General features: G+C 42.7%; 1 long non-coding RNA gene across 1 annotated transcript; it reads left to right on the top strand.

Moving 5' to 3' along the window:
- The first annotated feature begins 42,726 nt into the window (after nucleotides 1–42,726).
- On the top strand, nucleotides 42,727–60,528 carry LOC121000787. The gene is made up of 3 exons (XR_005778902.1): nucleotides 42,727–42,737; nucleotides 48,633–48,637; nucleotides 60,331–60,528. It is a non-coding gene; the product is annotated as an uncharacterized LOC121000787 (long non-coding RNA).
- Nucleotides 60,529–72,089: the final 11,561 nt, after the last annotated feature.

The raw sequence follows: 72,089 nt of genomic DNA, 5'->3' as shown, positions 1-72,089 counted from the left end.
ATGCACCCCCAATGGCATAAAAATGCAAGCACATAAAAGATAGAAGTATGTTGCATAGAAAGACCGAGTGTAGGTAAACAACAGGATCATATAGCCAGAGGGGGGCAGCAGGAGACCAGAGCTCACCTGAACAGGGTACTGGAATGGGTGGACTACAGTACCCTGAAAGATTATCAAAATTGGGGTTATTCACTTTAGAAAAAAGACTGAGGGAAGATCTAATAACTATGTATAAATATGTCATGGGTCAGTATAGAGATCTATCCCATCATCTATTTAACCCCAGAACTGTGACTGTAAAGCGGGGACATCCTCTGCGTCTGGAGAAAAGAAGGTTTGTACACAAACATAGAAGAGGATTCTTTACGGTAAGAGCAGTAAGACTATGGAATTCTCTGCCTGAGGAGGTGGTGATGGTGAGTTCACTAAAAGAGTTCAAGAGGGGCCTGGATGGATTTCTGGAGTGTAATAATATTACAGGCTATAGCTACTAGTGATGGGTCGTTGATCCAGGGAGTTATTCTGATTGCCTGATTGGAGTCGGAAAGGAATTTTTTTCCCCTTAAGTGAGGAAAATTGGCTTCTACCTCACAGGGTTTTTGCATTCCTCTGGATCAACTTGCAGGATAACAGGCTGTACTGGATGGACAGATGTCTTTTTTCAACCTTATAAACTATGTTACTATGTTACTATATTACTTGCCCCAAAATGCAACCGGATGTGGACAATGACAGAGGCAGCCAGGGAGGACAGTGCTCTCTCTCCTCAGGACCAAAACCTTTCCAATCCACAAGATAGTAAGGCTTCTTGCCACAGACACATGGAAGGAGTTGGGAATCCACAGCTAGAGAGAGGCAGATGTACTGTAGATTATAGGTGACTTCATTGATATTCTTCAATACTTCTAAAGGTCCCAGGAACCTAGGGACGAATTTAAAACTAGGGACTTTCAAGTGAATATTTTTAGAGGAGAGCCATACCTTATCTCCTGAGGAGAATAGAGGAGGTCTCTCATCTTTTCATGTGAGTCATGGCCTTGATAATGCAGTCTTTGGTCTGATGCTATATCTTCAAGAAATCTCTAAAAGAGGAATCTACAGCAGGAACCTCAGAGGACGTCGGAACAGGACAAGGGATATGAGGATGGTGTTTATAAATGACAAAGAACAGGGAGGACCTAGTAGAATCACAAGAATGTTTGTCATAGGAAAACTCATCCCAAGGTAGCAATTGTACCCAGTTGTTGTGTTGGGCAGAGACAAAGTGCCTTTATAGTTCTCTAATATCTGATTGACCCACTCTACCTGCCCGTTAGTCTGGGGGTGATATCCTAAAGAAAAGTCTAATTCAATCTTAAGCAGCCAGCACAAAGCCCTCAAGAGCTTAGAGGTAAACTGGACTCCACGATCAGAAACAATGGTTGAGGAAGTCCATGCATGGAGTATGTGCTCCCTTTGTCCGTATAAAGGGACAAAGGGAGCCATCTTGGACAACCGGTCCACAACCATCCAGATAGCTGTACATCTGGCAGAGGATGGCTGGTCAGTAACAAAGTCGATGGCAATATGTTGCCAGGGGGCATCAGGAATAGGAAGAGGTAACAACAGCGCAGGTATCTTGGTCCTGGAGACTTTATTCTGAGCACAGACGGTGCAGGCAGACATGTAATCACTCACATCTTTTGGAAGTTTAGGACACCAGTAGTGGAGTGATGAAAGTGCTAACGTCTTGTGACCGACCAGTTTGGTGTCGTGCCCCCAAGCTATTATATGTCTCCTCTTTGCAGGTGGCACGAATGTCTTCCCAGGAGAAATGTTTTTGACCAGGACAGGAGCCGCAGTGATCAAGCGACCGGGATCGACAATGTATTGAGGTTCATCTTGATGGTCGGAGAAATTAAATGATTGAGACAGAGAATCCGCCTTGATGTTGGCTGGGCGAAAGTGAAGCTCGAAATTGAAATGGGAAAAGAAGAATGCCCATCTGGTTTGGCGTGGATTCAGACATTGGACCGTCTGTTGATATATATGGTGTAATACCCCCCGATGTATTTTTACAACTATATATTATCTAGTGCTTGATCATGTGGCCGGGGTGTATGGTCACATGATCTAAGCGCATCATTGCGGCTTGACTTCGTGTACGCCGAGTCAGCGGTGACCATCTTGGTAAATGGCGGCGGCTCCACAGGTGGTCTCGTGGGATTATGAGTGGTTCCGTGTGTGCTCCAATGAGCGCACGGAATACCCCCCACGTGATCGCTAACATAACAGGATGTGGGAGGTTTCATTCAGTCCCGCGAACGCTGAAGGACATAATGTGGGATATAGTACAAAGGTGATTTTGGTTATTGATAATTACTTATCTATATAATCATGACTACCACCCCCTTTTTCCTCACTTTCCCCCAACAGGTGAAACGCGTTGGGTAAGGGACATCGGGGTGGATATTGAGCACGTATTGTAATGACTTTATGTGGATCCTTTCATATTCTTGGGCGGTTTTTGTATGCATTTGCACTTTACACAGATGTACTAGTTTGTCTCATGAGTGGCTGGCTTTATAGGGGATTTGTTGTTACATACCCCTTTGACTATATACATTATCATATGTTATATGCCTTTGATTTACATGTCAGATATAAAATGAAAGGTATTCATTTTCTGTTGGACTCTTTGTTTTTTATTTTATTTTATTCCCTAAGTTTGTATAGGATTATATTTTGCACTGGCACTTTATATGTACTATATATGGACATTGCACCCCCCCCCGTATCTAGTACCATTTGTATTTGGCCAATTTCCTTCCAGTTGTCCCTTCTCTTTTGTACGATGCAGATTTTAATGTGTCTCTTTTAACATAATTATGAAGTAATACATTTTTCATGTGATGCTAATAAAGATTCAACTTTTTAGTAACTAATGCTTGATGATTATTAGGGCATGCACATTTCTCTAGTAGGCGTTGCTTCTGTTGATATGTAAGGTTTTGTGGTCGGCGAAGATTACCACTAGACGTTAGGCCCTTTCCAACAGATACCACCATTCCTCCAAGGCAAGTTTTATGGACAGAAGTTCTTTATTTAGTAGTTCCTCTCAGCAGGGGAGAAGAGCTTGGAAAAAACCCCACAGGTAAACATCTTGCGCTTGGAACCTTTTTGTAATGAAACAAAACCAGCTCCTTTGGAGGAAGTCTACTTCTAAAAAGAATTGTCTGGAGACATCTGGATGGTGCAGAACAGGAGCTGAGGCAAAGGACTTCTTCAATTGGACGAAAGCGGCTTTCCACTCGTCACCCTTAGGTATGCGGATCAAATTGTATGCCCTGCACAGGTCCAGTTTTGTAAAGACCTTAGCTCCCCGAATCCTGTCAAAAAGTTTAGAAATCAACAGTAGAGGGTAACGGTTCTTGACTGACTTTATTCAGCCCTGAATAATCGATACAGAGCCTTAAGGAACCATCCTTTTTCTGAACAAAGAAGAAACCGGCACCGGTTTGCGATGGCTCTTGAGGTTCTCCTTGATATTGTCTGACAAAGCTTGGGTCTCAGTAAGTGGGTAGACTTGACCATGATGGGGAGTGACACCGGGCAGAAAATCTATTGGACAGTCACAGGATTGGTGAGGAGGAAGAGTCTTGGTCTCCTCCTTACTGAAGACATCCGCAAAACTGGCATAGTGCAGGAGAAACCCAGACAGTTCTTCAGGTACTGGAGGTGAGAAAATAGGTCAGACCACCGCTAAGCAGGTGGACTGACAGTAGGATCCCCAATGTAGGATCTGACCAGGGTGCCAGTCCATTACTGTGATGTGCTGATCCAGCCAAGGGAGACCAAGGATAACAGGATTCACAGAAGCTGGCAGCACATAGAAGTTGATCATCTCTGAATGTAGAAACCCTATTTGCAATTTAAGGGACAAAGTTATATAAAGAACGAGTTCTAAAAGTGGCAACCCATTTACAGAAGCCACTGAAAGCAGTTTTTCAAGACGGATGGTTGGAAGCCAGTACTGTTGGACTAAAGCTTGCTGAATGAAGTTACCAGCTCACCCAGAGTCCAAGAAAGCAGACACATATAATGTAACTCCCTCATAAGAGGAAGCCACCGGACGGAACTGGTAGTTTTGAAGAGTACCTCTCCTTGTTCAGGACCACTTCTCCAACTGATCCTAGACATTGGCGTTTTCAAGCCAGGTTCAGGAGGAAAAAAAAACATTTGAAGCTGCCTTTGGAGGTAATCACTTGACACTCGGGTCTATTTCTTTGACATTTGGAGATGCCTTTGGAGATAATCACTTGCTACTAAGATGCCTTTGGAGATAATCACTTGCTACTAAGGTCTATTATGGATTTTCGACCTGGGGATCCAGGGTCAGACTAGCCCACCAGAGTACTAGAGGAGTCTCTGGTGGACCCAGTAGTCTCCAATACCATAGTGGGCCCTAAAGATTCAGGAGAAAAAAACATTTGGAGCTGTCTTTAGAGCTTATCACTTGCCACTAGGCTATATTTCTCTGACTCAAAACCTTTCAGACTTTATTGAAGATATATGGGTTGGACCCTGATAATAATTTCCTCTGGTGGGCCCAATGAGCCCCAGTCTAACTTTGTGGGAATGTTCAGCAGTGAAGTCCAGAAGGGTGTAAATTTGGTAATCCCTTAGACCAGGGCCGGTTCTAGGTGAAATGGGGCCCTGGGGCGAAAAACAATAAAGGGCCCCCCCCCCATGACACTTGATGACTTTTACAGAAGAAACTGTATATTTTGGGGCACAGTGTAGCGGTATACTGTATATTGTGGGGCACAGTGTAGGCTATATGTGTATAACATAAACATAATTCATATGAAAACTTACAGTTACTTGGCTTGGCCCTTGGGGATCTCGGACGCCACTTCCACACTTTGGCCGGGGGCTCCGGCGGAGCTGATGTTGCCTTTTATCCTAATGAGAAAGATTTCATAATAAGAATTTGGAGAAGGGGCAGAGGAATAGCAGAGCAGGGAGAGGATGGTGCTGCTACTAGGGGGTCATACCATGGGGGAGTAATAAAGCCCACCATAATGCCCCCCCCAGTAGAAATAATTCTCCTTATAATGTGACAGTGCAAAAAATACCCCCTTGTAATGCCCCCAGTTGAGCTAATGTCCCCATAGTGCTCCCATAATGTGCCAGTATAAAATACCCCTATATAGTGACCCCAGTAAATGCCCCCATAGTGCTCCTCTCCCCCCTAGTGCCCCCCATAATGTACCAGTATAAAATTCTCGATATATAGTGCGCCAGTAGATGCCCTCAGTGTCCCTCATAATTTGTAAGCATAAAATACCCCTTCTGAGTGCCCCCGTAGATGACCCCATAGTAGTCCTCTCCCCCCTTCCCCATAGTACCCACCACAATGTGTCCCAGTATAAAATGCCCCTATACAGAGCCCCATATAAAATAACCGTTCTTTGTGGCCTCAGTAGATGCCCCTATAGTGCCACCAATAATGTGCCAGTAAGAAGTGCCCCCATAGATGTCCCCCAATAATGTGCCAGTAAAATGTGCCCTCATAGATGCCCCCCAATCATGTGCCAGTAGCCTGAGCCCCCCATCAACATGTGCCAGTAGCCATAGGCGCCCCCCCATCAACATGTGCCAGTAGCCATAGGCGCCCCCCCATCATGTGCCAGTAGCCATAGGCGGCCCCCCCATCATGTGCCAGTAGCCATAGGCGGCCCCCCTATCATGTGCCAGTAGCCATAGGGCCCCCCTATCATGTGCCAGTAGCCTGAGCCCCCCATCAACATGTGCCAATAGCCATAGGCGCCCCCCCTATCATGTGCCAGTAGCGATAGGCGGCCCCCCTATCATGTGCCAGTAGCCATAGGGCCCCCCTATCATGTGCCAGTAGCCTGAGCCCCCCCATCAACATGTGCCAGTAGCCATAGGCGCCCCCCCCCTATCATGTGCCAGTAGCCATAGGCGGCCCCCCCTATCATGTGCCAGTAGCCATAGGTGGCCCCCCTATCATGTGCCACTAGCCATAGGGCCCCCCTATCATGTGCCACTAGACATAGGGCCCCCCCTATCATGTGCCACTAGCCATAGGGCCCCCCCCCCTATCATTTGCCAGTAGCCACCAGTATTGTACAGAAAAAAAAACACTTATACTTACCTCCTTGGCAGCGATGCGATGCAGGCCTTTTCCGGCCTGTGTCCCGCGCTGTGTACAACTCAGGGCTCAGGCTACTGAGGAAGGGAAAGGGACACACCTCTCCCTCCCCTGCCGCACAGCCATCTGTATCGCTGTCCTGAGGATGGCAATACAGATGACAGGAGATGTGCGCTTCCATTGCCCCCCTTGCCTCTATGGAAGCGCCGGCCCTGCCTTAGACTTTCTGCAGTCTAGCCAGCTCCAAGCAGCTGTGGACATAGCAGGTTTTCAAATCTTTACAGTAATACTACATTTCACATTGTAAAACCAACTTTGTTGTTTTACTTCTTCTGTCTCAGGTGGCATATAGTGCTTCATTAACCAATAGCCATCCAACCTTATCTCCATGAAACAGGTTTCCATTTAATTTCTCTCCATAGTAAATGTGTAATTTGAATAAAGTTGCAAAACTAAGAACACAGAAGGGGCCTTTATACTGTTTTGACAATGATTCTTTTAGGGTACAGTTAAAGCATATCACTGGTGTGAACTAATCCACATAGATACTATTAAACTAATTGATCTGCCCTCTTCGTTCTGATTTCTTTTCAACATTTGCTGCCTTTTATAAGGTAATATAGATCATTGATCAATTCTGTCTTAGCCTACTGTTTGGGCAAAGAGAAGTTGGCTGCTCCCTCGGAAACTACATTTCCTCTTACTCTTGAACCTTGTTAGCATTTTTGCTTCAAGGACTGTTTGCTTGGTTTTATTGTTGGTTCGCTTTTGTCTGGGCTATTTTCATGTACATGACATTTGAGAGATTCTTGTGCTTTGATTAATAATCATGTTATGTCAACACAGACCTACCGGACATCATGCTAAGCAGTCATAAGTCTCTCCTTTCATATTGTTGGTTTCCTTAAACTATATTCTGGGACATATGAACAAAGATATACATTGATCAGCCATAACACATAAAAAGTTATCCGGAGAATATTTTTTTTTAGAAAAGGGGTAGAATGGGATAAAAAATAATAAAATAAGCAATAATCCCCTCACTGACCTCACACCCTGGCCATTGTGTTACTTACCAGGTGCCCAACTGATTTATACTTTACAATGCTTCTCCACACACAAGAATTGCTTGCTCAGCCAATCATTGGTCCCTGGGGTGACCCACCTCAGTCAGTGATTGGCTAAGCAGGCATTTCTTGCTGGTCTAGAGACATCAGGAAATATAGGCAGGTAGGGAACCAGGTAAGCTTTATATAAGCCATTGGGGAAGGAGATCAGTGAGTATTCGTAAACTCATTCTTCCCCATTTTTAAGATTTTTTTTAAAATTGATATTAACCCCCATATAAATTAATTAAGTAATGAAGTAACATTGATTATCTAGTTACAGAGGAGTGGGATATATTAGGTGGGAAGTGAACAGTCAGTTCTGGAAGCCCCTGGAGTGCAATGGTTAGTACCTTCCAAAAGTGGTCCAAGGGAAGGCAACCAGGGAAGCTGCCATATTATCACTGATGTGTGGGGAATAAAGGCACAGTGGCATGTAGGTGTATGGCACTTGACCACTGCAGCCCCAAGAAGAGTGATTGACTGCACCGATAATGTGCCATATGCCGCGGTTTTGTAAACGAGCAGCAGAAGGAGGGCTGGACTAACAGTGCAGAGAATGGCAACGGAGAATGGGGTGAGTATGATATGATTTTTTGAATTTTAGGTGATAGGGGGGCATGCCTGAGATGTTGAATTAATATATTTGAAATGTGAGGTACTTAGGTATAGTAGTAAATTAAAGGGGTTGTCTGAGGTTAGAATAAAAAAGGAATCAACGATTTTTTCCAGAAACAGCACCACTGTTGTCCATAGGCTGCTTCTGACATTGCAGCTCAAATTTTCTTAATCCTGGACAACCCCAACAGTAGTACCAGTAGTAGTAGTAGTAGTAATAATAATAAAAATATGATAGTACTTTCCTCAAAAGTAGACTAATACAAATATTAATATACTGTAAATAACACTATTAATAATAACAACAATCGCAAGAATCTGGACCTACTTTAAAGTCATGTGTATGCAATATGTAATCAAATATATTATTAGCAAAACTAATACAAGTTCAGCACCATCAGATAAGTGATTTAACGGCCTTTAAAACATCAATTTGAATTGAAGCCAGAATTAGCAGATTGTAAAAATACCATAAAGATTGAGCCGTTACGCTTCTATTGTTTGCTCAGTGCTGATCTTATGTGGATGAACGTCTGTAACATTCTTGAAAGTTGTGCTCCTTGCAGTGTCTTTTAGAGGTTAGTGTCAGTGATTGGATGGCACCAGGAAACTTCAATATTGTCTCATCTGTCTCCTGATATTTTGTTTTCTGCTTAGCAGAAGCGTCTTTCCTGGAAGAGAGCTCACAGACATGCATTATTCTGCATTTATTTATCAAGCACTACACTACTGGTTACACCTTGTGTCACTGTTATAACTGTTCTTGTGCAATTCTCTACTATTGTATAGTAATTCAGACAATTTAAATATTATAGGGAGTCTGTCAGCAGATAAAACCAGTAACACCGCTGGGTACACATTGAAACATACCTATGTTGCCATTCATAGCAGTAACATAACTGAGAAAATGAACTTTAATTCTGTCCCTCGAGGTGCAGGAAAGTTTCTGCAGGACATGACTAAGCCAGGGGAGTGTGCTGGTATTTTTTCAATAATCCCTCTACAACTGCTCCCCTTTCATCTTTACTGACGCATCCAGAGTTCCTGTACGTTATTCTTTGTGCCGCTGAATAACCCTTCAGTCAAAATAAAAGGGGAGGGGTTGGAGAGGGATAGTTAATGAAAAGCCAGAATACTTCCCTGGCTTCTCAATGCCTAGCGGACACTTGCCCGCATGGCATAAGATAGAATTATCATCCTTTGTGGCACTGAATGCTAAACCCGTCAGTGAAATTGAATGGAGAGATTGGGGAAGGATTATTAGCCTAATGGCGACCAGGCGCCGTGCATGTATGGCAACTGGTGCTGGACTTTAATTTGGAGCGCCATATATGTACAGTGTTGGATTACAACTCCTACTCTGGTAATCTAGCAGGAGAAGATCAGGTTCCTTCCTACCAGAGACAGCTGGAGACTCCTAGGAGAAGATAGACTGCTTCTACCTTCTCATTGAGCGTTATGCAGTGCACAGAGGAAGCTGCTATCAAGTGATTGTTGGTTGTAATGTGCAGCGCTGCTGGGTCAGACCCAGTTCTGCATGTGCAAAACACCGCCACGGGGGATTTTTCCCCTATAACTGGATTATTCATTTTGTTATCAGTTTGCATATTTAAAGAATAAAGAGCTGTAGGTTTATTTTTTAGCACATTTTTTAAGGGTTTTTCCAAGACTTAAATACTAACGACCTATACTCTGGATAGGTCATCAGTATGTAATCGGTGGGGTCCGACATCCGGAACCCCTGCTCATCAGCTGTTTGAGAAGGCACCGGTGATTGCACAGCTTTCCCTACGCCAAGTGACGAAACTTTCAATGGTCACGTGGCCTAGGCACAGCTCAACCCCATATAAGTGAATGAGGCTGAGCTGCGATACCAAGCACAGCCACTATACAACAATGTACGTCGCTGTGTTCGGTGAACAAATGCCGCGGGGCTCACAGGAGGGCCGATGTCTTCTCAAACCGGGTGTCAGGCCACCACCGTCAGATACTGATGATCTATCCAGAGGATAGGTCTTTGGTATTTAAATGTCTGAAAACCCTTTTAAGTTAATACATTTACAAAACAAAAACTAAAGCCTGATCTGCATAATTCATGTTTACACGCAGGTTTCCTGACCTGTGTGCTAGCGCTGCGCTGGGAATATGGCCGGTGATGGAGAATTACGTCTGTCACCGTCCTCCATTCAGGGAAAGTAGGGCATGCGCAGTCCATCCACAGTGTAACTGAATGGAACCCTCCATAATATAAACTGGCCCCTTAATTACTTTCTTTTTTTGTTGTTGATTTTTTATATATATATATATATATATATATATATATACATTTATATATATATATATATATATATATATATACTTCTTCGCCTAACTGGAATGATGAGGTTAAACAGACCTGACTGGAGGCAATACAAATGACAAAGGTTGCTTTTACACCTGGCTTGGGAGTTTAATCATCTACTTTTGCCAAACATTACAAACATTATAAACCTTCAGGGTGGGATGGAAATGATGGTACAGCTGCTGACGCCATGTGATTGGCCAGGGCACCATTATCTACAGACAAAGAAACCTTTGTGCAAACAGAAGTGGGGTTACTCTGCTGATCAGCAATAAAAGGTCATGTTTTTCATGCTTTTTTTTTTTCAGTTACTCATATTCATAATATTAGTCGTGCTTTCAGTATTTCTTTTCCATAGGAGAAAGAGTGTGGAGGAAAGTGGTGGCACTTGCGGAACATACCTGAGTTCATGAACCACTTGTTTTTTTATTGGATTGGATTGGAAATCAAAGTTAAATATAGCTTGCTTTGTGAGACTGATTTCCTTTGCAGGTGTTATTACATATGACTAGGAGCTATTTCCTGTATGTATAGATAAGGCTTGTCACTGCTTTGCTGTGTGCTTTATGCCACTTTATGACTATTTTTTTCGGAATACCTAATTCCTGCCAATTGTGCAACAAAACACTGAACTGAAGTGACACATAAAAGAGAGTCTGACCTCGATATTCATCTCACTTGGTCCTGTCAAATAGGAGAGGGAGGGGCTGATAACAGGAAGCAGGAGGAGCAAGGGTGCACAGAGTGGTTTGGACCCACCCTCAGTGCACTTAACTGCTCATATGCAGATGGCTTAAAAGTAGCAGTTTTTCTTCAGAACTACGCAATGGATCACTAAGCAAACGGTATCATTACTTTCAGCTGAGCTTAACCCTACAAGGCATTGTACCTGGATTCACAGTGACTTTTCTGGTGACAGAAGGTCTTTACGTTCTAGTCACATCTTTTTTTTTTAGGTATCTGCAGTATTAGGCACTGCATACCTGATGCCTTTTTTAGTTGGACAAGAATATTTGAATATAACATATCAAACCTTGAACACCGGTAGGTAGATGTGAATGAAACCTTAACACTGGATTCTTCCAGACACAACTGATTCCACCAACATCATCAAAGATCTCTACAATGCTGTTAGCTTAGGTCATTTGATGAGTGGTCAGGAAAATTGGTCAAAGGCAAACAAATTATGAAAAGCTTGTTATCGTAAAGGCTAAACAACAGCTTTGACATGGAAAAATGATTTTTGCATATGTTAGTCACATCACTATTTTGTTTTCCATTCTTCTGATCTGAAGAACAGAAAAAAAATGGATCATTTATTTTGAGCATCCGTTGTGCTAATTTTGCATCTGTTTTAGCCATTTCCATCTGGGATCCATTATTTTTTTTACGTGAGAAAAAGTCCTCCTGTCTAATTAACTTACCCTAAGTGGTTACCTTGAGTAAAAAAGTTACACTAAGTTTCAGGCTGTAATTTTCATTATTTAATTCATTTTCAGACCCCCTGCTGTTCAGCTTGAAACCTGCCCCTAGTTTCAGGCTTTTCTTACCTATTTCCCAGTAATACATGCTGGATCTGTTGCCTTCCTCCTTCAATCGGTCTTGTGTATGCCTTCTTCTCTATCTACAGCTGGTGTGAGCTGCCCACCCTAAATTATTTCCCTTCTCTCCACTCTATCCACTTCTATCTCTAACACCGAAAGAAGGAATGCAAAAGCTGAGAGAGATGTCAGAAACAGGAGCAGAAGGATTTCTGTGAGATGCAGCTGCAGCACCAGCTACATGAAGAACTTACACACACTCTGCAGAAGCAAAATGGGATGACATTTTTCATGAACACTCTATAGAAAGTTGATTAACTTTGAACTTAGGAGGCAACTAAACAATAAAAATAATTTCAATGGAAAGAAATACATAGCCTTTAAAAGGGTTTCCTGGGATAAATCATCCACATCTGATGGTGGGAGGGTTGAACTCCTGGCACTCCCACTGATCCGCTGTTTGAGGGAGCTGTGTCAATAGGACGAGCAAAGTGGCCTTATCACAGAATACAGAGTACATTGTATAGCTGCTCTGCTTGGCTTTGCTGCTCAATGCCATTCAGTGAATGAGACTGAGCTGCAGAAAGGCCATTGACCAAGGGATGTGAAGTCAGGGGCTGAGGGAGAGGCTGCATCACTCACCTGTGCCTCACAGCCCACAGCCCCTTGCAACATCTGATCAGCGAGAGTGCTGGGAGTTGGACCACACCTACCAGATATTGATGGCTTATCCTGAGGATATATTTAATTCCCCCAAAAAAACTTTAAATTATGTTCGTACATTACACAGTGAACTCGGGCTATTTTGGCTGTTGAAGTAAAAGCCACTTTTAGGGCAAACCTAAAAGTTTCTTCACATAAACAGTACACCTCTTTTGTGCAGTTGTTATAGTTATAGTAATTTACTATGCTGGTCAGATGGTATATTTTTTTAAAAGTCCTGTTAACAAACTGTGGTAAAAAACCCACACACTTTTTAGAACTTTTTAAAACTGCAACATACCCAATCCTTTGTGGTTTCCTTACAGCACTGGAATGTGGCCTGACCTGAAGGTGAGAAACCCAATGAATACAAAACCACAAGTGAAAAAAACACGAGAAAAGGGGAACTTAATTTGTATAGCCACAAGAAAAAGAAAGGGAAAGGAGGTAAATGATATCTTTAATATAAACTAGATTAGATATACAGGTATATCCACCAAACCCATGGATTGTGGCAGGATTGGCTAACAGGGCTTTTTCCTCTCTCCTATTCACAATGCAAGCATGTATCCAGAGGCCTGGGAGAGATGTTTAAAGAAACAGTTATCTCATGTGCATGGCCAGCTTGAGTTGAGAGGTGTAGCTGCTATTCACCAGACTTGTCCTTCTAGCACATCCCACAGTTGCTCAATCCGATTGAGATCTGGGTAATTTGGAGCACAAGTCAACACTATGAACTCTTTGTCATGTTCCTCTAACTATTCCTGAACAATTTTCTCAGTGTAGCAGGGTGCATTATCCTGTTGCTCTACAGTATATGAATGGCAAGACTCAAGGTTTCCCAGCAGGTCATTGCCCAGGGCATCACACTGCCTCTGCCTGCTTGGCTTCTTCCCATAGTCAATGGTAGACTTTATGACTAAAAAAGCAAGCAAATGTTTGGGGTGTCAAATATTTCAAATGTTGACTCCAATCCAATGTTTTTGTTCATTGTTGAGTTGCTTGGCCTTGTTTCCATGTCAAAGGTATGGCTTTTTGGATGAAATTCCTTCATGAAGACCACTGGACTGGTGAGTCTAAATTTGAAATATTTGTCTGTAGCAGAAGGCCATTTTTTTTTCTGAAGGCCTGGAGAGTGGTACAATAATGAGTGACTGCAGCCAACATAGAAGCATGTAGGGGTTCCTTGCAAGTCAGGGGTTGCATTTCAGCAAACTGAGTTGGTGATTTGGTCAGGATTACTAGTATCCTCAATGCTGAGAAAAACAGGCAAATACTTATCCAATTTGGGTCTAGTTGGCTCCAAATTTATTCCGCAGCAGGACAATAACTCCAAGCATAAAGCCATTATACAGAGCCCTGATCTCAACATCATCAAGTCTGTCTGGGATTACATGAAGAGACAGATGGATTTGAGCAAGCCTACATCCACAGAAGATCTGTGGTTAGTTCAACACTCCAACATGTCTGGAGCAACCTCCCTGTCAAGCTCCTTCGTATACAAGTGTACCTTGAAGAATTGATACTGTTTTGAACTTAAATTTGTGGTCACATCAAATATTGCATCAGTTTTTGTTTGGCCGATACCCGGCAATTATGCGGGAAACCGTCCAGATACCCACCTTGATTACAGCAGTCCTCACCTGCGATGACCTCAGGTAAAAGACAATACCCGGACTGGAAGGGTGTGGACTGGCAGATCCCACTACCAAACCTATCCACCAGTCCAAATGAAATCCAGCCCAGAACAAAATCTAAACAAAACGGTCTCAGAAAACTACGCTTAGCTGAAACCCCTGCAACTTTCAGAATTTTATTTATCTCACCCAGTTGAGGTATCTTGGTTGGATACACACACCTTCCAGCACTCATACCGTACACATCACCACAGTAATTTAAACGGCATGTTTTTTTTCCGTTTGCAGTTTTAAAAACCGCGGCCTGGAAAAAAAAAAGTAACATGTTCATTCTTGGTACAAATTCTGCATGAAATACCCATCCAAACTTCCCATTGAAACTTTTAATACATGTCAGTGAATGGCTGGGGCGGATTGGAAACTTAAAGTGGCCATGTAAAAAAACCTAAAAGTGGCCCCATGTTGTAATAAGGACTAAACTGATAGAAGACAGGGCAACATAAGTAGGCATGGCCAACACAAGTAGGCAGGGACAACAGATGTAGACAGAGCCTACAATACTTTAGTGCAGCACAAAATACTGCCACCTTTTCCACAGTATTCAACTGTATCACTGTCGTGAGGATAGTAATACAGTTATGTTCTGTTAAAGAAAATATTAATTATTAATATTTGGGATTAATATTAATATTAATAAATAAGCATAGCCATCTACTGTTGACTAGGTAAACATACACTCATACACACGATAACCATGCCCTCCCAACTTCTCTATAAGCTATCCCTACAGGGTAAAAATGGTTAAATATGATACTGGGGTAACAGGGTAGCAATACAGGGGTTAAATTATGGCAGGGATCAGAGGTTTAGAGCAATGCAGGAATATGGCAATGCAGGGTTTAAAAGGGGTAAGTGGTGGTGGCAGTGCAGGGGTTATTGGAGAGGTACAAAGCAATGCAGGGTCAGGGGTAATATGGCAATGCTGGGGTTACCAGGGGTATGTGGTGGTGACAGTGCAGGGGTAAATGCAGAATATTACAATGCAGGGGTTAACAGGGGTATGTGGTGGTGGCAGTGCAGGGGTAAATGAATATGGCAATGCAGGGGCAATGGGATACTTAGCCAATCCAATGCTCATTGTATACGGGTTTGCTCATTTTCCAGGGGATGATTCTTGCTTCTGGTAGGGGCTGCACGGCTCAACTGCCGAGTGCTCAGCCTCTGGACTATTTAAATCCAGTTGGGCGTGCTCCCAAGCAGCCAGAGCTGCAGGCATGCGAGCACGCCTGCAGGCAGTGCACAAGAACTGGCACGGTGATATGACGTCACCGCACCAGCCCACGCACCCTGGCACTTCTAGGCTGAGGATTGCTTTGATCCTCCTGCCTTTGTGAAGAGGATCTCTTTGTTCCCCTGTCCTTGTTATGCCAAATATCTCCGGCCCTGCCGGAGGTGTTTAGCAAAAGACAGAGGATCTCTTTGGTCCTGTCTTTTAATGTGCCTGCAACTGGACACATTTGTTATCCGGGCGCCATCTCCCCCTTGCAGGCAAGGATTCAGCAGCTGCGGGAGGGGGGGGGGGGGGCACCCGAAATTGGGGACATTGAATATATATATATTTATATAGTGGATATAAAAAGTCTACACACCCCTGTTAAAATGTCAGGTTTCTGTGATGTAAAAAAATGAGACAAAGATAAATCATTTCAGAACTTTTTCTACCTTTAATGTGACCTATAAACTGTACAACAATCTTTTAGGTAGAGGGAAGAAAAAATATAAAAATAAAATATGGTTGCATAAGTGTGCACAAAACTAATACTTTGTTGAAGCACCTTTTGATTTTACTACAGCACTCAGTCTTTTTGTGTATGAGTCTATCAGCATGGCACATTTTGACTTGGCAAGATTTGCCCACTCTTCTTTGCAAAAACACTCCAAATCTGTCAGATTGCGAGGGCATCTCCTGTGCACAGCCCTCTACAGATCACCACACAGATTTTCAATTGAATTCCGGTCTGGGCTCTGGCTGGGCCATTCCAAAACTTTAATCTTCTTCTGGTGAAGCCATTCCTTTGTTGATTTGGATGTATGCTTTAGGTTGTTGTCATGCTGAAAGATGAAGTTCCTCTTCATGTTCAGCTTTCTAGCAGAAGTCTGAAGGTTTTGTGCCAATATAGACTGGAATTTGGAACTGTTCATAATTCCCTCTAGCTTAACTAAGGCCCCAGTTCCAGCTGAAGAAAAACAGCCCCAAAGCATGATACTGCCACCACTATGCTTCACTGTGGGTATGGTGTTCATTTGGTGATGTTTTTGCACCAAACATATCTTTTGGAATTATGGCCAAAAAGTTCAACCTTGGTTTTATCAGACCATAACACCTTTTGGGAGACTTCAGATGTGTTTTTGCAAAATGTAGCCTGGCTTGGATGTTTTTCTTCTATCTTTTCATCAATTTTGGAGGGACATCCAGTTCTTGGTAATGTCACTGTTGTGCCATATTTTCTCCACTTGATGATGACTGTCTTCACTGTGTTCCACGGTATATCTAATGCCTTGGAAATTCTTTTGTACCCTTCTCCTGACTGATACCTTTTAACAATGAGATCCCTCTGATGCTTTGGAAGCTCTCTGTGGACCATGGCTTTTGCTGTGGGATGCGACTAAGAAAATTTCAGGAAAGACCAACTAGAGCAGCTGAACTTTATTTGGGGTTAATCAGAGGCACTTTAAATGATGGCAGGTGTATGCTGACTCCTATTTAACATGATTTTGAATGTGATTGCTTAATTCTGAACACAGCTACATTCCCAGTAATAAGGGTGTGCACACTTATGCAACCACATTATTTTAGTTTTTTTTTGTTTTCTTCCCTCCACCTAAAAGATTTCTGTTTGTTTTTGAATTGAGTGGTACAGTTTATAGGTCACATTAAAGGTGGAAAAAGTTCTGAAATGACTTATCTTTGTCTCATTTTTTTACATCACAGAAACCTGACATTTTAACAGGGATGTGTAGACCTTTTTATATCCACTGTATATACATATATACACTGCTCAAAAAAATAAAGGGAACACAAAAATAACACATCCTAGATCTGAATTAATTAAATATTCTTCTGAAATACTTTGTTCTTTACATAGTTGAATGTGCTGACAACAAAATCACACAAAAATTTAAAAATGGAAATCAAATTTTTTAACCCATGGAGGTCTGGATTTGGAGTCACACTCAAAATTTAAGTGGAAAAACACACTACAGGCTGATCAAACTTTGATGTAATGTCCTTAAAGCAAGTCAAAATGAGGCTCATTAGTGTGTGTGGCCTCCACGTGCCTGTATGACCTCCCTACAACGCCTGTGCATGCTCCTGATGAAGTGGCGGACGGTCTCCTGAGGGATCTCCTCCCAGACCTGGACTAAAGCATCTGCCAACTCCTGAACAGTCTGTGGTGCAACGTGACGTTGGTGGATAGAGCGAGACATGATGTCCCAGATGTGCTCAATTGGATTCAGGTCTGGGGAACGGGCGGGCCAGTCCATAGCATCAATGCCTTCGTCTTGCAGGAACTGCTGACACACTCCAGCCACATGAGGTCTAGCATTGTCTTGCATTAGGAGGAACCCAGGGCCAACCGCACCAGCATATGGTCTCACAAGGGGTCTGAGGATCTCATCTCGGTACCTAATGGCAGTCAGGCTACCTCTGGCGAGCACATGGAGGGCTGTGCGGCCCTCCAAAGAAATGCCACCCCACACCATTACTGACCCAATGCCAAACTGGTCATGCTGGAGGATGTTGCAGACAGCAGAACGTTCTCCACGGCGTCTCCAGACTCTGTCACGTCTGTCACATGTGCTCAGTGTGAACCTGCTTTCATCTGTGAAGAGCACAGGGCGCCAGTGGCGAATTTGCCAAGTTTGGTGTTCTCTGACAAATGCCAAACGTCCTGCACGGTGTTGGGCTGTAAGCACAACCCCCACCTGTGGACGTCGGGCCCTCATATCACCCTCATGGAGTCTGTTTCTGACCATTTGAGCAGACACATGCACATTTGTGGCCTGCTGGAGGTCATTTTGCAGGGCTCTGGCAGTGCTCCTCCTGTTCCTCCTTGCACAAAGGCGGAGGTAGCGGTCCTGCTGCTGGGTTGTTGCCCTCCTACGGCCTCCTCCACGTCTCCTGAAGTACTGGCCTGTCTCCTGGTAGCGCCTCCATGCTCTGGACACTACGCTGACAGACACAGCAAACCTTCTTGCCACAGCTCGCATTGATGTGCCATCCTGGATAAGCTGCACTACCTGAGCCACTTGTGTGGGTTGTAGACTCCGTCTCATGCTACCACTAGAGTGAAAGCACCGCCAGCATTCAAAAGTGACCAAAACATCAGCCAGGAAGCATAGGAACTGAGAAGTGGTCTGTGGTCACCACCTGCAGAACCACTCCTTTATTGGGGGTGTCTTGCTAATTGCCTATAATTTCCACCTGTTGTCTATCCCATTTGCACAACAGCATGTGAAATTGATTGTCACTCAGTGTTGCTTCCTAAGTGGACAGTTTGATTTCACAGAAGTGTGATTGACTTGGAGTTACATTGTGTTGTTTAAGTGTTCCCTTTATTTTTTTGAGCAGTGTATAAATTACAGGGGTAGATATATATATATATAGTACAGACCAAAAGTTTGGACACACCTTCTCATTCAAAGAGTTTTCTTTATTTTCATGACTATGAAAATTATAGATTCACACTGAAGGCATCAAAACTATGAATTAACACATGTGGAATTATATACATAACAAACAAATGTGAATCAACTGAAAATATGTCATATTCTAGGTTCTTCAAAGTAGCCACCTTTTGCTTTGATTACTGCTTTGCACACTCTTGGTATTCTCTTGATGAGCTTCAAGAGGTAGTCCCCTGAAATGGTTTTCACTTCACAGGTGTGCCCTTTCTGGTCTAATAAGTGGGATTTCTTGCCTTATAAATGAGGTTGGGACCATCAGTTGCGCTGAGGAGAAGTCAGGTGGATACACAGCTGATAGTCCTACTGAATAGACTGTTAGAATTTGTATTATGGCAAGAAAAAAGCAGCTAAGTAAAGAAAAACGAGTGGCCATCATTACTTTAAGAAATGAAGGTCAGTCAGAATTAGGAAAACTTTGAAAGTGAGGGCTATTTGACCATGAAGGAGAGTGATGGGGTGCTGCGCCAGATGACCTGGCCTCCACAGTCACCGGACCTGAACCCAATCGAGATGGTTTGGGGTGAGCTGGACCGCAGAGTGAAGGCAAAAGGGCCAACAAGTGCTAAGCATCTCTGGGAACTCCTTCAAGACTGTTGGAAGACCATTTCAGGGGACTACCTCTTAAAGCTCATCAAGAGAATGCCAAGAGTGTGCAAAGCAGTAATCAAAGCAAAAGGTGGCTACTTTGAAGAACCTAGAATATGACATATTTTCAGTTGTTTCACACTTGTTTGTTATGTATATAATTTCACATGTGTTAATTCATAGTTTTGATGCCTTCATAGTCATGAAAATAAAGAAAACTCTTTGAATGAGAAGGTGTGTCCAAACTTTTGGTCTGTACTGTATATATATATATATATATATATATATATATATCGTGTTTCCCCGAAAATAAGACCTACCTCTAGTTTTGCCTATCGCTGTAATATAAGGCATCCCCCGAAAATAAGGCCTCCCCGATAATAAAGCATCCCTCAAAAATAAGGCATAAGGCCTCCCCGATTATAAAGCATCGGCCGAACATACCGTAATGCCTCCCTGATTATAAAGCATCCGCCGAACATAATGACTCCCCGATTATAAAGCATCGGCCGGACATAATGCCTCCCCGATTATAAAGCAAGCCACCCCAGAATGTAAGGAGCTCACTGATTGGCCGCAGCCACCGCCAGGACAAGCTGCCGCCTTCTTCCGCCCGCTGCTGGCTCTGCCCTGATGGAGTCTTACAACTTGGCTGGCACGGACACACAGGGGACGGGGTGACAGGTAGGGGGGGGAATATCTGATGGAAGGTGGGGGATGTCTGGTGAAGATGGGGGGGAGACTAAAAACGGTAATTAAAATGACACAGGGTGATCAGAGGGGGGAATCAAAATGACACAGGGTGATCAGGGTGGGGAGGGGGATCATTTAAAATGACACAGGGGGATCAGAGGGGGGAATCAAAATGACACAGGGGTATCAGGGTGGGGAGGGTGATCATTTAAAATGACACAGGGGGATCAGAGGGGGGAATCAAAATGACACAGCAGGATCAGAAGGGGGTACTAAAATGCTATAGTAATCCCCCCCCTCTGATTCTCCTGTACCATTTTGATTCCCCCTTCTGATCCCCCTGTGTCATTTTAAGTGATCCCCCTCCCCACCCTGATACCCCTGTGTCATTTTGATTCCCTTCTCTGATCACCCTGTGCCATTTTAAGTGATCCCCCTCCCCACCCTGATTTCCTTTTTTTTTTGTTCAACAATAAATGTGTACCGCATTTTTCTTCATGGAAAAATAAGACATCCCCTGAAAATAAGACCTAGCGAATCTTTGGGAGCAAAAATGAATATAAGATACTGTCTTATTTTCGGGGAAACAGGGTATATATATTTGAATATAAAGATAACTTGGGGTATATAAGCATACATAGATATATATAAATTACACACATATACAGTCAGGTCCATAAATATTGGGACATCGACACAATTCGAACATTTTTGGTTCTATACACCACCACAATGAATTTGAAATGAAACGAACAAGATGCGCTTTAACTGCAGACTGTCAGCTTTAATTTGAGGCTATTTACATCCAAATCAGGTGAACGGAATTACAACAGTTTGCATATGTGCCTCCCACTTGTTAAGGGACCAAAAGTAATGGGACAATTGGCTTCTTCCCTCATTATCCCAATTACAATGAGCAGATAAAAGGTCCAGAGTTCATTTCAAGTGTGTTATTTGCATTTGGAATCTGTTGCTGTCAACTCTCAAAATGAGATCCAAAGAGCTGTCACTATCAGTGAAGCAAGCCATCATTAGGCTGAAAAAACAAAACAAACCCTTTAGAGAGATAGCAAAAACATTAGGCGTGGCCAAAACAGCTGTTTGGAACATTCTTAAAAAGAAGGAACACATCAGTGAGGTCAGCAACACCAAAAGACCCGGAAGACCACGGAAAACAACTGTGGTGGATGACCGAAGAATTCTTTCCCTGGTGAAAAAAACGCCCTTCACAACAGTTGTCCAGATCAAGAACACTCTCCAAGAGGTAGGTGTATGTGTGTCAAAGTCGACAATCAAGAGAAGACTTCACCAGAGTGAGTACAGAGGGTTCACCACAAGATGTAAACCATTGGTGAGCCTCAAAAACAGGAAGGCCAGATTAGAGTTTGCCAATCGACATCTAGAAAAGCCTTCACAGTTCTGGAACAACATCCTATGGACAGATGAGACCAAGATCAATTTGTACCAGAGTGATGGGAAGAGAAGAGTATGGAGAAGGAAAGGAACTGCTCATGATCCTAAGCATACCACCTCATCAGTGAAGCATGGTGGTGGTAGTGTCATGGTGGCGTGGGCATGTATGGCTGCCAATGGAACTGGTTCTCTTGTATTTCTTGATGATGTGACTGCTGACAAAAGCAGCAGGATGAATTCTGAAGTGTTTCGGGCAATATTATCTGCTCATATTCAGCCAAATGCTTCAGAACTCATTGGACGGCGCTTCACAGTGCAGATGGACAATGACCCAAAGCATACTGCAAAAGCAACCAAAGAGTTTTTTAAGGGAAAGAAGTGGAATGTTATGCAATGGCCAAGTCAATCACATGACCTGAATCCGATTGAGCATGCATTTCACTTGCTGAAGACAAAACTGAAGGGAAAATGCCCCAAGAACAAGCAGGAACTGAAGACAGTAGAGGTCTGGCAGAGCATCACCAGGGATGAAACCCAGCGTCTGGTGATGTCTATGTGTTCCAGACTTCAGGCTGTAATTGACTGCAAAGCATTTGCAACCAAGTATTAAAAAGTGAAAGTTTGATTTATGATTATTATTATTGTGTCCCATTACTTTTGGTCCCTTAACAAGTGGGAGGCACATATGCAAACTGTTGTAATTCCTACACCGTTCACCTGATTTGGATGTAAATACCCTCAAATTAAAGCTGACAGTCTGCAGTTAAAGCACATTTCAAATCCACTGTGGTGGTGTATAGAGCCAAAAATGTTAGAATTGTGTCGATGTCCCAATATTTATGGACCTGACTGTATACTGTATATCTCTACGTATATATACACGCAGATCCAAGGACTGGGGACACTAATGGGCCCATACAAGTATACATAGACATGTATATAGTTTACAGGGGCATATATACATATCTATATATGTATATGATAAACTGGGGGCACATTGGCCCCACTGGCCATTCAGGGGTATATGTATTTCCATTAACCGAACTTAACTGTATTACTATCCTCAGAACGGTGATACAGTTGAATACTGTGGAGATGGTAGCAGTATTTTGTGCTGCACTAAAGTATTGCAGGCTCTGTCTACTTCTATTGTCCCATCTCATATCCTAGTGATATGCCCCCAATGTCTGAGATAGGATAACCCCTTTAAGTAATTTGGTAATGCATCTCCCATTCTGGGCTGTGGTCACATGACCATGTCCATACAGCTCTTTTCTTATTTTCTGTGATGTTATGTCCATGGGCTTGTCAAAGCAGCAACAGAGGCAGTGATAGGGGAGTGTAACTAGCTGGGTAGGAAGAGCTATAAAATAGCTTGGCGTTGTTAGGGGCGGAGCTGGAGCTGTGGCAGAGAAAGGAGAAGTGCATCATGGGTTTGGTTGGATGCAGCAACAGGAAGTGCTATATACAGGATGGAAACAAACCAGAGGGATTTGTTTACATGGTGAAAACGGGTTAGCAGATGTACATAATTAGGGATGAGCGAATCGACTTCGGATGTTCGCATAAAGCTTCGTTCCAATACTGTACGGAGCAGGAGCTCCGTACAGTATTAGAATGTATTGGCTCTGATGAGACGAAGTTATTGCTTCGCAAAGTCTCACGAGACTTCGGGTAATAACTTCATAAATTAATTTGTACTGTAAAAAAACATTTTCCCAAACTCGGGTTCGGTTCCAAGGTACCACTAGTACAAATTACAGTATAAATTAATTTATGAAGTTATTACCCGAAGCCTCGTGAGACTTCGCGAAGCAATAATTTTGGCTCATCGGAGCCAATACATTCTAATATTGTCCTGCTCCGTACAGTATTGGAACAAAGCTTTATGCGAATCGACTTCGGATGTTTCATCCGAAGTCGATTCGCTCATCCCTATACAAAATGTAAGCACCTAATTGTGGACAACCCCTTTAAGTGAATTACACCAAAGTAGTCCCAAGAATCTGATCATATACTGTGCTGCACACCATAACCACTGTGTGAGTGCCACCCAGAGACATGGTGTATACATCCAAGCATACATGTACCATGGACTCTGAACTTAATTTCTGGCACATGGTTAGGTTGGCTAGGGAGAAACGATTTGGGGAAGACCCATATAATCCATATGACCTTGTAGGAATCATTTTGACTCCTTGAAATAAATACAACACCCTAAAGCAAAAGGAAATGACCCCAACAAAGTAGACACCGCTGCATTTTAGTGAAGCGAGGAAGGGATTCATAGACCATAATAACATATTGTGCTCAGCTGCCTGGTCCTATGGAAATAAACATCGCAACACCTTTTTGTGCGTTCTTTCCACCTGAGCAGACCTTAGTGGTGATAATGCACGCTGATCCCTTACTGACCCTTGTCCGGTTAAACCCCAAAAAATTCTTCAGATTAGGAGCAGCCAAAAGCAAACAATAAGTTAAAGTGTTCTTAGTGTAGTGAGAGGTCTAATTAACACTGCACATGTAGTAAACATCTAACCCTGCTAACCTGGACTGTAAAATAGTAAAGGAGCTGACATATGCAAACACATTCTCCTCTGTCTACATGACAGTCTGTCCCTCTACATGGCTGCAAACAAGCTTGTTTCTAGGGAGATTTAGCTTTGCTTTACAAGGCATAAAACCATGCACCTTATAAAATTTGAGGTCTGTGCTGCTAGTCTCCAAGAGATGTGTCAGGTGTACAGGTCCCATGTGTGATAACTGCTTCTCTGGAACTTAGCATTTTCTAATTGCAACCGCTTTTTCGACATCCTCCTAAGGCTATTTTCACACTAGCGTTAATATTTTCCGGTATTGAGATCCGTCATAGGGTCTCAATACCGGAAAAAAAACGCTTCCGTTTTGTCCCCATTCATTGTCAATGGGGACAAAATGTAACTGAACAGAACGGAATGCTCCAAAATGAGTTCCGTTCCGTTCTCATATCGGAGAGCAAACCGTAGCATACTGCTGTTTGCTTTCCGACCTGGGATGCGGAGAAAGACGGATCTGTCATGACCCACAATGCAAGTCGTTTTCTCTGACACAATCTGACACAATAGAAAACGCATCCGTCCCCCATTGACTTTCAGTGGAGTTCATGACGGATCCGTCTTGGCTATTTTAAAGATAATACGACCGTATCAGTTCATAACGGATGCAGATGGTTGTATTATCAGTAACGGAAGCGTTTTTGCTGAACCCTGCCGGATCCAGCAAAAACGCTAGTGTGAAAGTAGCCTATGGGCTCATTTACACAACCATATCCGCTTTTTTTGAATACAGGATACAGGCCGATTTTGCGTATTGGAACGTCCTTCTCCATGATAGAAATGCCTATTCTTGTCCACAGATACGGACAAGAATAGGACATTTTTTTTTGGGGGGGGGGGCCCACGGAACAGAAGTACGGATGCGGATGTACACGATTCAACTAATTTGAACCTGTCAATTCTCATACACAATACTTTCTAAATTGTTGAATTGTATACAGTAGCACATTGTCATATGGCTGGCATGGAGGCCACCTAGGGCTTGAGGCTATCCTGAGGCCTCCTGATCGAAAAGGCAGCTGCGCTCCAATGAGTGCTGTGGCCACTTCCTAGGCCAAGACATCTATCAGTCACAGGGGTCTGGGCCTGGGCGACAATACCAAGCACAGCCAGTATACAATGGAGGTCACAAGGCTTGCAGGCAGTGCCATCAAACAACTGATCATCATGGGTGTCGGGGGTCCCCCCACCAATCAGATACTGATGTCCTATCATGAGGATAGGCCATCAATATATTAATCCTGGTAAATCCCTTTAAGCTAGGACTTGTGAATACCTAAATGTTCCAGTATGTAATTATCCATTACTAGGTGCGTTATACTAGAATTTGTAGTACTTCAATTGTTCCCATTTAATAATTAATTTTAGGTTATGTTGGGTCTTATAAGTGGTTCAGTGTTTAACATCTTCCTGACATGGGGATTTTCCATTTTTGTATTTTTATTTTCACTCCCTGCCTTCCCAGCGCCATAACTTTTTTTATTTTTCTGTTCACATAGCTGTATGAGGGCTTCTTTTTTGTGTGGGACAAGTTGTGCTTTATAATGGCACCATTTAATATTGCACATGATTTAGTGGGAAACTGAGAAAAAATTCCAAATCTGGTGAAAAAATGCAATTCCACCAGTTTTAAGGGTTTTGTTTTTACGGAGCTCACTATGTGGTAAAACGCACCTGTTCCCTTCATGCTCTGGGTCAGTACGATTACAACAATAGCACATTTATATAGTTTTTCTTGTGTTTTAACACTGAAAAAAATGAAATCACTGGAATGTTTTTTTTTCTTTTCATCGCCATATTCTGACCCCACAACTTTTTTAAAGGTACATCTATGGAGCAGTGTGAGGGCTCATTTTTTGCAGGCACCCGATAGCTATGGCCCTCGCTCCGCGGCAGGCGCCATCTTTTTTTATAACAATGTAATGCATCACTCCTCACCTCTATTCTAATACAGCACTTCAATTTCCCGGCTACCAAATTAGCATGTGGGCAGAGGATGATGAGGGACAGCAATTTATTCGTACAGGCAGAACAAGCGCTTGCTCTTTAAACATAATTAATCTCGCTAGGGCAGAAAGGTGGTGCTGACAGCTTGGCATAGCCATAGTGGGGCCCCCAGGACTGTGTTCTACTTAATGTGTCACTGACCGCATACCTTATTGAAGCATGTAAATGTACATGGTGGAGTCCTCACTGGCACTATATCATGATGAACTCAACACTGACACTACACATAATACATGATGGAGATATCACTGACACTACACATAATATGCAATAAAGTCATCACTGACACTACACATAATATGCAATAAAGTCATCACTGATGCTACACATAATATATGATGGAATCATCACTGACACTACACATAATATATGATGGAGATATCACTGACACTACACATAATATGCAATAAAGTCATCACTGATGCTACACATAATATATGATGGAATCATCACTGACACTACACATAATATATGATGGAGATATCACTGACACTACACATAATACATGATGGAGATATCACTGACACTACACATAATATGCAATAAAGTCATCACTGACACTACACATAATATGCAATAAAGTCATCACTGATGCTACACATAATATATGATGGAGATATCACTGACACTACACATAATATATGATGGAGATATCACTGACACTACACATAATATATGATGGAGTCATCACTGACGCTACACATAATATATGATGGAGATATCACTGACACTACACATAATATATGATGGAGTCATCACTGATATTACACATAATATATGATGAAGTCATCACTGACACTACACATAATATATGATGAAGTCATCACTGACACTACACATTAATATATGATGGAATCATCACTGACACTACACATAATATATGATGAACTCATCACTGACACCACACATGATATATGATAGAATCATCACTGATACTACACATAATATATGATGGAGTCATCACTGACACTACACATAATATATGATGAAGTCATCACTGACACTACACATAATATATGATGGAATCATCACTGATGCTACACATAATATATGATGGAGTCATCACTGACACTACACATAATATGCAATAAAGTCATCACTGATGCTACACATAATATATGATGGAGTCATCACTGACACTACACATAATATATGATGGAGTCATCACTGATGCTACACATAATATATGATGGAGTCATCACTGACACTACACATAATATGCAATAAAGTCATCACTGATGCTACACATAATATATGATGGAGTCATCACTGACACTACACATAATATATGATGGAGTCATCACTGACGCTACACATAATATATGATGGAGATATCACTGACACTACACATAATATATGATGGAGTCATCACTGATATTACACATAATATATGATGGAGTCATCACTGACGCTACACATAATAGATGATGGAATCGTCACTGATGCTACACATAATATATGATGAAGTCATCACTGACACCACACATTAATATATGATGGAATCATCACTGACACTACACATAATATATGATGAACTCATCACTGACACCACACATGATATATGATAGAATCATCACTGACGCTACACATAATATATGATGGAGTCATCACTGACACTACACATAATATATAATTGAATCTTCACTGACGCTACACATAATAAATGATGGAATCATCACTGACACTACACATAATATATGATGGAATCATCACTGACACCACACATAATATATGATGGAATCATCACTGACACTACACATAATATATGATGGAATCATCACTGACACTACACATAATATATGATGGAATCATCACTGACACTACACATAATATATGATGAAGTCATCACTGACACTACACATAATATATGATGGAGTCATCACTGACACCACACATTAATATATGATGGAATCATCACTGATACTACACATAATATATGATGGAGTCATCACTGACACTACACATAATATATGATGAAGTCATCACTGACACTACACATAATATATGATGGAATCATCACTGATGCTACACATAATATATGATGAAGTCATCACTGACACTACGCCAGGAAAAATAGCTTTTTTTGATAGTTGCTGTACTGTTTATTAGAAAATTTAGACAAGAAAAATACGAAAACAATTCAACACAAACCATTCAAACACAATTTGAGTCTTCCAAAAAAAAAAATTTTTGGTCATCCAATCCATGATAAACTGACTATACAGAAAACATGAAAGTTCACATACAGTTCCAAGAAGAAGGCAGTGACCTCTGCAAAGACACGAAGATACTTATATAACACACACACCAACTAACATACACATGCACCTCGCCTAGCCCTTATGGCTCTATAACAGTAGATGTCTACATTTGGATCTAGGGATCCCAAATTTGCAGGAACTGATCCAGTATTCCTCTAGCTAAAAAAGGTTAGCTAATGCAACAGTAAATCTGTATTTATCAAGTTTACCCATTGAGAGAGACAGGGTCTTGATACGTAGAAGGAGTTAGACCCTTGACTAGAATTAACAAGCTAGAGGAACATACCTCAGAGAATCCTAACCTCAGGTCCAGAAAACTATGAATCTCTTGGCAATATCTCTGCGTATCAGGACATAAACACACGTTATGTAACAAAGTGCCTTGTTGGGCATCACACGTAGTGCGCACAGGGCTCGAAAGTTGACGCATTCAATATAATCCAGTTGACATGAGGCAAACCCTATGTAACCACTTGGTCTGTATCCTGGTCCCTGGCAAGTATCACTGTGGACTTCCAGGTAGAAGTTAGTTCTCTCAGCTGCGAATCTGCCAGATCTGGCATGTCCTCTTTCCACTTGATCCATGATCACACTATAAAAGGAGAAAACTGGTTTCCGAAGATTAACCCTATACGCCACAGTTTCCACTGGTCCATATTCCACAGTAATAATACCCCTCCCAACTGCATCACGCATGCATGACGCAACAACCATTTGCTTTTAGGATATGAAAGACTTGGAGATTAGGGGGTCATTCTGACATTATATATTTATGGCTATTCGTAATCTTAAAACCTGTCCTGTTTCTCAAAGACATAACATTACCTATCTCTGATCCATATAATGACCTTAAATTCCCTCACGTAACAGAACGATTCTGTAGGACAGACAGCTTTGTGGGATATAGCATTCCTCTATGAAAGAGTAAATAGAGGTGTGTATGAGAATGAAAGGAAGCATAAAATTTTCTGAAAGTTGCTTGAAACAAACACCTTTTATAGCGTCACTATTTTTTTTATCTATATCACATGGAATATAACAATAGGACATCTCTGCAATAATACAAAGGTGATCTAAGGTGATCCCCTATGCAGGATCCAATAGGACAATTGTTATGGATGTTCTGCAAATAGAACAAGTCATAAAAACATCACAACAACCTCTCTTATCATTTACATCTCATGTGGGTGGAAATTAATGAATTTCAATGTCCATCAAGTGTTTGGCCACTCATAATAAATTCTCAAGGCCTCATGCACACAGCTCTTTTATGGCTCTGTTTTGTTATTACAGAGCAGCCCTCAGTTCTGACTCATATTAAAGGGGTTGTCCACAATTTTTTTTTAAATGTCCCTCCCCTCCCTATGGGTGATCTGTGAAGAGAAGTATACTTACCTGCTCCCCACTGCTCCATTCAGGCTCATTCTCCCAGACTGTCTTCACTGGACTTTAGATGCCTTCATGTACACTTCCTATATGGATGTGGTCAAGTGTGCTGATGCAGCCAATGACTGACTTCATCACTGATGTGTCCCCAAGCGGCAGGTGACCAACAGTGATGTGCAGAAAGTTCATCTGAAAGCCAGGCTACTTTCACACTGGCATTTTGGCTTTCCGTTTGTGAGATCCGTTCAGGGCTCTCACAAGCGGTCCAAAACTGATCAGTTTTTCCCTAATGCATTCTGAATGGAAAAAGATCCGCTCAGAATGCATCAGTCTGCCTCCGATCAGTCTCCATTCCGCTCTGGAGGCGGACACCAAAACTCTGCCTGCAGCGTATTGCTGTCCGCCTGACGAAGCGGAGCCAAACGGATCCGTCCTGACACACAATGTAAGTCAATGGGGACAAATCTGTTTTCTCTGACACAATCTGGCACAATAGAAAACAGATCTGTCCCCCATTGACTTTCGATGGTGTTCAAGACGAATCTGTCATGGCTATAGAAGACATAATGCAAACTGATCCATTCATGACCGACGCATGCGGTTGTATTATGGTAAAGGAAGTGTTTTTGCAAATCCATGACGGATCAGCAAAAAACACTAATGTGAAAGTAGCTTAACACGTACAACATCTCTCCTGATCCCATCATACACATCACACGTACAAGCGAATAAAATTAAACCCCACATGGCTTATAAGTAGTGTAAAAAGTTTATTAAAATGACAAAAAGAGAACCTTTAAATACAAATCTGAGGGGTCAGCTGTAGCCTTTAAAAAGTATAAAGAACAATAAATTATGTAAGGGGTAATAAAATCTGAATGAAATACAGGTACAGTAAGACCAACTCCAAAACTTTCTTCACATACATAAATGCAAAAAAAACAAACACATGTAGGGCCCCTAAAGGGGGTGTTGGTCACGGGGGATCAAGAAAAGGCAGAGCTCCTAAATGTTTTTTTAGCTCTGTATATACAGGTGAAACTCGAAAAATTTGAATATTGTGCAAAAGTTCATTTATTTCAGTAATGCAGCTTAAAATTAGAATTTTGTGAAAAGGTTCAATATTCTAGGCTCAAAGTGTCCCACTCTAGTCAGCTAATTAATCCATATCCTCTGAGCAAAGGGGACCCGAGATTGAGACTTTGGGGTTTCATAAGCTGTAAGCCATAATCATCCAAATTATACCAGATAAAGGCTGGAAATATCTCGCTTTGCATGTAATGAGTCCATCTCATATGTTAGCGTCACCTTTTAAGTTGCATTACTGAAATAAATGAACTTTACACGATATTCAAATTTTCCGAGTTTCACCTGTACAAAAGAAGAGAGGGCATCTCATGAGGGTGGTCTAAATACAGTATATGTCCAGCTTTAGATGTCCATGTGCGTAGTATTTTTTATTTATTTTTATGTAACAACCACTTTTGCAAAAATCTGAATCGATAGGTTAGGCTATGATGTGCCCTTGTGTAAACCAGTGTCTAATTGTAAAGGAAATTTGCTGTGCAAATCCGCACGATAGATTGACACACTGCAGATTTTCAATCCGCACCACAGGCCAATTTGTGCTGTGGATTAGATGAGTGTGGATGAGAGTTCTTTACAAAAATCCATCGACTCCGCAGTGTTTTAGTCACATGTGGATTTGCTGTCTGTTATTTTTATTCTGAAATCCTTAGATTATAAACTCTTTTTACACAGACTGATAATGAGTAGCAAAAATGTATCTCTTGCTCTGATAATTTGCTTTAAAGGGGTTATGCCACGATTGATGTAAAAAATGAAAATCAGACATCATATAGTACATTTCAGTAGATAACAGGTCGGCTCTACCTTTTCAGAGTTTGCGGTGCACGTGTCAGTGGAATGGCGTCCAAACAAACAATGTAGTAAGAAGACCGGCACTTCGCAGGATTTTCAATCAGGAATGCGATTTATTGGTCACATATTATTCCATAGTGACGCGTTTCAGCATTGATATGCTTTCATCAGACTACAAATAAACATCTCACTTACAGACTTTAAATAGGCAAATGAAATACAGGGGAACTGACGTCATCAGTGAAGCTCCTCCCACTCATTGACGATAATAACCATGTCATCGAAATTTTATCGAAATTTTTGTAATAGGACATAATCCAACATGTTAAATAATCTAGCGGGATTGATTATTTAACATGTTGGATTATATCCTATTACAAAAATTTCTATAGAATTTCGATGACATGGTTATTATCGTCAATGAGTGGGAGGAGCTTCACTGATGACGTCAGTTCCCCTGTATTTGATTTGCCTATTTAAAGTCTGTAAGTGAGATGTTTATTTGTAGTCTGATGAAAGCATATCAACGCTGAAACGCGTCACTATGGAATAATAATATGTGACCAATAAATCGCATTCCTGATTGAAAATCCTGCGAAGTGCCGGTCTTCTTACTACATCATATAGTACATGACAATACCTTTCTAATAAACCTAAAACCAGCCCTGTACCTCACATGGATCCAGAGATCTCTATATTCACTGCTCCATTTGCTCTGCTAGATTACCGTATTTTTCGCCCCATAAGACGCAGCAAAAGTGGGGTGAAAATGCCCCTGCATCTTATGGGGCGAATGCTTCAATTTTACATCGCAGTCTGCGATGCTGCAGCATCTCAGACTGCGATGTATGAGCCGGGAGAGAGGAGGGGCTGGAGTCCGGAACTAGGGGCGGGGCCCGGTGCAGTCACTGTACTCTTACACCGGGCCCCGCAGCTCACCGCAGTATTTATAAACATTAATCCTTATCCTGTTAATAAGTTTAACTAACGCTGCGCTCTCCCCTGTTCCCCTTTATCCCCTGTATCCGTACAGCACTTACGAACAAGCTTCCATACCAGGCAGAGCGGACGGCAGCAGTAATGTCACTCACTGACATCGAGCTCCTCCCACTTTATGAATGAAGCAGGCGGAGCAGGTGCGCGACGTCAGTGAGTGATGTTACTGCTGCCGTCCGCTCTGCCTGGTATGGAAGCTTGTTCGTAAGTGCAGTACTGATACAGGGGATACTGGGGAACAGAGGAGAGCGCAGCTTTAGTTAAACATATTAACAGGATAAGGATTAATGTTTATAAATACTGCGGTGAGCGGCGGGGCCCAGTGTATTGGGGGACACTGTTATGAGGGGGATCTGTGGATGACATAGCAGTGCCATCCACAGATCCCCCACCCCATAACAATGACATCCACAGATCCCCCACCCCATAACAATGACATCCACAGATCCCCCACCCCATAGCAGTACCATCCACAGATCCCCCATAACAGTGCCATCCACAGATCCCCCATAACAGTGCCATCCACAGATCCCCTATAAACAGTGCCATATACAGATCCCCCATAACAGTGCCATATACAGATCCCCCATAACAGTGCCATATACAGATCCCCCATAACAGTGCCATATACAGATCCCCCATAACAGTGCTATACACAGGTCCCCCACATGACAGTGCGTCATCCACAGATTCCCCATAATAGTGTCATGCACAGACCACCATTAATTCAAAACCCACCAAAAGCACACCTTTTGGTTAAAAAATTTTTTTTTCTTATTTTCCTCCTCAAAAACCTAGGTGCGTCTTATAGGGCGAAAAATACGGGTATCTTCAGCCTGGCAGCTCAGCGGGGGTGTCCTTTCTTGTGCAGCTTTCTCCCTTCTAACAGAACATATGGCTGGTGGTAGTTGAAGATCTAAACTGAGCATGTTTGACCAGCTTAGTGAGACGGACAAATAATAAGGAAAAGAACAAGCAGGAGGTGGCGCTATAGAGATACATTCTATTGAATAGCTCACTGGCTGTACTAAACTGTTAATTACATGCAATTACAAAAGTATTCAGTTCCGGGTGCTGGTATGAAAAATGTAGAAGATATTTTGTGACACAACCCCTTTAATGTATCAGTTGTAGTAAAATGTATCAGTTGGGAATGAAGATATTGTTTTGCTTACATCTCACAGTTTTGTAGTTTTCTTCAAATACTTGGCCAGTGACTCGTTAAAGGGAACCTGTCAGCACCAAAATGGACCATAAACCGCCATCAGTACCTTAAAGCTGTTGACATCAGGTTTCTAATGCTGTTCTTGTGTAAGATGTCCGAGGTGCAAGATCTCTGTTAAACAACTTTTATTCCCCCTCAGGTCGTATGCAAATAAGGTTCTTGAAGTCAAGCTCACCACGCCACCTTCCCGCCCATTCGCATTTGATTGATGGCCTTTTGAATTCTTTCAAGAGCGATTCCATCCTGAGATTTTGCTCATGTGCCGTATGATCCCATTGCCTGCGCCTATGACCGACGCTGATGCAGGGTAATGTTCTCTGAAGCGCTCACCCACGTGAGTCTGCGCCTGCACATTGACTCGCTGAAGCCAGGTACACTACAGAGGGGATCAATGCGCAGGCACCGGAAACGAGATCATATGGCGCATGCGCGAAATCTCAGAATGGAATCACGCCTGAAAGAATCCAAAAGGCCATCAATCAAATGCGAAGGGGCGGAAAGGAGGCGCGATGATTTTGACTACAAGTGTGAAAGCCGCTGCCCCCTTGACTTCAAGAATCTTATTTGCATAAGACCTGTGGGGAATAAAAGTTGTTTTACAGCGATCTTGCGCCTCGGACATCTTACACAAGAACATCATTGGAAACAGCTTTAAAGTACTGCTGGTGGTTTATGGTTGATTTTGGTGCTGACAGGTTCCCTTTAATGCTCCTAGATCAGGGATGTCCAACCTGCGGCCCTCCAGCTGTTGCAAACCTACTACTCCCAGCATGCCAAGACAGCCTACATCTATCAGCCTAAAGCGGGGCATGATGGGAGTTGTAGTTTTACAACAGCTGGAGGGCCGCAGGTTGAGCATCCCTGTCCTAGATGTTTTCCATATGCAGCACTAGGGTTTCATGTCTGCACATATATACAGTACATACATGATCTTTACCTCTGAGTCCGTCCCCAATCCCAGCTATATATTGAATATTTTCTTACAATACAACATTGTTCAGTCCTCCACACAACTAAGGGCAACAGTACAAAGTGGATAATAAGAGGAAACGGCCTTCTTAAGTTCAGTCTGTTGTCACTAATGTGACCTGCTCCAGCATGAATGTACAATAATACTGAAAGAAAGTGTGATGGATTTCTTACAGTCCCACTGATTAATTTCCTGTCACAGGCTTTTTATTCTTTGCTGTAGACTAATAAAAACTTCCTTGTTACCGTGTGCCTGTCACTGGTTTTCGCCTCTAAAAGCACAGTTTGTGTGTTGGAAGATCAGGTCGCCCTTTCTAGGGAGAAAGAAATGTTTTTAATATGAAATACATCAAAAGTAAAAGTAGGTGACAAATGTTTAGATTTGTTAAGAACCTGCGCTTTGATCATGGATTTTCTATTTTATTCAAGAGTTTGACAAATGTATTCTGGGGTAGCCTCAAACATCTCATGTCTGCAGAGTATTTACTCTGAGTGGAATCCATTTGATCATCCACTTGCTGTCTATAGAGTACCTGCTCTGCTGCTCACTATAATACTGTTTCTTTATGTACCAGCTGATACTTTAGTCAGAAAGCTTTATATTCTCTCAGACATACTTTTTAAATAAACCCCAGTCTCTGCTGGCTTTCCTTTAGTACTTAAAAAAAAAAAATCTAGAGAATAATCTACCATTTGGTTTCATCCTATACAGTTTGTAGAATAGAACTATCCATGTTGTTTTGTCTAACATTTACCTACAAATTCCATAAAGGGAAAATATACTGAAATACTTCTTAAAAACTGATCATGCTGCTTGGATAATTCCTTCACAGGACTGCTGTCACGGGGGGAAGTGGGGGAAACCCCCCACTGTACAATGTAAAGCAGACGGACAAGCAACTAGGCCAGAGGCTGGGATAAGGGAGCTGGTCACCTCCTATTGCATCCCTAATCCTCGCCCTAACTCCTCACCGTATGAGCGGACCTGGATGGTAGGATGGCTCATACCCAGGAAACCTAGGACCCTGAGTCGCCCTGATAGTCCCTCAAATAGAGAAAGGGGAAGAGACGACCTGTTCATCCCAGACACGGATAAACAGGAGTCTCACTGGCCTAGCTGCCAGGGAAGGGACAGACAGTGCACAGCTACTGGATCGTCAGGTAAGAGCCCCAAACAACACGCTGTAACCATGACAACTGGACCCCATTCAGATGTACTGGAACCCGTTCACCTCACAGGACACAGCACAAAACACAAACACGGAATCCAGCAAACCAGAAACTGCCTGGACCCACATGCAGATAAGATGCATGGCAGCCCCAGCAGAGCTGCACACTGACTAGTGGTGCAGCGTACTCAAGTTGTGTGTAATAGTGTTCCTGGGTGTTGTAGTGCAATAGACACTAACCTGAGACGGCTGACTCTCTGCAAAGGCAGGTGATGGTAGAAAATGTTCGTGACGCCAGTGCCAATTAAACGGTGGCACGCCGTTTGCTGATAGCAGGAATAACTGAGGAACCACGTGATGTTAAAACAAAACTCCAACTTTAGTAGTTTCCATATAGAGACATTGATGGAAGCACAGTTCCTTTGCATACAGTTGATTTTTCAATACGGTCGATGCAGGCAATACAGATTGAGCAAGGTGACTACAGAGTGTTAAACACACAGGACTTGCAGTACAGGAGCTTGCACTCTATCTCTGACTGATCCTGGAACATAGCAAATCTTCTCCAAGGCCCAATAACCTAGCTCTGGCGTATATCCTTGGTTTTAGCTTTATAAAGTACCTCCTCTGTTATCTTGAGTACCTCTTGCTTTCTTGAGCTTTGCCTCTGTCTCTCTCTCAGCTTCCTCAGACTCTAGAAGCTTCTGAACAGTGGTCTTCCTGCTTCTGCATATATATATATTCAGGAGGGGAACCTTCTCCTTGGATTTGGAACCCGGTTACAGGGACTGCAATACCCTCTCCTGGTCCGCAGGCTTCAGGCCTGGATTTGTCTCTGACATAGTCTAAGCTCCAGCTTCAGACTACAGGCTGCAGCTTTAGACAGACACTTAGACTAGACTCCCTTTCCCTTCCCTGACTGGGCCTTATATAAACTAGGGCTCTCTAGCTCCCTCTAGTGACTAGAAGCTGGAATGACACCCCTAGCAGGCCTGTACATGCAAGTGTCATAGTAACAGGGAAATACATAACATTACATTACATGACAATTTATAAAGATGACATATACTAACTTCCCCATAAATAAGGGGGGACAACAGCACACCAAGTGACACTTTTGTAGTGACGGGTATTACAGTCCCCGTACACTACATACCCCACTGCTTTAAGCTGAGTACGACCTCGTACTCCATCAGGGCTGGCCCAACTGGAATCTCTACCTGAAACAGAAAAAGAGACATGCAGGCATACATTTATGTAATTCATCTGCATTTACGTTCATATCAGGTCCAATTGGCAAAAGTGAAGTGTGGTGACAAGGGGCGTCGTTCTCTTCTCTCAGGATAGTGAATGGAACTGGGGCGCTGACCTGGCACAGCGTAGCATTATAACCAGGATAGTCCATGACAATGAATAAGTCCATAATAAAACAGCAAAATAGATAAAACAGTATAAAAGTTCTTGGAGGCTCAAAGAACAAACATGAGTCCGTACCCAGGTTATTTTCCTATTAAATCACAGAGGCTCTCGTGCGGTGGAGTCCATCTCTAGGCACATTTTCTTTTAAAAGAGCAAAAATCTCAGAGGCTCAGGTTCTTTTGAGTCTGTCTCCGGGCACGGTTCCTTAGTATGAAGTTGCACAATAAAAGGACAGCAAAGACAAGTGCTGTAATACCCCTGATCAACCTGAAAAGGGGGTGAAGGGTAAAAGGTGCAACTAAGGAACAGGCACAACTTGGCGTGGGGGTAGCAAAAGCAGGCAGGAGGTCCTGGAAACAAACTTGGCTTTGTTGGCTTTATTACTTCAGTGGTCAACACCTACCACTGAGCCGTGGATGAACTGGCAGTCACAACAAACGACCAGGAAACATAGGACTCCTGTCCTGGAAGGGCTAATACCCTCATTCATTGATGAAATAAATCAAAAGGCCTAGCAGGCTGATTTACAGAGGCATATCATAATCACTTGACCCTGCTGGCAAATATGGCCTGTAGTAGTCCTCTACAGGAGGATGGGCCCACATAACGGTGTTAGGGGGCAGCTGCAGAGTAAAGGGGCCCCTAATAGGTATTGGCCCCATGGGCCTAGGGGTAAACCCTTGGGTGGACCGTACCGGTCCCGGCACGACATTGGTGGGATGGAATGGAGCGGTTACCGCCGCCTCAAGCGGTCCGGTAGGCTCTGTGCAGCTACTCACAGCAACAGGAGGCCTTCTTTGGGGCACTGACGGAGCGGTGGCAGCAGAAGGTGGTCTACGGGTGGTGACAGGCACCCTTACCTCGTCCTTCTTTGGCGGCGTCTGGATCCTGGCGGTCGCGATCTTGCGCAGCTCCCACAACTTCTCCTCCAGCCGGACAATCTGTTCACCGATGCTCTCCGTGTCGGAGTCGCTGTCATCTGCTGGCGCCGCCGGCGCAGGTACAGTCAACGATGGCGCGGACTCGGCCTCTGCAGGTTCTGGTGATGCATCGGGTCTCCGACCCCTCCGGATGTTCTCAAAGGTATTGCGAAGTCCTTTTAAGTTGTCCATATCTTGCATGGTCTTCTCCCGACGAGGCAGCTCGGGGGAAGGATAGGGGCTCACCCATTTTTCCAACACGGTTGGCTGCCAGAAGACGTTGGGCCCAATGAAGGAGCTCCGCTCCTGGAAGGCGTGATGGGCCGGCTCTGGAGAGCGTTCCGGTTCCCGCTCGCAGCCAGAGTAGTCTTCTTCTTCTGCCTCCCAGTCCTCAGGTACTCGCTTGGGACGGGTCACGGCAGTGGCATAAGGGCCTCTCAGGCTCTCGGCAGGGGTGAACTCCACTTCCTCTCCCTCGCGGAGGCTGTGCTGATAGGAAGGGAGGTAGTCTCTCTTGACAGACCTTCTATTCACATATAGGTCTCTACCAGTCAGGTAATCTTGGATGAACCCGTAGCCACGGGTTTTGTCAAAGGACACCACCACTCCCTTTCTCCTTTCCAGGCGGGGTGGGGTGTTGGTGTGTCGTTCATGAATTGTCTTGGTCAACTCTTCATAGTAGATCTTGGTCTTGGTATTCCGCTTTATTGCGGCCTCCCGGATCTCCGCCATTAGTGAGGACCATTTGAAAGAGGGCTGAAAGAAGTCTCTCCACGAGCCATAGCAGGGCTCTGGTTCTTTCTCCCTTGGGCGGCAGGCGGGTTTCTCCGGTCCCGGAGAGTAGGCCGGTGGAGCCTCCTCTGGCTCTACACCAATATCAGTCATCTCTGGTATGTCAGGCGCGGACGCTGCAGCAACGCTCTGTTCACTTTCCAACATGCTCGATCCTTCTCTGGAGAGCGATAGGGTCGCGTCAATTAAATCAGCCAGCTCCTCCCACTGCACTGGGAGGCCGCCCCCCAGGTATTCCAGTATATGGAAGGCGGTGTCCATGCTGGCAGACATGCAAATGTCCAGATAAGCAGTGGCGCCTGACCTTGAACTCCTTCCCGCTTTTTCCTCAGAAAGGCGCCAATTTTTCCCGCTTTTTCGGGATGAAGATGACGCAGCAGCTATTTCAGCAGCTATTTCAGCAGCCTCAGCGGCCATCTTTGGGTATAAACGCTGTCTATTCACTGACAGCAAGCAGGATTGTAAAAAGTCCACAAAACCACACTCCGATGTGGCGATTTTCTTCCTCTTGGTAGCGCAACACTGCACAGCGCTTTTTAGAGGTTTTTGGTACACTTTTGGTATGATTTTCAGTTCACAAAGTCCACTTTAAATAAACAGGCAATTTGTCACTTTGGTCACAGGGCAACTGTATAAGGCACAAAGTTCACGCTTCTTGCACTAGAAAGCGTGCGTATCCTGTTCGTGACGCCAAAAGAGAGATGCAGCGTACTCAAGTTGTGTGTAATAGTGTTCCTGGGTGTTGTAGTGCAATAGACACTAACCTGAGATGGCTGACTCTCTGCAAAGGCAGGTGATGGTAGAAAATGTTCGTGACGCCAGTGCCAATTAAACGGTGGCACGCCGTTTGCTGATAGCAGGAATAACTGAGGAACCACGTGATGTTAAAACAAAACTCCAACTTTAGTAGTTTCCATATAGAGACATTGATGGAAGCACAGTTCCTTTGCATACAGTTGATTTTTCAATACGGTCGATGCAGGCAATACAGATTGAGCAAGGTGACTACAGAGTGTTAAACACACAGGACTTGCCGTACAGGAGCTTGCACTCTATCTCTGACTGATCCTGGAACATAGCAAATCTTCTCCAAGGCCCAATAACCTAGCTCTGGCTTATATCCTTGGTTTTAGCTTTATAAAGTACCTCCTCTGTTATCTTGAGTACCTCTTGCTTTCTTGAGCTTTGCCTCTGTCTCTCTCTCAGCTTCCTCAGACTCTAGAAGCTTCTGAACAGTGGTCTTCCTGCTTCTGCATATATATATATTCAGGAGGGGAACCTTCTCCTTGGATTTGGAACCCGGTTACAGGGACTGCAATACCCTCTCCTGGTCCGCAGGCTTCAGGCCTGGACTTGTCTCTGACATAGTCTAAGCTCCAGCTTCAGACTACAGGCTGCAGCTTTAGACAGACACTTAGACTAGACTCCCTTTCCCTTCCCTGACTGGGCCTTATATAAACTAGGGCTCTCTAGCTCCCTCTAGTGACTAGAAGCTGGAATGACACCCCTAGCAGGCCTGTACATGCAAGTGTCATAGTAACAGGGAAATACATAACATTACATTACATGACAATTTATAAAGATGACATATACCAACTTCCCCATAAATAAGGGGGGACAACAGCACACCAAGTGACACATTTGTAGTGACGGGTATTACAGTCCCCGTACACTACAGTGGTTCTCCCTCCGGGGAACCATGAGACCCCCTTCCGGAGGCACGGACAAACAAGGGGATGTATAGCAACCATGCCGGGCATTGCACCAAACATACCAGACATAGAACACCAAACTAGACATAACAAATCCACAAAACAAACCCACACCAAACATAACAACAGGTAAGGAAGGGAACAAGGAGGAGAACATAGGAAGACATTGCTAAAGACCTTGATGTTCCACAAGGAGGCCCCTCACGGACAGGTAAAACATCCAGAGAGGACCAAAGCTCCTTCTCCTACAAAGGCAGACAAACAACCGACCTCACGCTCACAACTCCAACATAAGAAGAGTCATGAGGCCACACCCAGATCAACCTCGCACACACCTTAACCCTGTGCACACCAAAATGGGAAGGAACACCTGTCACGGCGGGTAGGATACAAGATACAATAAACACACAGAAAACCTCAAAACAAGTGTCTAGGCCAGAAGCTGGGGATAAAGGTCACCTCCTGACAATTCCCTACCAGCTCTCCCTGGACTTCTGTGCCCACGTTCAGACCCTAAAGGTGGGAATCAATGTGCCCCCGTGCCTAAGGCTGAAGATTCCCTAAAGCCCCTAAGATGGTGAAAAGGGGGAAAGAGGCAGCCTGCTTCCTCAGGTCCTGGAGGAGGCAGGTGTCTCTCAAACAGCCTAGACAGAACACAAAAAGGAAACCAAAACCAACTTATCTTGTAGCAGAGCAGAAACAGCAAATCCACCTTTCCACAGAGCAAGATAGAAGCTATAACCCGCACAGGACACTGGGAAGGGGCATAATTTAAACTCACACAAACGACCCCACCCAGTGTACCTGAAGGGAGGCGGATACAGCTCAACTCCAAACCCAAAACAAACAAAAAACTACACACATGCTGCTAACCGGGCAGACCTCCGCACATAACCTGTGCAGGGCATGACAACACCAGACTAAAAGGGGAAGAGACCACACATGCTAAAACAACACGTTGCCACTGGAAACAAGCATGCACGGCACAAGTGTCACGGTCTACTACCACCAGGCGATGACACAGCCGTGACACCTGCCTTGGCTTCGTCTTTTAGAGTACTCATCTGTATCTAGGATTCCTATTGTCCTATCTAATCTCACCACAGGTATGGCTAAGCCTACCAGATACTCTTAGGCTGAGTTCACACTTCACTTATTTGATCAGTTATTTCCATTAGGTATTGTGAGCCAAAACTAAGTGCGGGTCAAAAACAAAGAACAGGTGCAGATCTTTCCATTACACCTTATCTATGTGTAGGCTTCACTACTGGTTTTGGCTTACAAATTGATGGAAATAACTAATCAAATAACCGAAGTGTGAACTCAGCCTTAGGCCTCATGCACACGACTGTTCTGTTTTTTTGCGGTCCGCAAACCGCGGATCCGCAAAAAAACAGAAGCCGCCCGTGTGCCTTCCGCAATTTGTGGAACGGAACGGGCGGCCTATTGTAGAAATGCCTATTCTTGTCCGCAAAACAAACAAGAATAGGACATGTTATATTTTTTTTGCGGGGCTACGGAACGGAGCAACGGATGTGGACAGCACACGGAGTGCTGTCCGCATCTTTTGCAGCCCCATTGAAGTGAATGGGTCAGCATCCGAGCCGCAAAAACTATGGCTCGGATGCAGACCAAAACAACGGTCGCGTGCATAAGGCCTTAATATAATTTCTAAGAATCAAGAAAACACCAGAAATTGACTTTAGTTTATATACTGTGCCAATAGATTAAACTACTCTTCATGGTTTATAAGGGCCAAAGCCAATTTACCCAATAAGACAAATGTAATTCTGAACTCAGCATTTAGCATTTAAATGCAAATTTGTCCCCATCCTAGTGATAACTATTTACTGGTTACCTCTTTGTTGTTTCGGCTATATATGTCTTTCAAAAATTGTGTCTGACAAAAAAAAAATATTGCTTTGAAAACTTGCATTTGCAACTTACTGAGTAAAAGCCCCTCATACACATTAGTCTATTGCCAGTCAAACCAACTGTTTTTGGCAGAACCAGACCACAATATAATGTGTATTGGAAGCTCCCGACTCTTCCAGGTCAGTTGATGTTTAGGCGAGAGAAGGATTGGGTATGCTGAATTTCAGTGCCCCATTGTCTTTTTCTCCCAGGTGATAAACCTCCACCAGAGGTGTCTGGCAGTGACTTTCTCTTCTCTCTTTTATTTATAGCTTTTGAAGGTGTATGGGCACCTTAAAAGGGTTCTTCACCACTGGGAGTCTTTCGGGCAGACCACCAAAGTTGCTGGACATGCAGAGGGAATCATACTTTCCTGAACCCACTGCTAGGTTCCAGCTCTTTCTCACCCCCTGCACTTTTGCAGCTCTCGGGTCTGTCCACATCAACATCTGGTTTGATGTGGGTCATGCGCTGCAGGGAGAAACAGAGCGAGCGCTCCATTTCTATGGACACGCTCACGTTACCAGGGGATGTGGCTGGACAGAACATCACGGGGTGTACAACCTGGCATTGTGTCTGACACGGCGCAGCCATAGAGCATCCCCAGACCCCTATGCTGAAGCCTGGACAGATGCGCTGGTGACACCCTCACAGTATTTACTGAGTATATTGAGCATTTAGACCCCACTGGTATTTTGCTAAAAGGAATGCACAACAGATGATGCACAGTGAAAATTGCAATTCTTCCACAGATATGGCATTTCAGTGCCAAATATGTTGTTTCCAGGCCCACTTCAGCCATAAGGTGAGATAAGCATCTCACCTGAGGCAGCAGCCAACCTGCCTCTGAAGAGGGTAGAAGTTTACAGTAGAGCACGGGAGCCTGAAGCCCATTTGGAGGTAGAATGGCGCAGGAGGTTGCAATAACATCAGCACGCCACACATGACCTAGAGCAGAAGGCCGCAGCGAAGAGCTGATCTGGGTCTGGTAAAACCCAGCAGCTCATCTGGACTCCCGCAGCTGGCATTTGCATGATTGCTGGGGCTGCACAGCGCTTCCTGATCTCTATACACAGCATTAATTCAAGCACTATAGGGGGCACTATAGGGCATAATAACTACGGTCATAGTCCTTCCATAACAATTGGACATGTGAGATTTTCACATCACTTCTATTATCCTTGCTGGATATCTTGTGCTTGACTTATGCCTCATTAATCTTATATATTTTTTGTGTATTTTTATGCTCTTTACAGATATCTTGCATTTGCAACAGAGGTTATTTATGTAATTTCAGAGTTATTACACTTATTTTCACACTGTCGCACTTTGTCTCACATGGTCCTTATCAGGGGTAAATGTTGTGGAAGGAAGGGGGTGTAGATATAGTTTTTATACACTTTGCATGAAACATTGTTTTTAATGTTTTTTTGTGATAATGTTGTGCATATGAATAACATTTCGGATTTAATCATGCGATTCTTGGTGTGCGCCATTCTATCTTTGCATGTGCTTTTCTCTATGATTTCATAATAGCTATTGGGGGTCGCTTTGAGTAAAATTATTTCTACTATTGGGCATTATTACTACTGTGGGTTCTAGGGGGCGTTATTATTGGGCATAATATGGAAGGCACTACTACTAATGGGTGTACTCTAGGGAAGCATTGTTATATTAGGGGCACTCTGGGAAAAAATTATAACTATTGATAGGGGTTTCAGCTTTGCTATTATTATGGAGGGGGGGCTATCTATATAGCACTAAAATTTCTGCAGTATTATACTTGGGGGCCCTGGGGAGCACAGCGGTCAAAATATTGGGGGTAGAAGGTGGATAGGGGCAGCAAGGGGGGGTGGAAAAGTCAAGAAACTAAGATGTCTGTGTAGCAAACGACATGCCTGAGAGAAGTCATCATGGTGGTCTGGTCCAAATGAAAAAGATGAGTAAATAGAACATGTATAATCACAGGAGACGTCACTGGATGTAATAGGTAGTGATGAGCGGCAGGGGTCATATTCGAATTCGCGATATTTCACGAATATTTTGTAGAATATTAGTCGAAAATTCGCAAATTCGAAAATTCACGATTTTTTTTCTCGAAAAATCGGAAAGGTAATGATTGTGTAATATGCGAATTTTCGGAATTTGAATTTTCAGATTCGAATTTTTTATTGCGAATTTTTCAATTTACAACTATTAGACAAAGATTATAGCACTATATTAGCTAAATAGCTCTATTAGATTTTTTTCGAATATTCTCTATATTGCTATAACTTAGTTTTTTTGAATATTCGTAATATTCTAAAACAAGAGTATATAGCAATATAGCGAATATAAAAAAACAACTAATATAGAGCAAAATTCGCAAACAATACTACTCCTAAAGTCAAGTGTATTGCAGCCTTCTTATTGGCCCACAAGCTAGAAGCAGTGAGGGATCATGTGTACTGATAAAAAAAAAAAGAAAAAAATTCGAATATTCAAAATTACGAATATATATAACTATATTCGAAATTTTAGCGAATTTTCGAAGTACCTATATTCGCGATAAAAATTCGAATATTCGTGATCAACACTAGTAATAGGTATGTGGCACTGTCCATCCAAACATGTCTTCAGTGGACATAACTACTGTGTGGGTGCACAAAGGGGACTGGGCATGGGCTGAGTTAGAGATGTGGCTTACTGCTGCTGATAATGTTGCTTCTTGGCGTTTTTAAAAGTAGACAGGTATGGGTTTTATTTATGTGTGTGTCATATGTATAGCGTATGTATAGTGTATACAGTGTACGGTATGTGTATTTATACATGTCAGGGCCATATAATAGAAATATCAGTAATGCAGAAGTGCCAGTAATCATGGCGCTCATCATTAACAATGGCAAAAAACTGTGTTTTTAGTGTTGCACTGCAGGTAATATACGGGAGGCAGACAGAGATCAGCTAGTGACTGTTTTGTGTCCTCTGACGCTTCTACAGGCTGATACCCATGTGTTTGTCTCCCTTGTATTACCTGCAGTTAAGCACTAGGATTTCGGCTGTTGTAAATGATGAGTGATGTGGACTATTACTTTTAATGGTTATTTGTGTGTATATCATATATTTATGATGAAAGTGTTGTGTTGTGACGCCACACATCTGGCATTCCTTGTTGAGTAGGGAACCTGTTGTTAAAAAATGTAATCCCACCCCTGGTCAACACAAATCCTGCTGATGTACCAATTGCTTCTGATTGACAACATTTGTGGCCAACTGAAAACTATTCTCACATGTTACCTTGAAAATGCTTAATAACAATTGATAACCTTTAAGGATAGTAGCCAAGGTTTACTTATCATGCATGCAAATATAATATGTACTGTGCTATATACTGTATGTTTATTTTGTACAATGTATTGTATATTATAAAACTATGCGCTAGGGCAGTGGTCGGCAAACCGCGGCTCGCGAGCCACAAGCGGCTCTTTAGCTCCTTGAATGCGGCTCTTACAGGTGCGGGCTCCCACATAGCCGAAAGACCAACCCCTCCTGCTGATTTGTGAAGCACGCACTACAGTCTTCTTGCCTGTGGAACTCATTTGCGTTCCGCAAAGCTGGAGAGGGCGTGTACATCTCATATCACATGCCCATATTTCCTCCCACTATTAGCGCACGCGCATCATCACACAGGAAGCCGGAGTAAATCGCCTTCACTTGGGTGTACACACCTCCTTCCAAACGTCAGAACGTGCTGCGTCACAACAGGAAGTGACGAGGGTAGGGAAATATAACGGAACACTGCCGCAGGCGCTTGCTGTGCTACGAACGTGACGCCATAGTAGGCATAGTCAAGTGTGCTACCTCCTACAGGTGACTCTCATTAATTATTTGGCATCATCATTTACATGGCATGTAAACTATTTAAACAGAAAAAGTAATAAAATAGGCGTGCACACCTTGCACTGGCTCTGCAGACAAGTTTAATAAAAGCAAAAAATGATAAAGATAAAATGAAATAATAATCAAGATCAAAATAACAGAAAGTACATATAAAAATATGTAAAAACACACTCTAATAGTCCTCACTGGTACTGTTGACGCAATAAATATATAGAAAACATGAGACATAGAAATCATTTATGTCATGCCCAAAGTCCGATGTCAACATAAAAAGTGCAGACTTCAAAGGCAATGCAGTGATGTATTATAATTCACCAATGGACAATGCAATGATCAAACTGTAGAAAGGTGAGATATTGCAGTTTAGTTAATAAGCCCCACAAAAATAGGGTGCCGCCTGAGGCAATTTCAATATAGTGTTGATAGTCTTTTTATGTTTTCACCAGAAGTTTAGATCACCCTGATGGATTTCTGCGCATACTATGCTAGTTGTCTTCATATTGATTATCATCAGCGGACACTTATTGAAACTAAAAAAAATGTACCTTCCTATATATTTTAGATTCAAAAAATTTGGCTCTTAAAAAAAATTTCAATCGCGGTTTTGTTGATATTTGGCTCAGTTGACTAAAAAGGTTTGCCCACCACTGCGCTAGGGGCAGACTCTATTGGAAGGTAACCTAGCTGATCAGTATATAAAGGAGAACCCCCCCGAAAAAAATGCAACCTTTCTGTGTCTTTGAGCCAGATGCCAACTAGTGCTTCCAGATAAGGGAGGCATTCCTAATGAATACCAACCAGATGAGCTCACAATGTAGGAAGGTGGAGGAGTATTTCAAGGATGTTGCTGAGATGTTCTATAACATAAACTCATTTATAGTAATTTAGCCTTTGTGGTTATCACTATCTGGAACATTTTATCCTGCTTTATTCTCAGAAACAGACTTCACTGTAGTCATTTATGTGTCTCTATGTGTAAGCAATTATATACACTGCGTGCAGAATTATTAGGCAAATGAGTATTTTGACCACATCATCCTCTTTATGCATGTTGTCTTACTCCAAGCTGTATAGGCTCGAAAGCCTACTACCAATTAGGCATATTAGGTGATGTGCATCTCTGTAATGAGAAGGGGTGTGGTCTAATGACATCAACACCCTATATCAGGTGTGCATAATTATTAGGCAACTTCCTTTCCTTTGGCAAAATGGGTCAAAAGAAGGACTTGACAGGCTCAGAAAAGTCAAAAATAGTGAGATATCTTGCAGAGGGATGCAGCACTCTTAAAATTGCAAAGCTTCTGAAGCGTGATCATCGAACAATCAAGCGTTTCATTCAAAATAGTCAACAGGGTCGCAAGAAGCGTGTGGAAAAACCAAGGCGCAAAATAACTGCCCATGAACTGAGAAAAGTCAAGCGTGCAGCTGCCAAGATGCCACTTGCCACCAGTTTGGCCATATTTCAGAGCTGCAACATCACTGGAGTGCCCAAAAGCACAAGGTGTGCAATACTCAGAGACATGGCCAAGGTAAGAAAGGCTGAAAGACGACCACCACTGAACAAGACACACAAGCTGAAACGTCAAGACTGGGCCAAGAAATATCTCAAGACTGATTTTTCTAAGGTTTTATGGACTGATGAAATGAGAGTGAGTCTTGATGGGCCAGATGGATGGGCCCGTGGCTGGATTGGTAAAGGGCAGAGAGCTCCAGTCCGACTCAGACGCCAGCAAGGTGGAGGTGGAGTACTGGTTTGGGCTGGTATCATCAAAGATGAGCTTGTGGGGCCTTTTCGGGTTGAGGATGGAGTCAAGCTCAACTCCCAGTCCTACTGCCAGTTTCTGGAAGACACCTTCTTCAAGCAGTGGTACAGGAAGAAGTCTGCATCCTTCAAGAAAAACATGATTTTCATGCAGGACAATGCTCCATCACACGCGTCCAAGTACTCCACAGCGTGGCTGGCAAGAAAGGGTATAAAAGAAGAAAATCTAATGACATGGCCTCCTTGTTCACCTGATCTGAACCCCATTGAGAACCTGTGGTCCATCATCAAATGTGAGATTTACAAGGAGGGAAAACAGTACACCTCTCTGAACAGTGTCTGGGAGGCTGTGGTTGCTGCTGCACGCAATGTTGATGGTGAACAGATCAAAACACTGACAGAATCCATGGATGGCAGGCTTTTGAGTGTCCTTGCAAAGAAAGGTGGCTATATTGGTCACTGATTTGTTTTTGTTTTGTTTTTGAATGTCAGAAATGTATATTTGTGAATGTTGAGATGTTATATTGGTTTCACTGGTAAAAATAAATAATTGAAATGGGTATATATTTGTTTTTTGTTAAGTTGCCTAATAATTATGCACAGTAATAGTCACCTGCACACACAGATATCCCCCTAAAATAGCTAAAACTAAAAACAAACTAAAAACTACTTCCAAAAATATTCAGCTTTGATATTAATGAGTTTTTTGGGTTCATTGAGAACATGGTTGTTGTTCAATAATAAAATTAATCCTCAAAAATACAACTTGCCTAATAATTCTGCACTCCCTGTATATGGAAAAGACTGTATTATTTAATGTATAACATAACTAAATGAAACAGTTCAGAATTATTTGGACATAGTATTGCACTATTGGTGGTACTGTTCCATACTGCAGTTTGCCCTGCAAGGCATCATTATATGGACACAATATAGGGATATTACACAGACATAGCATTGGACTGTTCTATTGACACTATAATGGTTTGATATTGGTAGTTTTAGATTAGTTTAATACTAACGTTTAACCATCCAGAGGCTGTTGCGGCAGAGGAACAGCCTGTCGGAGTTCATTGTATCTGGCATTGCCGGAAACTGCCTCTCCCCACAGGAGCCCGTTGACTATAAACGGGACTTGGCGGGGATCTGGCTTTTGTCCTTCATGAGTGCCAAGATTCAGCTAGACAAAAACCGGTCCGGCAAAATCCCGACGCTCATGCCGGAAACAGGATGGATTCCCGCCGGGACCCATTATAGTCAATAGGGGCCGGTGGCGCTCCGGCCATTTCCAGTTATGCTGGATACAATGAACTCTGGCAGGCTGCGAAGTTTTTTTTAACACTAGTGTGAAACTATCCTTATATGGACACTATATGGGATGTTTTCTGGGTGCTACAAGGCAATGTTAATTGACCATAGTATGCAGGTATGTGTGGGCACTGTATGTTGGTTTTATGTGATCCTATCTGATGTCCTGCCAATTGAAATCTTACCTTAAAGAACACCTTTCACTAGAATAAAAAATCTAAACTAAGTATACAGACATGGAGAGCGGCGCCCAGGGATCTCCCTGCACTTATTATTATCCCTGGGCGCCGCTCCGTTCTCCCGGTATAGGCTCCGGTAGCTTCATATGTTCGGCTCCACCCAGTTGAACCTGCCGGCGTCTCCTTCTCCCAGGCTGTAGCGCTGGCCAATCGCAGCGCTCAGCTCATAGCCTGAGAGGCTTTTTTTTCTCTCAGGCTATGAGCTGAGCGCTGCGATTGGCCAGCGCTACAGCCTGGGAGAAGGAGACGCCGGCAGGTTCAACTGGGTGGAGCCGAACATATGAAGCTACCGGAGCCTATACCGGGAGAACGGAGCGGCGCCCAGGGATAATAATAAGTGCAGGGAGATCCCTGGGCACCGCTCTCCATGTCTGTATACTTAGTTTAGATTTTTTATTCTAGTGAAAGGTCCTCTTTAAATATGTTTCTTCATGGTTGGTATGATGGGTACCAATAAGATGAATAAGTAGTGCTTATTAGTACATCTAGAATTTTGTAAATAATTTTGGTAGGAGACTTTACAGAATGGTACTCTCAACAGGAGACAAGAAGGCACTCTGTCATCCAGCATAGACACTGGGGGTCATTTATCAAACTGGTGTAAAGTAGTAAAGGCTTAGTTGCCCATAGAAACCAATCAGATTCCTCCTTTCATTTTCCAAAGGAGCGGTCCAAAATGAAAGGTGGAATCGGATTGGTTGCTATGGGCAACTAAGGCAGTTCTACTTTGCACCAGTTTGATAAATGACCCCCTTTATTTCTTGGTGGAACCTGAAAATGAATGAATCCGCTAACAGAAATCTAATGTCTACGGCTAGCTTTAATCAGTATTACTAATAAATTACCCATGATGTTTATTTTTTATTTATAGAGCATTATTTGTGGTGATCTTGATGTGACTTGAATTTCTAGATCTGAGATCTGTAAAGTGGCCCCTGAATACTACAGTATATGGTATACAGCAACAAACTGTATAAAGTAGCATAAAAAGCAAAACACATTGAAAAGAGGAAGTTAGATGGATGAAAGATCATATAGACAAATATATTGATTCACAGTGGTTACTGTACCAATGTAGTTTACACAGTTCAGACTGTAAATTCTCTAGATCAAGCAGTCGCTAGCAGCAGTTTTTATAGACAGCCCAATGACTAGTATCATGGCCACATTGACATAAACCCGCCCAAACATGAGATCCCAGAACTGAAACAACACGCTGCCGCCGTTGGTTCTAGAACACTTTTAATGAATTTTCTAAGACTCTGTCTCATTCTGTCAGGCTTGTGTTGTTCCACTGAAACATATTAGTCTAGTTTCTTTTGCTATTCTATCACGTAATATAAATCCAATCATGGATCTTATAACATGGAACTCATGGTGGAAGTTTTAGCAATAATGTTAGAATTATTATAATTTAGTAGTAATAATAATGTAACAAAATTAACATATAAATACCTAATAGTAGGGCACATGTGGTGTATTTCACGAGACATTTTTTTCTATACCGTGTATATGAGATGACAGTCTTAATGGGGTATTCCTGTATTTTAATATTGCGGGACTGTCCTTAGGATAGGTCCTCAATATCTGATCAGCAGGGGTCCTGCTGTTGAGCAGTTTCAGGGTAGCTCTGGCACAGGAATTCTGGAACTTCACAACTTTGTCCATTGTGTAGTAGACGGAGTTTGTAACTGCAGAGCTGCTCCTATTTACTACAATGGGTACCAGCTTCATCCACTACATATTGGATGGAACTGTAGTTCTGATACCGAATATAGGTCATCCAGATTAAAATACTGGACAAGTCCTTTATAGTATCCATACACTCTCAATAGCTGTCAGACAACAGCTATCTCTCCGTACTCCCCCATACACATTCATACTTGGTTCAGACTAGTGTGTAAATGTTTTAATAAGGTTAAAGGTGAAAGCTCCTGCCAGACACCTCTGGTGGCATCTTTTCTCTCAGGAGAAGGTCAGGGGATCCCCATACATATTAGGCTACTTTTACACCTGCGTTAGGTGCGGATCCGTCTGGTATCTGCACAGACGGATCCGCACCTATAATGCAAACGCTTAGATCCGTTCAGAACGGACCCGTTTGCATTACCATGAACAAAAAAAAAATATATATATATATATTTTTTTTGTTCATGATAATGCAAACGGATCCGTTTTGACTTTACATTGAAAGTCAATGGGGGACGGATCCGTTTGAAAATTGAGCCATACTGTGTCAACTTCAAACGGATCCGTCCCCATTGACTTACATTGTAAGTCTGGACGGATCCGTTTGCCTCCGCACGGCCAGGCGGACACCCGAACGCTGCAAGCTGCGTTCAGGGGTCCGCCTGCTGAGCGGAGCGGAGGACAAACGGTGCCAAACTGATGCATCCTGAGTTCGGGGACGCTTGTGAGAGCCTTCAAACGGAACTCACAAGCGGAGCCCCGAACGCTAGTGTGAAAGTAGCCTTAGACTGCCAGCCAGTCCTGCCAAAGGCAGTGAATTCAGTTGACAATACACTAATGGGGACCTTAATGGGGTTGTCCAGCTTTTTATTTTTCAGATTTTTGTTTTTTAAAGCTTTCAGATATAAAAACAGGTAACAGTACAAATAAACAGCAATGAACCAAACCTCGAGAGCTGCACTAGAAGAAATGCCACATTACAATGAAGTATTCAGGACATAAAAACTTAAAGGGGTTGTCCAGGTTCAGAGATGATCCTTTTCTTCACCTAGGCAGCCCCTCTGAGATGAGCATCAGAGCATCTCATGTTTTTTTTTCTTTAGGGCTTTTTCATTAGATCCGGTGATGTACCATGTCTCTGCTACATAGTAACATAGTAACATAGTTTTTAAGGCCGAAAAAAGACATCTGTCCATCCAGTTCAGCTTCCGCCCAGCAGTGAGCCCAGTGATGTCACCAGCATTAATTGGCGGGCTTTAGCGCTGCCCTAGCCTATAAAATGGCTACATGTAAAAATATAAACAAAAAAGCCGTTGCCCTGCACGATACAGTGCAGGACTAGGGAACACATCGGAGCATGAAACACTCCGATTCTCATCTCACAGGGGCTGCCTGGGCAATGAAGGGGATATGTCCAGGTTCATCTCTGATCCCCGACAACCCCTTTAAGAGTATAATACAATAAGGATTGTAGAAGCATTCTAGAGAGAAGTCAATCACAGAGAAATTATAATCTCGATGTACCCTGGAAAAGAAAAATGAGAACCGAACAAAAAAGTAAAGGAAGAAAGCTAATGAAGGAAAAAAAAGCAGAAGTGAGACAGGGAAGGTGGTGGCAGAAAGAGGAAAGAAGTCATGGAAGGTCCAGACAGGCCTGATAAGATGAGGGGAGTCACCAAGCTTGGAAAATAATATAGGCAAGAATGTGAACACACCATGTTATAAGTGAGGGAAAGAGGTGTCTCAATAAAACCAATAAGCTTCACCATCCTCTAAGTCAGAGCAATCGCCTCATAGCATTTCTCCATCTTGAGAGGGTCTGAAGAACACCAGTGGCAGGAAATACTGTTATAGCTGCTTGCAAAAGGTGGCATGTTGAGGATCGCTTATAAGAGGATTGGGCCACGTCAAACATGAAGATCAGCACAGACTCAGAGGTACTAGAAATGGTCGTTCCCCTAATCTCCACAATGACCTTAAGAATGGCATCCCAGAAGCTATGAATCAAAGGACAGCTTCACCAGATATGGGACATGGTGCCTTCGGAGGCACCATATCTCCAACACAAGGAAGATACAGATGTGTAACATTTATGAAGAAGGGTAGAAACCCTGTTCCATCTTGACTTTACCTTATAGCAAGTTTCCTGAGCCTTCATCACTATGACCACTCTATGAGAATGATGCAATTACTTAGACCAGTGTGCAGGAGAGAATGACACACAATCAAGACCCAAATGTTCAAATGGTTTTAGACAATAATAATATTATTTATTTATATAGCGCCACCATATTCTGCAGCGCTTTACAAATTCATAGGGTTCATGTACAAAACAAAGGTAACTGGTTAATATACAACTAAAACACTAGGAGTCAGGCCCCTGCTCACAAGAGCTTACAATCTATAATTAATTGGGGGTGACACATAAGGTAATTGATTGTGGTAAGTAGGATTCGAGCCATTATTGAACTGAAAGGAGTGGTGCTGGCCGATCTGCTTCGGGTTTGGGACTACTAGAGGATCGAGTTTACGCCAGAGGAGAGGTTTACTCAGGGAATAGTAATTTTAGATAGCTAGACAAGCCTGTCTGAAAAGATGTGTTTTCAAGGCACGTTTGAAGGTTGAGAGGTTGTGAATTGACCTAATATTCCGGGGCAGAGTATTCCAGAGAGTAGGTGCAGCTTGAGAAAAGTATTGAAGACGGGACTGAGATGTACAAATTATGGAGGATATTAATCTTAGGTCACAAACAGAACGGAGAGCATGAGTAGGGTGGTAGACGGAAATGACGGAGGAGATGTATGGAGGTGCAGCACTGTGGAGAGCTTTGTGGGTGAGGGTGAGAAGTAAGAACTGTATTCTGTGGTGGATGGGCAACCAGTGAAGTGACTGGCACAAGCTAGTAGCATCAGTGTAGCGGTTGGATAGATAGATGAGCCTGGCTGCAGACATTAGAGGTTTGTCTGGCATTTAATAGAAGAGTAAAATTGCTGGAGTTGAGTATATTAAAGTGATTATCCACTATAGGGGTCTACTCATGTGTTGAAAGGAAATGTGTCATGAGAAAATGACCCATTGTTTAAATCAAGTTTTTATGTTTAACATATTTTTAAAGAATTTTTGGGTGATGTTATTTTTAATTTTCCATGCCAATATCTATATTTAAACAATGATTTCCTTGTACAATGACCACTGCACAGGTCACTGAGCATGCCCAGAAAACTCAATGAGGTCCCCTCCAGACCATTGTGTCTATGGCCCATGTGGCTGCCATAAAGCAATTCTCTTTGCTTTCTAAATGCTGTTAAGAACAAGGTGGCCACCCCATAATCATGTTCAGTAAATGGAGTAAAAAAAAAATCTGCAATCAGAAAATAAAAAGGGATTAGAAAAAATATGTTATGGATATGTGTTACTATCTGGTTTTAACTGGCAGATAAACTTTTGGTGACATGTTTCCTTTAAGTGAACTTGCGATAATACATGACAAAAATTAATAGGGCGTACTCTCATACCATCAAGGAAAGGAGCAGAGGAGAAACCCCGCGGGAAACACAAGAACATCACTGATGAGAAGTAAAGGACCTGAGGTGCAGAGGGCCATGTCACCACTGCATCACATGCCGATTGGGTGACATGCCACCACTACAGCCAGGTATTGGCTGCAGCAGCAGACATGTCCCCTGTCCATGCCTGAAGTATACAGGTGGGGATCAGAATGCGCTGAACATAGTGGTGGACTGAAGGAACTAGTGGTGAGGAGCAGGTAAGTAGGCTTCCCTCCACAGGTTTGTCTGTGGGGGGGGGGGGGGACAAAAACACATTAAAAAGCTTGACACCCCCTTTAAGAAAATAATGTGTTATGTTAGACTTTTGATGGACAAATCCATGTAAAAGTGGGAAAAAAATGTTTGTTTTGTTTTTTGTCAAATGTCTCATTACCACATACAGTAATCAGCCATGTCTTCAGCAGCCAGTTGCAAGAATAGTATATAGCCATTCACCACATGATGGCTACTGCCAGCTAAGGGAAAATGAAAGGATATTAAAATAACTATGAGTCATTCCTGTGTTCTAGTATTTGGGTTTTGAAGCCAATGTAAGCAGAGATATGTGACAAATCACCTTATCCTAATGCCGCAATCTATTATTTTAATGAAGTAGATAAGAATGCTGCTGCCTGCTTCAGGAAGTATCTATAAATGAGGGGGGGGGGGGGGCACAGACGTTTTTGGTAGATGTTTTTTCAGGTACTTCCTAAAGAAACCTTTTTACAGACCCTGACATTACAGTCCCATAGACATCAGCATGAGGGCCATGAGTAGAGCCTATGATATATCAGACTGGCCGATCTGCTGCTGTAGTAATGTACTCGTCTGTTGGAATGTCTGGCTTCCCTCTTATTTTCATTAGCTTTGTGTTCAGAGCGCTGTGTGTCAGCTCCTTTGTTACTTTGTAGTTCCCCTAGTTACAAATGTGTACAATGCGGTAACTGGATTACTGAGCAGGACACACAAATAACACTGCAATACACACACGTACACACACAATACCCATAACTCTACAAGTTCACATGCATTTTTATGCAAAATATCTCATTATACATGTAGGAGACATCCATAGTAAAATGTCCTAGTACTACTTACTGTACCCCTTTTATCTAAAATCAGCAGTGTTGAGGGCCTGTGTAATGTTACAGTGCGAATAAAGTATTCAAAAGTTAGATAAAAATTTGGAAAAGTCTTCAGACCCTTTTTTCACATTTTGCTATGTTGTGGCCATGTGCTAAAATGAAAATTAAAAAAAATCACCCCCTAAATCTGCACTCATTACCCCATGTTAGGAAAGTGAAAAGAGAATTTTAGAAATGTTTGCAAATGTATTAAAAAGGAAAAACTCAAATTTTGCATGGGCATAAGTATTCAGACCCTTTGCCACAACATTTGAAATTTAGCTCTTCATCATTTTTTAGATGTTTCTACACCTTGAGTGGAGTCCACCTGAGGTAAATCCTGTTGATGGGACATGATTTGGAGAGACACAGACCTGTTTATATAAGGTCTCACAGCTGGCAATGAATATCAGATCAAAAGTCAAACTATGAGGAGGAAAGAACTGTATGTAGAGCTCAGAGACAGGATTGTGTGGAGGCCCAGATCTGAAGAAAGGTACAAAAAAAGCCCATACGGCTCAGGTAGGTGAGTGTTAGGACCCGAGCTACTTGGGAAACCTTGGCTCGGGGCTCGGGCCTCGGGCTCAGACATGTCCTCCTGGTAGGAAATTTTTCCAAATTCTCAATTTTAACATCAGTTTGAGGGCTTAGGAAGATCGCAGAGTGCACCTGTCCTTGTTGTTATTAGATTGTTATATTGGTTATTATCACATCCACATAATTGCTATCTTATGTAGGATGTCTATTGTGGTACTTGTGGTTCGCTGCGGTCATCCTCCACTGTATGCATTTTTGCTAGGGATTGCCATTAGCAACGGGCCAAAAGTACAGGATTTGCTCCCCTGTATATATATGTACAACTGCATATGGGTTTTAGCACTTCCTGCCTGTTTAACACCACACTATCCATGTTTGGTTGTGTGAAAATCGCAGCGTGCTCTATATTCTGCGTTTTTCACGCAGCCCTGGCCCCATAGAAGTAAATGGGGCTTCAGTGGAAAACGCATTGCATCCGGAAGCAAGTGCGGATACAATGCATTTTTCACTGATGGTTTCTAAGAGATGTTGTTTGTAAAGCTTCAGTTTTTATCAAGGGACGTGAAAAACGCATCAAAACGCACTGCACCCTCGTGGACATAACTGAATAACTAAATGCAATCGCAGACAAAACTGACTGAACTTGCTGAAAATGGTGCGAGTTTCACTGAACGCATCCTGAATGCATCCTGGCACAATCTGTATAGTTAGTGTGAAAGAGGCCTTAGACCCGTGTGCAGGAGAGAATTATTTCCCCAATTCAATTTCCCATGTCTGGCAAAAGGGAGGGGGGGAAAGGCATTTTGTGGAGTTCCGGTGACGTACCAGGCTCTCCATGGGGCTGCCAGACGAGGCTTCCGCCCAGCAGTGATCCCGGTGACGTCACCGGCACTGATGGACGGGCTTTAGCCCTGCCCTAGCCTGTAAAACGGCTAGGGCAGCGCTAAAGCTGCCCCATCAGAGCCGGTGACGTCCCCGAACACACTGCTGGGCAGAAGCCTCCACCCGGCAGGGTGTTATTGTATATAAAAGAGCCCTTGCCCAGAGCATGCTAACATCAGGAGGGCTGCCTGGGTGAAATTATGGGTATGTCCGGGTTCAGCTCTGAACCAGGACAACCCCTTTAACTTGGTGTTGAGTTTTCTTTTTTAACTATACTATGCATAACATGTAGTTGAATCCTTAATTTTAAAAATTGCAGTGATGAAGATGAAGACTGCACAAAAGCTGCTGTTTGTACAACCATTTGGATTGTATGTGGTAATGAGACATTTGTCAAAAAAGGTCATTATCTAATTAATTCACTTCTACTTGGATTTTTCCACCAAAAGTCTAACAGAAATCATTATTTTCTTAAAAGGGTTGTCCAGCTTTTAACACTTTTTTGTTCTCCCCCCCCCTGCCAGACCTGTTGAGGGAAGCCTATTGACCTGCTCCCCACCACTCAGTTCTAGTTCCTTCAGTCCGCTCAGTGCACTCTGGTCCCCACCTGTATATTTCAGGTATGGATGGGGTCCTGTCTGCTGCTGCTGTAGCCAATGCCTGGCTGCGGTGGTGACATGTCATCTGTTATGGCCCTCTGCACTTCAGGTCCTTTCATGACATTGCAAATCCTATCATTATTACATATGTCAGGGGCATTAAGATCACTGGTCAACCTAAGTGATCTGACTTTGAGAAGAGCCAAATTTTCACTATTAGTCTGGGTGGGGGCATCTCCAAAATGACAGGAATCGATGGCTACCCCGTTTGACTCAATCCCACAGATTCTAGCACAAATTGCTGAAAGCATTAACGCTGGCTATAATAGAAAAGTGTCACACACAATGCATTGTAGCTTGTGTAGCCGCAGACCAGTTGGAGTGCCCTTGCTGACCCCTGGCCACTGCCGAAAGTGCTGACAATGGGCATATGAACTTCAGAACTGGAAGAAGGTGGCATGGTCTGGTGAATAATGTGGACAATCCATGGAGACTCTAGAGCATGTTAACATCATGTCTGATACATTAAAAAAAACACTTCACAACTGACAGGACTTAAAAGGGGTTGTGTCACTTCGGCAAATAGCATTTATCATGTAGAGAAAGTTAATACAAGGCACTTACTAATGTATTGTGATTGTCCATATTGCCTCGTTTACTGGCTGGATTCATTTTTCCATCGCATTATACACTGCTCGTTGGTTACGGCCGTCATTTTTTCCTACAGTATGCAAGCACGACCACTGTTGATGGATAGCAGGGTGGTCGTAACCATGGAAACGAGCAGTGTATAATAGGATGGAAAAATGAATCCAGCCAGCAAAGGAGGCAATATGGACAATCACAATGCATTAGTAAGTGCCTTGTATTAACTTTCTCTACATGATAAATGCCATTTGCTGAAGTAAGACAACCCATTTAAGGGTCCATTCACACATCCGCAAGTGTTTTGCAGTCTGCAAATTGCTGATCCGCAAAACACAGACACCGGCCATGTGCGTTCCACATTTTGCGGACCGCACATGACCGGCACTATAATAGAAATGCCTTTTCTTGTCCGTGTCTGTGGACAAGAATAGGACATGTTCTATTTTTTTGCGGAAAGGAAGTGCGGATGCGGACAGCACACTGTGTGCTGTCCGCATCTTTTGTGGCCCCATTGAAAATGAATGGGTCCGCACCTGTTCCATAAAATGCGGAACCAATGCGGACTCATTTTGCGGACGTGTGAATGGACCTTAAGGACTCGTTCACACAAATGTTTTTTGCGTTTCGTATACGGGCCTCTTTTTGCACTCCGTATACGGAACCATTCATTTCAATAGTTTCGCAAAAAAAAGGAATGCACTCCGTATGCATTGCGTTTCCGTATTTCCTTTTTTCTGTTATAGAAAATAGATAGAACCTATTATTGCCCGCAAATCACGTTCCATGAACACATACGGAACTGCATCCGTATGTCTTCCGTATCCATTCCGTTTTTTGCGGAACCATCTATTGAAAATGTTATGCCCAGCCCAATTTTATCTATGTAATTACTGTATACTGTATATGCCATACGGAAAAACGGAACAGAAACGGAAACACAACCGAAACAAAAAAAGGAGCAACGGATCTGTGAAAAATGTCCCGCAAAACACTGAAAAGGACATACGGTCGTGTGAACGAGCCCTAAGGCTGTATTACATACAGCGATGTGCAGGAGATTGTCAGAACGGAAGCATTTCTTCCAGGTAATCGCCTGCTTGTTAGTGGAGGAGACTGCTGCTATTACATGCAGAGATCTCCTCCACAGTACGTAAAGGAGCGATCGTTATGCCATCGCTCGTCCCCATACTGACTAGTTGTTTGCCAGCAGCAGATCGTGATTAGACAGCATGATTTGCTGCCGGCAAACTATGATTTTTAAACCAGTTTGAAAATCTGGATTGCCCGATAAACAAGCGTTTGCTCATTCATTGGGTAATCAGCAGCAGTATTAGGCCTTGTTCACACGTCAGTTATTTGATCAGTTATTTCCACCAGTTATTGTGAGCCAAAACCAGGCGCGGGTAAAAAAATACACAGAACAGTTGCAGATCTTTTGATTATACCTTATCTCTGTGTAGCCTCTACTCCTGGTTTTGGCTGACAAAAACTGATGGAAACAACTGATCAAATAACTGACGTGTGAACAAGGCCTTACACTGCCAGATCATTGCTAAGGGGCGTTCATTAGCAATGATCTGGCAGATTACTTAAAGAGTATCTGTCATATGAAAGGGTTGATCATGCTGAACAAAACGTTATATTTTTTTTTTCTCCATAGGTAATAGATATATTCATTTTTATATTTATGTAAATCACCTATTTTAAACCCCAAGAGACTGGCCGTAGCATTATGAGCGGACACCCCTGTGCTCTCTGTACTCTCCCCTCCCCTTTGAGTGAATGGGGTAGACATCTCGTCTAGCCATCTGTTCTCACGGCAGAGCCAACGCTCAGTGACTCAGATGCTGCTTCCTGAGCTTGCACCAAGTTGGCTCAGTGATAGTGCACCTGATGAGCTCATCAGATCTACTGCCTACACTGAGTCTTGGCGCTGCCGCGAGAACATAGGGCAAGATGAGAATTTTAGGCCTTTCACTCAAAGGAGGGAGTAGAGAGAGCATGGGGGCGTTGCACTAGCAGTGCTCCTAGCACTATTCCCAGCTTCTTGGTGCTCCAACTAGATAATTTACATAAATATAAAAATTAATATATCTCAGCAACCATTAACCTTATAGATAAAATAAATATATTGCTTTGCCCAGCATGATCAACCCTTCCAGACAATTTTCCTGGTTTAATAGGGTTGATCATGCTGACATATGCTTTTTAAAGGATCGGTTACCAAATACTACAGGACACCTTCAAAGGTCATGCCCCGATGGGTCAGATCATAACACAAAATTAGGATGGTGGTTTTAGTGTAATGGCAAAGAATAAATACAAAAGTATTGTTTTTTAAGAGAAGCAACACTTTTCATAAGGGTTTTCACAATGATGAACCTTTTTATGTTAATATCAAGTACAATTTGGAGATATCCATGTTGGCGCTCTTACTTGGACACTGCACAGTATATTCTTTTGTGCAGGTGCATTTTATAGCATGGTTTGTTAGACAGCTGTATGGAACAGTTATTTGTGCAATATATGGCACTTTCATTTGGCTGAGGTATGACAGTTGTTGGGTACCATACTGTCTGGTGCAAATAGTTAGGCATGGTCTGATATGGTCATTTGTATATTTTATGATGGTAGTATTTTTGGCATTACATGCTACAACACAAACTGGGGTGGAGAAAGCCATTGTAGTCAAAAGGCAGCCTCCAACCTAAGTCTGGCCCTGATCTCATCATCAGAAGTTCTTGGCATCCCATTAGTCTAATTATTCAAACGACAGGTCATGGAAATACAAAATGGTCTATGATCACCTGTAGCAGTGCTTTATTCACCTGGGTGTCCTTACTTTGAAATAATGAGAACCTGCCTATTAGAGATGAGCGAATTTCATATTTAGAAATTCGTTCACTCTTCGTTTACTGGTAAAAGGTGAATTGCGTTATGGATTCTGTTACCACGGACCATAACGCAATTCTATGACGGAATGCATAACGGAATGCCTTTAGAGGCATTCCGTTATTCATTCCGTCATAATAGAAGTCTATCGGCTGCATAACGGATCCGTCCCGTTTCGGCTATGGAGGGGAGTCCTCTCCTGCATAACGGAAATGGGACGGATCTGTTTTGCAGCCCATAGACTTCTATTATGACGGAATGAATAACGGAATGCCTCTAAAGGCATTCCGTTATGCATTCCGTCATAGAATTGTGTTATGGTCCGTGGTAACGGAATCCATAACGCAATTCAACTTTTACCAGTAAACAAAGAGTAAATGAATTTCATAACCTGAAATTTGCTCATCTCTACTGCCTATCCTTTTGGTTTTATAAGAAACACTCCTTAGATTTTTGTTCCAAGGGTTAGTTTCCACATTTAGGTGTTATGGTTGAGCAAAATTACATTTGAGGACTAAACTTCACAAATTCTTCCTCTTTTTATGTGAGTATTTGAACTGTTCCCAGGGCATTGTGATGTTTCTATATCATTACAAAATCGTGTTCTAAGAAAAGTCCTGGTCTGGTCACCTTATCTGAAGAGACAAATCCAACTCCAAAGGGTTACACTCACCTAGATGTTTGAGTTAAGAGGAGTGGAATGTTTGTACTGTTCCTCTGAAGATTTTTACTTCAAAGAGCAGGTCCAGGCGATTCCTCTGCTCAGTAGTCAATAGTTGTGTGGCTTGAGAACTCAGCAAAGGTTTAAATGAGGAAACCATCAAAAATGTCTCAAATACCAGACCTTTTACATCCTCTAAAGACACTGCTGTAATAGAGTACGACCAGGACTGCAACTTTAGGTGGCCATAAATTCCAATGATTAAGTAAATGACAGTTTAATACTAGTTATGCAGTGTGGCTTACTATGGAGCATAATACTTGTGTAACATTAAAGGGGGTTTCCTATAATTAGTGTAAAAAATAAAATATAATCATATAGCATAAGACATTCTCTTTCTAACAAAAGTAGAACCAGCCCTGTACCTTACATGGTTCCATAGATCTCCACATTCATTGCTCCAATGGCTCTGCTAGATTTATTTCAAGCTGGTAGCTTAGGTGGTGTGTCCTGTCTGCTGCAGCTGGTGGCAGTTGAAGGATGGAAGTGAGCATGTGAGTCACCCTCCGTGAGGTGGATAGAAAAATTAGAAAAAGAGCAAACAGCAGGTGGTGATATAGATAACTTAGTGGCAACACTAACATTTTAATCAATTATTTCATTAAGTATTCAGATCTAGGTGCTGGTTTGAGAAATGTAGAATATTTTTATGCCAGTATGATCAACCCTATTAAACTAGGCATGCAGTCTGGTAGGGTTGATCATGATGATAAACTATAACTATCTTTGGCCATGTTGCTGAGAAAAATAAATTGTATTCATATGCAAATGACCTAACTGGAACACTGAGGGACCGGCCAGAGTCCTCGGAGCACCAGTTTGTTACACCCTTTTAGTAACATAGTAACATAGTACATAAGGCCGAAAAAAGACATTTGTCCATCCAGTTCAGCCTGTCATCCTGCAGGTTGATCCAGAGGAAGGCAAAAAAAAAACTGTGAGGTAGAAGCCAATTTTCCTCACTTTAGGGGAATAAAAAATTCCTTCCCGACTCCAATCAGGCAATCAGAATAACTCCCTGGATCTCTCTAGTAGCTATAGCCTGTAATATTATTACACTCTAGAAATACATCCAGGCCCCTCTTGAATTCCTTTATTGTACTCACCATCACCACCTCCTCAGGCAGAGAGTTCCATAGTCTCACTGCTCTTACCGTAAAGAATCCTCTTCTATGTTTGTGTACAAACCTTCTTTCCTCCAGACGCAGAGGATGTCCCCTCGTCATAGTCACAGTCCTGGGGATAAATAGATGATGGGATAGATCTCTGTTCTGACCCCTGATATATTTATACATAGTAATTAGATCTCCCCTCAGTCGTCTTTTTTCTAACGTGAATAACCCTAATTTTGATAATCTTTCAGGGTACTGTAGTTGCCCCATTCCAGTTATTACTTTAGTTGCCCTCCTCTGGACCCTCTCCAGCTCTGCTATGTCTGCCTTGTTCACTGGAGCCCAGAACTGTACACAGTACTCCATGTGTGGTCTGACTAATGATTTGTAAAGTAGTAGGAATATGTTCTCATCACGGGCATCTATGCCCCTTTTGATGCAACCCATTATCTTATTGGCCTTGGCAGCAGCTGCCTGACACAGTTTTTTGCAGCTTAGTTTGCTGTTTATTAAAATTCCTAGATCCTTTTCCATGTCAGTGTTACCGAGTGTTTTACCATTTAGTATGTACGGGTGACTTGCATTATTCCTTCTCATGTGCTTTACCTTACATTTGTCAGTGTTAAACCTCATCTGCCACTTATCTGCCCAAGACTCCAATCTATCCAGATCCCTCTATAGTAGTATACTGTCCTCTTCAGTGTTAATTACTTTACACAGTTTAGTGTCATCTGCGAAAATTGATATTTTACTATGCAAGCCTTCTACGAGATCATTAATAAATATATTGAAAAGAATAGGGCCCAATACTGACCCCTGAGGTACCCCACTAGTGACAGTGACCCAATCTGAGTATGTACCGTTAAAAACCACCCTCTGTTTTCTATCATTGAGCCAGTTACTTACCCACTTACAGACGTTTTCTCCCAGTCCGAGCATTCTCATTTTATATACTAACCTTTTATGTGGTACAGTGTCAAATGCTTTGGAGAAGTCCAGATATACGACATCCATTGATTCGCCGCTGTCAAGTCTAGAACTTACCTCCTCATAGAAACTGATTAAATTAGTTTGACATGACCGATCCCTCACGAAGCCATGCTGATATGGCGTTATTTGCTTATTTCCGTTAAGATGCTCTAAGATAGCATCTCTCAGAAAACCTTCAAACAGTTTACCCACAACAGATGTTAAACTTACCGGCCTATAGTTTCCAGGCTCTGTTTTTGGACCCTTTTTGAATATTGGCACCACATTTGCCATGCGCCAATCCTGTGGGACATTCCCTGTCAGTATAGAGTCCGCAAATATCAGAAATAAGGGTCTGGCTATGACATTACTTAATTCCCTTAGGATACGGGGGTGTATGCCATCCGGTCCTGGCGATTTGTCTATTTTAATCTTTTTAAGTCGCTGTTGTACTTCTTCCTAGGTCAGACAGGACACTTTTAATGGGGAATTTATTTCAACATTCAGCATTTCATCTGACAGTTTATTTTCCTCAGTGAATACATTGGAGAAAAAAATATTTAACAGCTTTGCTTTCTCCTCGTCGCTCTCTGCGACTCCCCCCTCATTACTCTTTAAAGGGCCGACACCTTCAGATTTATACTTTTTAACATTTATATAATTGAAGAACATTTTAGGGTTAGTTTTACTCTCTTTGGCAATTAATCTCTCGGTCTCTAGTTTGGCCGATTTTATTTGTTTTTTACATGTTCTATTTTTTACCTTATAGTTTTTCAGTGTTTCCGTGCTACCCTCCTGTTTTATTGTTTTATATGCTTTCTTTTTGTCATTTATTGCTTTCTTTACAGTTCTATTTATCTACATTGGTTTCTTTTTGTTCCTTAACATTTTATTCCCATACAGTATGTACCTCTCACAATGAGATTTTAGGATGCTTTTAAAGATATCCCATTTTGTGGCTGTGTTTTTATTTGTGAGGACTTTATCCCATTTTTTTTTTTATTTTTTTTTTAACTTTTTATTTTCTTTTTCAGCATATAAAAAATAACAAAAGAACAGACAGGGAACAAAAAATATAAACAGTGATGGTTCCCAAATATGCACAAAAGTTTGTTACACAATTACAATTATCATTAATCATCAGGAGTCTATCATTAACCTTTTTTTTTTTTCCCCTTAAATCCTACATATATCATAACAAATTATAATAACAAATTATAGAGACAAGTTATACACCCCCTCCCCCCCCCCCCTTGGTTGTCTTGGTGGTTTCTTCAGAAAAAAAAAAACGAAAAGAGAAAAAATTGATTTCTTGATCTCATATCGGGGATTTCATTCTGAGATCTCAATCCTCCCTCCTGCGTTTCCTATTTTCCCTTTCCTTTCCCATTTCATTATAATAATTCTAAATTTTAAGCACATCTCACCTACTCCTTATCTCCCCCTTTCCTCATATCCATTTCCTTCACTGTTTTTTTTTTTTTTTTTTTTTTCTTTCCCTTTACTTTATCTTACAGGCATATTCATATCTCTGCACCCTATCACATAGATTCTTCCATTCTTCAATATTTGGTGGTGCGTCCGCCCCCCACTCTCTAGCCACCACAACCCACGCTAGCATCAATCCTTTGGCCCATTTCCTTTCATTTTTGCTGTCTAAACCTATTTTCCTAATATATCCGAGTACCGCTATAGAAATTTCCAGTGGCGCAGTGCACCCAGTTGATCTAATTAGCTCCTGAAATACCTGCGTCCAATACACCTGAATAAGAGGACAATACCAGATCAAGTGAATAAAATCTGCATTGTTCGCTTTGTACTTCCAGCATCTAGAATCCTTTGTTTTATACATCCTACTCAGCACCCAAGGGGTGATATAGGTTGGGTGGAGAATAAAGAACTGTATCAACCGAAAATTGCTCGATAAAGTGCTTCTTTTTATGCTTTTATAAATGCATCTCCAATCAAGACTGTTAGACTCTGCTTCTAATGTCCATTTTCTTTCACTATTAAACTTAGTCACACCCCCTAGCCCCCTTTTAATTTTTTTTATATATCTGTGAAATTGATATTTTAGTCCCATTACTGTGATAACAGAATTCTGCAAATTCTGAGTGTTCAGTGACTAAATACTCTTTATTCTCTGTTGCATCAAATGCGTGCTTTAATCGGGTATATCTATATCGTGTAAGGGTGTCTAATTCTATACTAAGCCCCAGTTCCTCTAGTGTCCTAAACTTTCCTTTCGCCTCACTCTGTGAGATATACTTTATACCATTTTTTTCCCAGAATACATAGTCATCCAACTTCTGAAATTCACCTAAGTTTATATTCCCCCATATAGGGGTAATCTTTAGTGAGTAACTTATCCCCAATAGTTTTTTAACATTAACCCATACTAAGTGCATCATATTACTAATTGGACATTTCCTACCTTTTATTTTAATAATCCCAGTTTCCAGGACACTAATAATATTGTATTGAGGACCTGCGCCCACCAAGAAATAACGCAGTCTATCGTCCTCTGTCATTAACCACTGAAGCTGGGATGCATAATAATAGGCTCTGAAGCAGGGGATGGACAATCCACCATCTTCTTCATCTAATCACAAGTACTTTTGTTTCAACCTAACCCTTTTTTTCCCCCATATGAGATCATTCATCAATCCTTCCAATACACTAAAATAGTGATCCCCTATCCACACAGGGCAGGAGGAAATAACATAAAGAATCTGCGGTAACAGGACCATCTTGATAATGGCAATTCGATCTGCCTGTCGCATCAGTAATCTTTGCCAAATACTTATTTTGTTTTTAACCCTTTTTAGCAGGGGGGAGATGTTAAGTTCTATATACTCCTGTAGCCGCGAACTGATTTTTATTTCCAGATATTCAAATGCTTCTGTGGGTTTTAATATTTTAACATTAATATCCGTTCGCATATTTTCATAGCCGATGGGGAGCAGCACGGATTTCATCCAGTTCACCCTAAAGCCGGAAATCCGGCCGAACTGATTTACTATCCCCATCAGGTATGGCACCGTTTGCGCCCCCCCTTCCAGAAAAAACAGGATGTCATCCGCGTATAAGCATATTTTGTCTGCTACACCCCTTCCCCCAAACCCCCTAATATTGTCATCTGCTCGCACCTTGCATGCCAACGGTTCGACGAATATGGCAAACAATAAGGGGGAAAGTGGGCACCCCTGCCTAGTTCCTCTTTGCAATACTATCGACTCAGATATCTCCCCATTAATTTTGATCCTCACTTTCGAGTGGTTGTATAGCAATTGCACCCATCTAATATATTTTTCCCCCAAGTTCATCTCATGCATTATTTTCCAGAGGTATGCCCACTCCACCCTGTCAAACGCTTTCTCCGCGTCCAATGACAGGATGGAGTGGGCACCCCCCCCCCCGCTCACCTGGATGTTCAGCAGGGCCCGTCGGATATTTGTTTGAACCTGACGTTTCGGGACAAACCCTGACTGGTCTATATGTATTATTTTTCCTATAACTCTTTTTAGGCGGTTTGCCAGTAGTTTAGCACATATTTTAAAATCGGTGTTGAGAAGAGAGATGGGGCGATACGAGTCTACCTTACTCTCATCTTTCCCCTTTTTTCTTATCAGGGTTATTACCGCCTCCAAAAGGGAAGCAGGAAGTTCCCCCTTGTCCATAGATTCATTAAGGACCCGCAGGAGTACAGGGAGAATCACCTCACCATATCTTCTATATATCTCAAAAGGGAGACCATCCAACCCAGGACTAGAATTACCCTTTATAGACCCAAGGGCATCCCGTAATTCCTCCAGCTCCACAGGGCCATTCAGCGAGTCCCTATCCTCCTCGGAGAGACTAGGGAGCGATACACCCTCCAGAAAGAGTCTTATATCCTCACACCCCCCTACTCCCTCCGTGGAGTAAAGGTCCTTATAGTATTTAACAAATTCTTGCTCAATTTCTTCCTGGCTGGATGTTATCCCCCCATCTCTCCTCTCAACACACTTGATTCTGCCGTCCTCCCTTTGGCTCTGTATAAGGGTGGTCAGCAGTCTCCCTGGCTTCCCTGACTCCCTGAAATATCGGGCCCCCTCAAAAAAAACTTTTTGTTGTGTCTTGTCCTCCAGATACTTATTTAGTAGCATTTTGGCCTCTTCTAGCTGAGCCGCAATTTCAATGGAATTGTTTACCAAGAGGTCCTCCTCTATTTTATTTATTTTGTCCCTCAGCTCTCTCTCCTTTTTAGCAAATTCACTTTTTAAGCCCTTAATTCTGCCAATGATAGTACCCCGTAGGTATGCCTTAAATGCATCCCATACGTACCCTATTTGTGTGGATCCCAGGTTAATTTGCCAATACTCCTCTATTTCAGCGCCAATACATTCATCTTTATTTATCAGATTTAACCAATGCGGGTTCAACCGAAACTCTCTCCTCTTTAAACTGTTTGTTGTTTTAAATGTCAAACTAATTAGAGAGTGATCAGAAATACTATTTATCTCATACCTCATTTTTGATATCTGATCTACCAGTTCAGAACTAGCTAATGCCATGTCAATTCTTGACATTATCTTACTTCTGCGACTAAAGCATGAATATATTCGCTTATCGTCATACTGATACCTCCACACATCTATTAAAAACAGTTCCTGAGATATTCTTTTAAGAAGAGTTGGTTGACTTATGTCATGTTTGTCGTTTGAAATCACTGAGTATCTGTCTAGCTTATTATTCATGACGCTGTTAAAGTCACCCATTATCAATATAGGACATTTTCCTCGGGAGTCAGCAAACTCCACCAAACGGTGAATCACACATAGGGAAAATGGCGGAGGTATATACACGAAAGCCAAAACACAAACTATACCATTCCACTGACAGTGCAGAAATACATATCTACCCCTATCATCAATCTTCTGATCCAATGGGAGGTAATCTACTTTGTAATGGATATATACGCTTACACCACATGAGTAGGTAGAAAAACATGAATGGTACTGATACTTAACCCATTTCCGCATCAATAAGGCTACTTTCACACTAGCGTTCGGAGCGGATCCGTCTGATGTTTCATCAGACGGATCCGCTCCGATAATGCAGACGTTCGCATCCGTTCAGAACGGATGCGTCTGCATTAAAACGTAGAAAATTTTCTAAGTGTGAAAGTTGTCAGAGCGGATCCGTTCAGACTTTACATTGAAAGTCAATGGGGAACGGATCCGCTTGAAGATTGAGCCATATTGTGTCATCTTCAAGCGGATCCGTCCCCATTGACTTACATTGTAAGTGTGGACGGATCCGCTCGCCTCCGCACGGCCAGGCGGACACCCGAACGCTGCAAGCAGCGTTCAGGTGTCCGCTCACTGAGCGGAGGCTGAACGCTGGCAGGCGGATGCATTCTCAGTGGATCCGCCTCCACTGAGAATGCATTGGGGCCAGACGGATGCGTTCGGGGCCGCTCGTGAGCCCCTTCAAACGGTGCGCACGAGCGGACACCCGAACGCTAGTGTGAAAGTAGCCTAAGTTTGTCTTATCCCCTGTGTTATGTGTCTCCGTTAACCCCACAATGGCCGGGAGATGTCTAGTAATAGTGTCAAAAACCATAACCCTCTTAACCTTGTCTCCCAGTCCGTGTACATTCCATGTAATAATCCTACTCATGTGTGCCTCCCACCTGCAATTTTATACATTTCATCAATACTAAACCCATCAAGACAACCATCCCAACCGTTACCCTTCCTCCTACCCTCCCTTTCCCTCCCTTATCCCCCCCCTTATCCCCCTTCTGGTCGGCGAAATGGAACATCTCCCCCACCTCTTACACTATGCCCATTCCCTCCCCCCCCCCCCCCCCCCCCCCCCCCCCCCCCCCCGCATCTCGCAGCCTATATCACGATCATATTCCCTTGGCATCCATCCACTCCACTGCTTCCCCTGGGGAGCCAAAAAAACTAACTTGCTCGCGATATATTACACGTAGCCTAGTAGCCAATGCTGAATGAACCCCGTTGCATCCTCTCCTTCCACTCCCTCAGGAAATCCCAGTAATCTAATATTGGATCTCCGGGACCTATCCTCCATTGTGGTCATTCTCTCAAGCAGGTTTTTCCTTTCCCCATCTATAACATCTACCTTTTTCTTTATTCCCTCAATATCTCTCTTCATTCCCCCTGAGGATATTTGCAGCTCTTTAACCTTTTCCCTCACTTTATTCATCTCCTCCTTAATAAGGGAAAGATCCACCTGAGCAGAGGCGATCTTGATAGTCAAATCCTCCAAGCTCTGATTAGACTGCTGTACTGCCCCCAAAATTTCGGCCAATTTCATATCCACAGAGTTTATTCTTTCCTCCATTCCTTCTCCGCTACCCAACCTCCTATCCAACCCAGCACATTCCTCTGCAACCAGAATATCACCTCCTTCTTTCTGACTTTCCTTATTCCCCCTTAATGCACTTCTGCTCTTTGGGTTAGGTGGGGATTTAAGATATTTTTCTAGGCCAGTTGCTGTACTATTTCCTTTTCCTCCACCCGGCGAGGAGGTTCCTACAGACTTTCTGTTATATGTCTTAGGTGGCATTTTGCAATAAAAACAACAGAAACAATTAAAAAAAAAAAAAAAAAAACTAGTAGAAACTGCACCACAATAAAACAGAATAAGCAGAAAGGCTGAGAGAGCGAGCGTTAAATATGCAAAGCCATTAGATTAGTCCAGATCAGTCCAAATCAGTCCAAATCAATCCTCTCAGTTTCCCTGACCAATTCAAAAAAAGGAGGATGAGGGAAGAAAAAAGAAAAAAAAAGGATCACAGAAAAATCCGTTCCATTCTATTTCAATTGAGCCGCGGCTGATACTGAATAGGGCTATACTCCTGGGGCAAGAGGAAACTCAGGGGGGGTGATATCCTGAAGCCTTTATATTATTCTCTTGCTCGGGGCAAACATTACCCCCTGGGTCCTGTCGAGGGACAAATACAGGGCTATCTCCGTGATTCTGCTTTTCTCAGCCAGCCCTACTTTCCTCCTCTTCAACCCCTTGTTAGCTATCCACAGACTCCAGGGATACACCCTCCCACAGGACCCGCTTCAATCAAAGCCACGGACCCCAGGACAAGTTCTGCACCAATCGGCACCTGCCGCTCAACGTTATACAGCAGTGTTATTCAGCAGTACTAATCCAGTACTAGTCCATTACATATCCAGTTAAGGAAAATTAAGCCAGCGTATTCCAGCAGGAAAACAGTAAAATAATGTTTAACATCATGCCGTCATCATACCGTCGTCATCTCTCTGCCAGGTAAGGAGACCCCCGATGGTCGCGTCTCACACCTCCAGTAAGGTGGGTACACCCCGATGGTCATATCTTGCACCTCCGTCCATGCAGGGACATC

The sequence above is a fragment of the Bufo bufo genome, chromosome 5, assembly GCF_905171765.1.
Source record: "Bufo bufo chromosome 5, aBufBuf1.1, whole genome shotgun sequence".
NCBI lineage: Eukaryota > Metazoa > Chordata > Amphibia > Anura > Bufonidae > Bufo > Bufo bufo.
The sequence above is the reverse complement of the archived record's forward strand: the minus strand, read 5'-3'. Positions and strand labels throughout refer to the sequence as shown.